The following is a 72,089-nucleotide window of genomic DNA, read 5'->3' as shown; positions in this document are numbered from 1 at the left end:
CATCCTACAAGACCTGTAATTTTGAAGTTGATCTGACCCAGTTATCTAACCATTACAACTTTACCTGTGCCAAAGCCACTCAAATCCTTATGCTTGCCCATATTTTTGCTTTCAATACATCAACTTCATGGACAAAATGTTTACTTGCTGCGTAATATATCCCAACCACTTTCATATTCCATTGAAACAGGATAAGCAATGCTATTCACTTTACCTGTCAGTAGCCACCATGTTATGGCTGATCGGTATGTATAGTAATTAGACATGTGGAAAATTGAAAAAAATAAATGCATCATTCGCATTTGTAAGAATTCCACTTGGAAAAATTCAGTTAATCCAATGCACTTGTCACTAATAATAACCTTCGTGCACGGTGGTTTGTGGCGCAACATGTCAGAAGATGGAGTCGGGTGACGTCGCTTCTGGTCACAGCCGAGACCAGAAGGTGGTACCTATCCTCAGCTTGGAACGCAGATAAGCGATTACTGATGTTTTTGTATGTGAGTGTAATATTCTTTACATAATAAATCTTTTACTTAATACTACAATATGGGCACACTCTCTTCACTATCTCTTTTCTAGAGCATCTGTTGATCTATGTGAAGGATTGTTTACCATCTGATTAAGAAGCTTGCAAGAGGGAAGAGTCTGGTTCCCCATTATGTGGGGCTATATTTATAAAGTGCATTTGACCTGTATGTTAATATGGGTCTCAATTTGAGGTGAGCAGCCAAACTGCACATATGGTGGAGCATAATTTTAACTGACACCATTTAAGATTAAAGGTGAAACAGTATGGATTATGATTATTTGTGTGGACTGGTCATAAATATATATAATTATCCACTTGTTGCATAGTTAGTCTGGCTGAAAAAAGACAAACGTCCATCCAGTTCAACCATAAAAAAAAAGTTATAATCCTACACCCACAGTTGATCCAGAAAAAGGCAAAAAACTGAGCAGACCATGATTCAATTTGCTCCTGCTCCTCCCAAGAGAGTATGCGCTGTGTCCGGTGGATCGCAGTAATTGGGACCCGGTGATCATGTGAAAGCTATGTGATCACATGGTCACAATGCTAGCAAAGCTGTTATGAATAAATCTGATTCATAACAGCTTTGCTTCTGTTCAAGGTGAGCTGTGATTGGCCCACAGCTCTCACATGGTACATGGGGCCAGTCACAGCACCCTGTACCATGTGACCAATTGGAGCCAATCACAGATCACTGTAATTTGAATGGTCATGAACTTAACCCATGCATGATTCGTAATCTTTATTGCTCCTACAATGCAAAGTAAAAAAAAAAAAATCTCTGATCACCCCCCCCCCCCCCCAGAGTAGTACAATATTACTATGATAACATTGTACAACTCTAATTAAAGCATTTAAAAAAAAATTGTAAAAAAAAGTAAAAAAAAAAATGTTGAGAACATTTTTTTTTTTACTACTTGTCAACTGCCTGCCTGCAATATGTGGGCAAGCGGTGGCCCTGAGCAAAGCGATGTACCCTTATGTCGCTTTCTATTTCTGGGTGTGCGCTCACATGCGTGTGCCCCCTATGCCAGTCCAGGGAGAGAACAAAGAACACTGAGTAAAAGCACTACACTATACACACCCATGCATTAGATTAGCACATTTAACCCTTTAATCGCTCCTATTAACCCTTTGGTCACCCAGTCAGTGCAGTGTCAGTATATAGAATGTATCATTGAGCACCGTATTACTGCCACTAGTGACATCAGATAGTGTCAGAGTCTGTATGTTCCCCTCCCAGCCAGGGTCAACTAGTGTTAGATTGCCCGCACACTATCACACTCACGCTATAGGTGGCTGATCACCGCCATTACTAGTATAGTATTTGTACGGATCAATATATTAATCACAAACAGAACTAAACTAGTGCCTCCTTATTATAGTGTCCCCAAAAATGCAGTGTTAGCAGGATCAGCCTTGTTCGCTGCCGACACTAGCGATTAGCCCCTTTGCTGTTTTCCATGGAAGATTTGTATCAACTGAAACATAGAAAAATTGAAACACAGCAAAGTAATGTCAGAAAAAGATTGAGTGGTTCATCGAGTCTGCCTGTTTTTTTTTTTTTTTTGTTTTTTTTTTGGGGGGGGTGTTTTTTTGGGGTTTTTATTTGTTTTTGTTTTATTAACTTTTTTGTGAGTATAGATCTTTGCTTGTCCCAAGCATGTTTGAAGCTATTTACTGTTGACTGGCTCACTACCTCTGCTGGAAGTTTATTCCAAGCATCTCTTTCAGTAAATAGTACTTTCTGAGATTAGTTTTGAACTTTCCTTCAGTTAGTTTAAGGTCATGTCCCCGTGTTCTTGATTTTGGTTTCATTGTGAAAATACTGCCCTCCTGTACCTTTATTCACCCCCTTGATATATTGATTGTTGGCCAAAGTAATTTATATGCACAACAATACATTGCTGCCCACCCAAATTCAGCTCTTGCCAGACAATTTGCATGGCAGCCTGTCACGGTTTCTGAATGTAAAACTTTTTTGGGCCTAACCCTCAACATGGGCTTTAAAATAAAGAATGAATTGCGGTCAGATTTCATGTTAAAGCAATCCTAGTGCTAATTAGCCACTGGATCGCTTTTACAAGCAGCAGGAAGGGACACCCCTCTTTGCCTTCCACTGCTTTCCCGGGCTCTCCCATCCCACCGGGGAACCCGAGAACCTAGCCTGCACTTCCGCCGGCTGACCATAGTGCTCATTGGAGACCAGAATGGCTCCAATCATCTCTATAGTCTAAGAAACTGGAAGCTACGAGCATTTCATAATTTCAGATTCGCCGGATATTAATAGCTCCATTTTAAAATTGGGAAAGCATCTGATCATACCGATCTTGGTTTGATCAGATGCTTTAGGGCAGAGGAGAGATCTAGAGTCTAATAGACCCCAGATTTCTCAGAAAAGAGTACCGGTAACTGCCTATTGCTATCATCGGGGATATTTACATTCTGTGGTAGCAATAAAAGTACACAAAATCTAAAAAAAAAAAAAAAAAAAATAGGGAAAATGTAAAAATAAAAAAAGCAAGATAAATAATAATAAAAAATTAAACCCACCCCCCTTGGTCGCGCGCAAAGGTGAACGCAAGCTCGGCCCAGTGTTGGTATGTAAACAGAGATCTTGCCATGCATTTGAGGTATCACCATGAATGTCAGATCAAGGGTAGTAATTCTAGTACTAGGCCTCTTGTGTAAATCTAAAGTGGTGATCTGTAAAGGCTTTTAAAGCATCGCCTACGGATATAAAATCCATTGCATGGGTGTGTGCAATTTTAAATCATGTCATGTTTGGTATCTATTTACTCCGCATAACATCCTCTTTTATATTTTATAAAACAAATGGATAATATAACATGTTTTTGTGCATTAAAATTCAAAAAAATTTATTAAAAAAAAAAATTAAGTTTGAAAAATCGCCGTGCAAATACTGTGTGACATAAAAAATGGTAACACCAACTATTTTATTCTCTAAGGCCTCTGCTTTAAAAAATATATAATGTTTGTGGGTTCAAAGTAATTTTCTAGCAAGGTATTTTTCTTTTCTTTTTTTTATTTCAAAACCCTGTGACAAAAAATATCAGAAAAATACCTACCATGCTTCTTATCGAATTCCTTGCGGTGTCTGCTTTCCAAAAAGGGGTCATTTGGGGTTGGGATGTTTGTACTATCCTGGCATTTCAGGGCCTCTGAAACTGTGGTCATGAGGAAATGACATGAGGAAATATGTCTTCGAAAAAAACTGAAAGTGGTCATTGGATTTTGGGGGCCTGTATGTGGCTAGGCTGCCTAAACATCTCTCACATGTGGTATCCCCATACTCGTGAGAAGTAGCAGAATGTGTTTTGGGGTGTTATTTCACATATACCCATGGCATGTGTGTTGACAGCTTTGTGCTAAAAAAAATTTTTTTGTCATTTTCCAAAGATTTTTTGCAAAAAATTAAATCTTCCACGGACTCAACATGCCTCAAAATTGGGATTTTTTTTTAACAAAGACATGTTGTAGAATACGTTTTTTTATAGCAAAAAGCAAAAAATATTGTTTTTTTTTCATCAAAATTGTTTGTCTTTTTTTATTTATAGTGCAAAAAATAAAAAAAAGCAGAGAGGATCAAATACCACCGAAAAAAAAGCTCTATTTGTGGGAAAAAAAATTACAGAAATTTAATTTATGTACAGTGTTGCATGATGCGCATTTGTCAGTTCAAGTAAGGCAGCGTCGTAGTGCAAAAAAATGGCCTGGTCAGGAAGAGGGGTAAATCCTCTGTAGGGCAAGTGGTTAAAGTATACCTAAAGCCAAAATGTTTCTTTTAATTTTGCATCTGTAATCATGGGGGTGATTTTCCTTCACTTCATATTCTGTAGACGCATTTGGAAGTGAGAGAATATATCTCCAAAGTGAGATATATGCCCTCCTAGACATTGGAATATGTGTCAGAATAAGTGCCTGCACCAGAAGATTTCCCCCCTATTCCTGTTCTAGCAGCAACTGAAAATGTTGGTATCTCGCTCAGCTTCAGTCCTAGTAATAGTGGTCAACTGGAAAAATGGAGAGAGACTATCCTAACAGGAAGAAAAAAGTATATATATAAGAGAGTGCTGGACCTTTTTGGAGTCTGGTATCCCTGGACATGTTGGTCTTCAAAGGGATCCCGTGGGTCTATGAGGGTGAAAGGGTACTACTGATGGGTACTCGACTGCTGCCTCAATGGTAGAGACGTGAATTCGCTCTGCAGGACATGTGCAGATGAGATATGAGGCATGCTCAATAGGCAAGGATGTCACTTTTCAGGCTTTTATAAATTGTGTTTATTGAAGTTCGCCAGGGCTGTGGTGATGAATTAATTAACACTTGGCCTGGAACTGGAGATGAATTGTTGCTGGAGCTCTTGTGATGCTGTGGACAATAGAAAAGAGCTTTGGCCGGGTAGGCCCCCCAAGAAACCAATCTTGGCATGCATGTGACGTCCCTGGCTAGGCCCTGTCGTCATAGAAGTAAAGTCTGCTAAACAATAATATTGGTGTAGCGCTACAATAAGTGAAAATAGTGTGTGTATATATATATATATATATATATATATATATATATATATTCAATACAACCATGAAAAAACATAAATAAGTGATGCATAAATGGGATAAATAAACAAAGTGACACAGTGAATCCCAAATGATGGGATAACCATAAATCTAAAGTGACTAGTGCTGAGACCCCAAATATATAAACATATATCTAATACACATAGCAAACTAATCTACATAGTGATCAATGTAAATAAAAACCACGTAAAAAATTGTAATATAAAAAGAGTCTAAATAGTGCAAAAGATTTGCAAAAAACACAAATAAATGTGCTTCAATCTTCAACAACAGGTGTTTGTAGTACTTGTGCCAAATGCAAGTGGATAAATAACCTTAAATTGCAGAAATACCTCCTCACCTCCTTACCGCGACCCTTAGGGCCAAAACGCTTTATGGATCACCCTGGATCCTACACAGCAGATAGCTCCACACCATACAGCTTCACATTAAACAGGCTCCAATGGCTCCACATACCCTCAATGGTAACTTACTTACAGCACAGGTTCCCCTTCCATAAGTAGATCACCGCAGTACAGCTCACTTGTTCATATATACCATGTTAAGGCCATGAAAAAACAAGAGAGACCTCCATAGTGAAACACCATTTAATAGCAATATTGTCAAGGTCCTACCTTTTCCCAGAGGTTATGTTACTCCATGTGCTGGCATCCATCTTGGATTTCTGCTGAGCATGGTGGGAATCCTTTATGCCTTCAGGTCTCTGAGGTCCATCCCCCAGAGGGGTGTGGCTGATGACATATAAGCCTGTGGTCCGCACATGCTCTTCGCACTTGTGTCTTTGTGTTGCTATTACTCTGGTCTGACTCTCGTGACTCTCCTGGAATCTGACTCGGCTTGTGACTCGACTATTCTTTGCGTTCTCCTTTGATCTGACCCTCTGTTGCTGAACCCGGCTCGTGACCTGTGATTCTCGTCTGCTGTCCTGTACCGTTTTGTCCTGTTGTTGTTGACCCGGCCTGCCTGACTACTCTATTGTCTTTCCCACCAGCTACATGCCATTGGCGGCGGCCATTACCGCAACTGAGGTGTCTCGGGGGCCGCAACCTGGTTCTTGGCTGCATCAAGTCCATCCCCACCATCAGGGGCCCTGGTGAAGGGTAGCCTGGGACTTAGACTCCGCGCCCTGAGGGACTTTGGTCTGTGGGTGGTGGTTGTCGTCAGCCAGTGCGTTACATTGTTTAGGCCTGCCTGTCCGTTCCTCAGCTCCTGCCCTGACAAATATATAGGGGTAAAAACACCAAGTGAACACTCACATTAAGGATGATACAATCGAGCAGTCTCACCAAATGTTATGGGTGTATACTGTAGAACACTGGGTGTAGTAAGATGGCGTCTGCCGGAAACACGTCACCGCGCTTCAACGCGTTATGTCACGCTCATCACATGACTTCCTCAGGATTGCGCCATTGGTGACATACACTCTTATTTATAGGACGGCTGGATGTCAATCAGCCAGCGAGGGCGGACACCCCGCGGCCATGATGTTGTAGTCCTATACATGTGTGATAACCGCGTCCATTTTCTCAAGGTCTAGCTTGTATATACACATATATATCCTGATTAAACCACCTCCTCTACCGATAATCCAACCCTTCTGCAATAACTAAGTGGGTATTCATGACAGGAACGCCCATTAGGCTGCATTAGGAATACAAATATGATAGCAAATATAATATATTAAATGAATATTCCTACCCCTTAAAAAATAATCTAAAGGAGTATAAAATGAAATAATCCTAAATAAATAAAAAAAAATATACAATTGTTAAAAACATTCTTTATTAATAATTCTAAAAATCTCAAAACTAAAAAAACCTGAGGGGAGTGTACATCAATGGAACCTTAAATATATATATATATATATATATATATATATATATATAGGAAAACAAATTATGTAAGATAATAAAAATGTGTGTATATGTATGTATGTATGTATATATGTGTGTGTGTGTGTATATATATGTATGTATATATATATATATATATATATATGTGTGTGCGTATATATGTATATATGTGTATATATATATATATATATAATATAAATGTGAAATGGTAAAAATATCTAAAATAAGTCTCCTACAGTGACACCCATACCACATGTTCACATATTATTACATAGTATACAATAAAGCAATTAATATCTATTAAAACCTATAGTTCTAAAACACACACAAAATATATCAGGTGAAAAAAAAAACGAAATATTGAAATACCTGGTGTAAATGTCTCTATATCTGTGCTAATAATCACTGATGAAGCAATTTAAATCAAATTCGACATTAAGTCGCCTAGGGGCCAATGTCTGCATCACAAATATCCATTTTGACTCGGCCTGACTCAGTGATCGTATTTTATGACTCCCTCTCCAATGTCTATTATAGCGCTCTATTCCCCAAAATTTTAAACCAGACAGATCTTTATTGTGATGAGTAGCAAAATGCTTGGATACACTGTGTTTAGGAAAATCTTTTTTAATATTTTGGATGTGTTCGCGTAAACGCACCCATAAATGTCTTTTTGTGCATCCTATATACTGTAGACCACATCCACATTGTAAGGCATACACGGCCCCTTCTGTTTTACAAGAAATAAAATCTCTAATTTTAAATTCTCTACCATTACTCTCCGAATTTAAAAGAATACCTTTTGGAATTATGTCCCTTTGTGGCTTTACACGTATAACACTTTTTACAGGGAAAAAAACCTTTTTGGTCAAGGAATGTGACCATTTTATTTCTGTGCGGTGGATCTAAAACATTTTTTACTATTTTATTTCTGAGAGTAGGGGCTTTCCTATAAATGAATTTAGGTTGCTCTGATAACATATTCTTTAGAATGGGATCAGTTTTGAGGATTGGCCAGTGTTTCTTAAAAATGCTTTTGATTTTTTTATGGTGTATATTAAAATTTAAGAATGATGGCTAATTGATCCATGAAATCATCATCTTTAATCCTATCCTTTAGAAGTAGCCCTCTATCCAAATTGCCCACTTTTTGTATTTTGTCTTTTGATATGTTCTTGTGGGTACCCTTTAGAAATAAACCATTCTTCCATAGTTTTCACTTGTATCAAATAATCTTCTTTAGAAGTGCAATTTCTTCTTAACCTAATAAATTGCCCTTTCGGAATATTATATAACTACAGTGGATAGTGGCAACTATCCATCGGGATATAGCCATTTCTGTTGACATCCTTAAAAAATGTCTTTGTGTATATATTCCTTTCTTTAATCAAAATCTCTAGGTCCAAAAATTGGAAGTGTTCTATGCTATAATCCCATGAGAGCTTAATATTTTTAGTGTTATTCAATTGGTTAATAAAGTCCCGCAGCTTAGCCTCATCTCCTTTTCCACACTATAAACACATCGTCTATGTATCTTTTATACAGTTTTAACTCTTCTGGTGGGTGTTGGTATATAACCTCATTCTCCCAGTAAGCCATGAAGAGGTTGGCAATGCTCGGAGCAAATCTGGCTCCCATTGCCACTCCTTTTAACTGCCTAAAAAATTTGTTGTTGTGCCATAAATAATTATGGGTTAGACAAAAGTCCAAACACTCTATAAGGAATTTTCTTTGAGTCCATGTAAGACTACTGAACTCTCTTAGGCCCGAGCTTGTTGATTCAATGGCATCCTCATGATTAATTGTGTAAAGTGCTGACACATCTGCACTTGCAAGAATGATGTTCTGACCATCCTTCACCTCCTCTAACAATTGGATTAAATGCTTTGTATCCCTTAGATACTATTTTGTATTTTTCACTAAAGGTTGCAAATATAAGTCTATGTGTTGCCCAATTCAGGCCAATACTGACTGTATCCCATTAACTACCGGTCTACCCGGTGGGTTTATAGGATCCTTGTGTATCTTAGAGAAGGAATTAAAGCCTGCCATACAAGTGTCAGTTTTTTCCTTTTAATCAGTGGGTTGAAAGAAAAAAAAATTACCTTTTATTTCCCCATTCACACAATCGATTTGGATGCAGGAAACTTCGGAATATTGTGTAAGAATACACAGACCAGCACTCTAGCCTATAGCCTGCAGCACTACTCAAGCAAAAAAATACCAACAGGATGGTTGAACAAAAGTCAATCGGTAGATCAACTTCTATTCAACCACAGGACCCAGACATAGATCAAAATTCAACCTGTCCCTGCTGAACTGGCCAGATTTTAATCCATTTTAATCCATGTATGGCCAATTTAGGACACCGTAACCATCCAGAATACTGCTCGTCATTCATAAAAGTTGTTTCTTATCAAGTAACCAAAACCATTTTCTCTATATGGGGAGGTGAGTTAGTACGGGAGGGGTAGTAGAATGAGAACAAGGTCTGAGGGAACAGATAAGGTTATTGGAGCACATAGAAGTTGCAGAGGAAGGAAAGGAGTAAAAGGGCAAATTCCTTTTGGACACATGGAAGTAAAGGGGCTGCGATCAAGAGGTTAGTTTGGTCAATCAGTTAACCTCCATCTTAAAAAAGAAACTCATTCTAATAGAACCACATTCTGTAATATGTTTTATGTCTATTTTGTGAAGACCACATCAAGTCCTCCATTTTCCTTATGTCCATAACTATCAGTATCCACTTAGTAACTGATGGTGGACTATGGAGTCTTTCCATCATAATGGAATACAGGCTTTAGCTGCATTGGGAAGAATGTTGCAGGACAGACTTTTTCGACAGGACCTCGGAGATGTGGAGAAGGTAGAAGGAAGGGTCATTTGGTAAAAGAAAGTCAGATCATTTCTGTGAGATCAACCTCACTCTGTTTCTAAAGTTGTGTTGTGGACAGGAACAAAACAAGTGTAGTAGGGGCCCACATTCCCTATGACAGTGCCAGCACCAATCAGAACTGTTTTATACCACCTGTGTATAGATAAGAAAGTGAGCGCACTCCAGTGAGCGGCAAATGCACAAAAAGGAACTACAAGTCCTTCCAACTAAAATAGAAAAAATATTTAAAAAAAAAGAAAAAATATAAGTGCAGCGCTACAAACAATGTCCAAATAGCAATTAGAATATATACGATTGTCCAATATAAAAATATTAAAGGTAATAGTTCAATGATGGGGGACTCTCAGAGAGTATAGGTGTAATCCAATCCAAGGGATAGATAAATTGCCCGCTTACCAGAAGCGCAATTACAATGCGCATGTACAGGTTTCATGTAGCCGAGGTCCCATGTAGGCGCTGCTTTATAGTACCCAGATGGTCCGTCGGTGATAAGACAATACTGGTCTGGTCGGATCACACTGCTCCTTGGGTCCACACAGAGAACCTAAAAATGCTGGGGCTGAGGTATGGGAACAGTGAGAAACATGGGTGGGCCGCCGAACCTCCTGACCCGGCGGTGTAACGTCAAGGCGTGCGAAGGCTCCTCCTAGACGCGTTTCGTGTCAATACACCTCTACTGTAGGGGTGATGCCATTATATTTTTTTCTGTTTTATACCACCTAGTCAAAATTTTTAAGTTATTCTCCTGAAGCTTGGTACAAACAGGATTTCAGGAAAAATTGTGTGATTCTCTTACATTTTTCGTGATTTAGAGTCTGAATAATGTCCTTCTCTAGACGTAAAGAGTGCCCCCTTGTCTTCTGTGATTACCTCAGGGTGAATAACTCTACACCGAGTTCACTATATGAACCACTGATGTATTTATACATATTGATCATATCCCCCCTTAATCTCCTCTTCTCAAGAGAGAATAAATTCAGTTCCTCTAATCTTTCCTCATAGCTGAGCTCCTCCATGCCTCTTATCAGTTTTATTGCCCTTCTCTGCACTTTCTCCAGTTCCCCATTGTTCTTTTTGTGAATTGGTGCCCAAAACTGAACTGCATATTCCAGATGAGGTTTAACTAATGATTTGTACTGGGGTAAAATGATATCTCTCTCTCTCTCTCTCTGGTGTCTAATACAAGAGAGGAGTTTGAGCGCGTTAGAACCGCAGCTTGGCATTGCATGCCATTATTAAGCTTGTGAGCTACCAGAACTCCCAGATCCTTCTCCACCATTGATTCCCCCAGTTGTACCCCTAGTATGTATGATGCATGCATATTGCTATCCCCCCAAGTGCATCACCTTACATTTATCAACATTAAGCTTCGTTTGCCACATAGTTCCCAATTAAACAGTGCATTGAGGTTGGCTTGTAAGTTGAAGACGTCCTGTAAGGACATTATTCCACTGCACAGCTTGGTGTCATCTGCAAAGACTGAAATGGATTTCTAATCTCAGACCCTATATCATTTATAAATATATTAAAAAGTAAGGGTCCCAACACTGAACCTTGGGGTACACCACTGACAACCCTAGACCATTCAGAGTATGAATCATTAACCACTACTTAATACGATCTTTTAGCCAGTTTTCTATACATTTATATACAAGCCTGTAAACTTTACCTTTCACATTGACTGTGTGTGGGGAACTGTGTCAAATGCTTTAGCAAAATCCAAGTATACCACATCCACAAATTTGTGTGGCCTTGAATTCCTTTTTACATATTCTGTTATATTCTTTGTAATGTTTAAATGATGTTAGCATTCCTTCATTTTTAGATTTAATAAAAGCTCTTTTCTTATTGTTTATAGCTTTTTAACTTTGGTCGTAAGCCACATGGGTTTGATTTTTAGCCTTTTAAACTTGTTGCTCATGGGAATATATTTTCATCACATACAGTCTTTTTGAAGAACTCCCATTTCTGTGTTGTGTTCATCAATGTCAGGGTCCTGTCCACGGCAGGAGTTCTGGAAGATCTGGCTGTTAGGGACCAGCCGGTGGTAGCCTCTAGCGTTCCACAGACCAGAATTCCCCAGGGCGCGGAATCTAAGTTCCGACCTGCTTGTTCACCAGAGCCCCTGATGGTGGGGATGGACTTGGAGCAAGCCGAGACCAGGTCGCGACCCCTGGGTGCAACCAGCTGTGGTAGAGGCACCTATCGGTGGTACGCAACAGGTGAGAGTCTGATGTGAGGAGGTAGAGTAAGCGAGGTCAGACAGGCCAGGTCAGTAACAGCGGAGCAGATCCGTACAAATGGCAGGCAGAGGAATAAACGGGTCACGGTCCAGGTTTGGCAACTGGAGATCAAAAGTGCAGGAGCAGGCAGGAGAATGGTCAGGCAAGCCAGGGGTTAGAGCAGGAGAAGTCAGCAGATCAGGATCAGGCAGGGTCAGCAGCAAAGTAAACTCACAGAACACAGGAAAGACCATACAGCACTTGAGCATTGCAAGAGCCGGGTTTAAATAGCCCGCCCGACTCCTGACAGGCGCTCCTGGGTCCTAGTGCTTGCCCGGCACCGTCATTGGTAACAGGCGCGCCTGGGTCCTAGTGCCCTCCTGCCTGTACGTTTTGTCAGGATTCTATGCATGTGCAGATTCGATCGCCATGGCGATCTTCCCATTCCCTGACACTGGCATTTCTGCCAATACTCTACATGGCCGCAGAAGGACACATCAGCTTCAGTCTGGTGCCAGACTGCCTTTATAAGGAGGCTCATTACTTCCTCTGTTTGCTGGATGATCTCTAGCTCCCCGTGCCCTGTTCCTGTTTCCTGTGACTTTACCCGTGATCTCCTGTTACCGACTCTGCTTGCTCCTGGACCTGTCTACTCTGCCTTACCCCTGATCTGACCTCGGTCTGGCTTACGGATGCTCTCTCTCTCTCCTCTGTGTATGACCTCGGCTATCCCATCTGACTACGTCTGCTCTGATTCCCACCTGGTACCTGACCATGGCTTGAACCGACTACCCAGTAAACACCTAAATCCCGGAAGGGCTTGCATACCACGCACAGGCGCCTCCTGTCTGCAGACCTATCTCCGTGCACCAACTGTGCTTCTGACTTGACCACCAACTAGCACTCGTACAGGCGACCTGTGCAACTTTGGGCCTGACTCCCGCTGTCTCACTCTCAGGGGAGTCCGGAACTTAGCCGCAAGGGAAGCCCTCTCTCCATTGGCCTCCATCACCAGGTACGTGATAATCAATGCCAATATTCCCTCCCTGTTTAAGTCTTGGAGAGCAGCTCTCAGCCTTGGAAAATAAACTCTCTTAAATTTTAGCATTTTTATTTTTCCTGTATGTGCTTGTTGTTTACAGCTAACAATAAATGAAATCATGTTATGTTCACTGCTACCCAGATGTTCTTTTATATGGACATTAGTAATAAGCTCTGCATGGTTTGAGATTACCAGGTCTAGCAGAACATTGTTTCTAGTTGGGGCCTCTATGAACTGTACCACAAAATTGTCCTGTAGTAGGTTTATAAATTTTTGCCCTTTAACTGTTCCTGCAGTGCCAATACTCCAGTCAGTTTCTGGGTACCTTGAGACCTTGACCTTGAGGCCAAAAGGTCCATGCCTACTTGTTAAGGCTTAATGAGGATAAAAGGGGAGTTTTGAAAGCGTTGAAAGGTTAATAATGTCTTAAACACAGCTTTTCCCATGCTAAAAACAAAATGTGTATTGCAGAGAAGAGGATAAAGGGGCAAACTGGCTAACGATAGGTCTAATTTCTGAAAAGAAGAGGCACAAAGTTGGAGCGTAGGACTAATTGCACAATGTGTTTTTAGGTTGAGACTGACTGTATGTCTGCCAAATACCATGGGGCTCTGTTCAGAAGGATAACAGAAGATGCTTGCTCAAGCTTCAGACAATTTTGGAAGGAAAAATGGTGGCACCAATTGATTATTCTGAGTAAATGAGGAGCTGCGTAATATTTGTATAAATATGGAAATGCCAGGCCACTATATGTTTTAGGTAAAGTCAAGCGCAAACAGCATAGTCAGGGTCGGTGATTGGCCCAAACAATGCTAGTAAGTAAGGCATTCATCTGTTTAAAGTAGGAAGTGAGGATGTGAAACAATGTCTGAAAATGTTTTTAATTTTAGTCGCAGATAACAAAAAGCATGACAGGTGTTCCATCTATCCCCTACTTTATCCAAAACAAACCAGTTAAATTCAGCGGCTCCTGCAGGGGTAGCACTACACATAAATATAACCAAAGCATACACATACAGTATCAGAAAGAGGAGCAATGTCCTAATAGCAGGTACCTACATTTTGTCTCATTGATAAATGCAGGTTACTGCAATGACACAACAATAGTGGTTTGTGAACAATAGTCAAATTTGAACAGGTCCTAAATGCAATCAACTTACAGTACTCTATGATACAATAACATATCACAGCAAACATAAATAGCAACTATTCCACATCCATCAAGATGGCCTATGTGGTGAGCAAATATTCTTACATTAATGCAGGTCATCCTGTATATTGCCAAACTCATCAGCTATGCACACATGTAATTTTCCTTTGTGCACATTTCCATGGAGCTGTAAATATTCCAAGTATAAAGAGCAATCAGAACATTTTATTTAAAACTTATCAATCAGTGACTAATTTGTAGTAACCAATTGGCTTAAAGAAATAGGACAAAGCATTCTGGACAATGACCCTCACCCTATTCCAACCAAGCCAAAATCCCTTTTTTCTTAGCTAAATCCATGGTCATGTGATGCAGTGAGTCCCATGTCTTCTATCTTCTTCACCGTAGAGGAGGAGGGTCTTTTTCCATATCACTGGATTCCCCAGAAGACTACACTATGCTACTTTATGTCTATGTTGCAAAGAGACAACTGGGGGAATGAAAGCAAGACCGAAACAAAATGGCTAGAATTACTGGGGCCAACTTTTCCCCACAGGAGGGAAACACAAATATTTAGTGATCCCAGCATGTTGTTTGACATGCATCACCCGTCCATGTGCTCCTTGTTGTGAAGGCCAGTTACAGACTAGGGCAGTGGCCGTTTTTTGTTCTGTTGAATTGTTGATCAAAGGGGCACGCTGGACACCTTGGCTACCATTGTGCTACATGCTGGGTGTCCAGTGTGCTCCTATACCTTTAAAGAGGGGTGGGCTCCCTTAGGTCCACCTGCTCTTGGTCTATCCATTAAATACATGTGCCTCTACTATGGGGGCTCTTAAAATTTGATGAGTTAGAAACTACAGAATACTGGGGTGCTGTGACGAGTCTGTGTAGCTTACGCATGTACAGTGGGGATCGAAAGTTTGGGCACCCCAGCTAAAAATTTGTATTAATGTGCATAAAGAAGCCAAGGAAAGATGGAAAAATCTCCAAAAGGCATCAAATTACAGATTAGACATTCTTATAATATGTCAACAAAAGTTAGATTTTATTTCCATCATTTACACTTTCAAAATAACAGAAAACAAAAAAATGGCGTCTGCAAAAGTTTGGGCACCCTGCAGAGTTAATATCTTGTACTGCCCCCTTTGGCAAGTATCACAGCTTGTAAACGCTTTTTGTAGCCAGCCAAGAGTCTTTCAGTTCTTGTTTGAGGTATCTTTGCCCATTCTTCCTTACAAAAGTCTTCCAGTTCTTTGAGATTTCTGGGCTGTCTGTCACGCACTGCTCTTTTAAGGTCTATCCATAGATTTTCAATTATGTTGAGGTCAGGAGATTGTGAAGGCCATGGCAAAACCTTCAGTTTACGCCTCTTGATGTAATCCCCCGTGGATTTCGAGGTGTGTTTAGGATCATTATCCATTTGTAGAAGCCATCCTCTCTTTAACTTCAGCTTTTTCACAGATGGCATCAAGTTACCATCCAAAATTTGCTAAAATTGTATTGAATCCATTTTTCCTTCTACTCGTGAGATGTTCCCTGTGCCACTGGCTGCAACACAACCCCAAAGCATGATTGATCCAACCCCATGCTTAACAGTTGGACAGAGGTTCTTTTCATTAAATTCTGTGCCCCTTCTTCTCCAAACGTACCTTTGCTCATTCCGGCCAAAAAGTTCCATTTTAACCTCATCGGTCCACAGAACTTGTTTCAAAAATGCATCAGGCTTGTCTAATATGTTCATTTGCAAAGTTCAAACGAATGATTTTTGTGGTGAGGTCGTGGAAGAGGTTTTCTTCTGATGACTCTTCCATGAAGACCATATTTGTACAAGTATCTCTTTATAGTGGAATAGTGTACCACAACTCCAGTGTCTGCCAGATCTTTCTGGACGGATCGTGCAGTCAAACGTGGGTTTTGAATTGTTTTTCTCACAAGCCTGCGAGCTGTTCTGTCTGATATTTTTCTTGGTCTTCCAGATCTTGCTTTAACTTCCACTGTTCCTGATGACTGCCATTTCTTAATTACATTCCGAACAGAGGATATTGACATCTGAAAACGCTTTGCTATCTTCTTATAGCCTTCTCCAGCTTTGTGAGCGTCAACTATTTTCAGTTTCAGTTTTCTAGACAACTGCTTAGAAGAACCCATGGTGCTGATTGTTGGGGCAAGGTCAGATGAGTCTGGGCATTTAAAACCTTGAGATTGACATCACCTGGTCTTCCCAGACGATGATTGAGAACAATCCATGACACTGGCAGGTCTCAGCTTGGCAAAGGGGGCAGTGCATGCTATAAATTCTGCAGGGTGCCCAAACTTTTGCAGACGCCATTTTTTTGTTTTCTGTTATTTTGAAAGTGTAAATGATGGAAATAAAATCTAACTTTTGTTGACATATTATAAGAATGTCTAATCTGTAATTTGATGCCTTTTGGAGATATTTCCATCTTTCCTTGGCTTCTTTATGCACATTAATACAAATTTTTAGCTGGGGTGCCCAAACTTTCGATCCCCACTGTATTTACAAATGTGATTATCAGTGATATATGATACAATAACATAAGAGATAAGGGCCTTAATTTTGACATGGGATTCCTCAATCATTATCCAACATTTTTATGACTCCCTCTGTGAGTGTTGTTCTCCCCCCCAGTCTTTGCTTTTGCTTTGCTGTGTCTTATCTCTAGTCTAACCCTAGGCTTGTGTTTCTTTCTGCTCTTCTTTTTTTTTTTTTTATTCTCATCCCCCACAACTCTCACATTCTGCTAAAACATTTTAATAGTACTGCTTGGACCTTGAAGAAGGGGACATACCCCGAAAGCTTGTCCTCAAAATTGTATGTTAGTGCAAATAAAAAAAGTATCACGTCAGTACTCAATTGTTTCTGTCGCAAGTGCACTAATATGGCTACAATCACCTCAAGCAAGAAGGATCAGGAAGGAGCTGGAGCAAATTCCATCATGCTTTTTGTGGGCTTTTTTGCCTTCCTGAATCAACAGTGGGTATACTATAGGAGTGTGTGTATATATACAATTGTATAACATTTTTTTTTCTCCCCTTCTATTGGTTAAACTGGATGGACTGATATCTTTGTTTAACCAGGCTAACTAACTATGTAACTATGCAAATATATGGAATCACCTAGGCAATCCTAGCTGAAGTTCTGCCCCTCCTGCATCACCCACAACCACCTAGGACATGTCACAGGTTGCAAAAGGCTATGGGACCATTCATAGAGCACAGCACAACTCGTGCATGCACAATGGGGAGCTGGCTGTGAAGCCGCCAGGACTCACAGCTGGCTTCCCACAGTGAACATGGTGGCACCTGGGACCTAAAGAACGACAACTGGAGATCCTTTTTTTTCCAGTAAAATTGAGATTCTCTTTGAGATTTGCTAAATGCTTTACAAATATTTCTGACGCAGTCAGACTAGTGTTGACAGGCTAAGATTAAATTATACCTATGTTTTAGGATTCCATGCAACAACGTTTGTTTTGGCTTTACCTCTATCCTTGCATTTGCTATTCATATAAATACAGGTATAGCTAAATTACATACTTTACTTGAAAATGCTATTCATCCTTCTTCATAACTAGTCAATTTGGATGTTAGGTCTTTTGAATATCATTTTATCTCTACTTTATTCATTTGCATCTTTCCATAGCCTGGTCTATTGCCATACCTTCTATAAAAGCTATTTGAATAATGTGAACAGCAGATGTTCCCGCAATCTAACACAGATCAATAACTATTTAAAGTACTGTATATCCAAAGGAAAAACTTTTTTTTTTGTTTTGGACAGAGTGGAGATGGATTAGAACATCTGTCTGGTCATTATTGCTGTATGTTCCCCGTTGTGGAGATTCACCCTATTTATCATTTTCATTGAATGTGAAATTAAAGGAAAATCCCAAGTTTTGTGTTGTCCCCAGAACAGTAATAGCAGATGGGGAAATCGTCCAATGGGGACCTGGGGCACCCCAAGGAATTGCCTTAATTTGCAGGAATTTTCTCTCACTTCCTGTTTTGGCTGAGGGACAGGGAGTAAAGGTAAATTTCACCTTTGGGACAGAGATGGCAAAAAAACTGACGGGTTATAACCCTCCCTTACTCTATCCAAAATGAAAAAAAAAATTGTCTATAGTTTTAATTTAACTTCAAACTTTGAAATAAAGATGATGTCCTTTTTAGATTTTGTAATATTGATTACAGTCTTTACAGAGATTTCTTTAATTCACATAAATGGACATACCCATATGTCCTCAGGTACAGTGATAGTAAAGGCAATTTAAAAAGAAAAAAAAAAAGAACAAGCATGTCATGCCTACCTGTGCAGTGGTGTTGCATAGAGCAGCTCCTCAGGTCTCTCTCCGGAGCTCCTGACCCCTCCCCACTGCCAAGTGCCCCCACGGCGAGCAGCTTGCTATGGGGGCACCCAAGCAGGCTCTCTCCCAAGCTGATGCTCTGTGTGTTCACATATGGAGCCCCACTTGACCCCGCCCCCTCTCTCCTCATTGGCTGACCGACTGTGATTTGCGGAAGCCAATGCCTCCTGCTGCTGTCTCAGCCAATGAGATGTAATGTGTAATTTTGGCACCCAAGTGGATAATTTACATTTCTCAGTATTAAACGTCTTTTGGCATGCAGCTACCCAACCCCCTATTTTGTCACAGTCTTCCTATAATGATGCTATATCCTGTGCCAACATTATTTCATTGTACAATTTGGTATTATCAGCAAACACTGAAACTGAGTTCTTAATTCCAATCCCTACATCATTAATAAACAAACTGAATGGAATTGGCCCCAAGACAGAACCCTGGGCACATCACACACAGCTTTAGACCAGTTAGAAAATTAGTCATTTATCACTACTCTCTGAACCTGTTTATGTAACCAGTTTCCTATCCATGCACATACATTTCCATCAACTCTAACAGACCTTATTTTATAGATTAAATGTTTAAGAGGAACAGTATGGAATTTCGTAGCAAAATTTAGATAAACTTCATCCACTTGACTTCCACCATCCAATTTTCACTTACTTCCTCACAGAACAATACCAGATTGCACTGATATGAATGGTGTTTTATAAATCTATGCAGGTTGTCATTTATGTTAGCTTTATAACAGACACATTTCTGTATAGATTCTCTTACCATTCCCTGAAATTTTTTTTTTTAATTCTTTTATTAGAAAAGGTACAAAACAATTTCACAAAACAGAGTTCCAACACTCTTTCAGCACAAGGTCCATCAAGATTTACATACAAAAAACCAAAATACTCAAAAAGGTCAAAGAAATACAAAAAAATGTTACAACCCATCATATTTAAAATTAATTTTCCCAAAAGAAAATACATCAAAATATACACATATGTATAAAAAATAAAGAGAAAATTTTACATGTTACAGCACAAGGTTCAAGTACCAATGGGTACAAAAGGTAAACAAAAACAAAATTTGGAGCACAAACATCATGCCAGTACAGAAGATACAGCAAAAGGAAAAATCCGGCAACTCCAACACGGCTGATTCGGCTCTAGCCATATCCTGGCTTTTCAAGATGGACCTCCAGTGTCAACTGTTGCTGATAAAGCCATTTCATTAGGCCTCTCCAGTGTTGGACCATCCTTATACATCCCTAAAACACTAGACAAGCAACACACCTATCACTCTCCCTACACTTCGATCCATCACACCAGTAGTGTTTACTGCCTGTAAGAAACAAAAAAAGGGGCATCAATACTCCAGACATCATAAGGCTTCAGCAGGGAAAAAATTCTGAGGTTATATAGACAATCCAAAAAAATATATATAGTTAAGCACACTCAGCCCATATATCAGGACTGACCAAAAGAAAAAGGGTTACAAAACCCCGAGACGCAGACCCACTCAACTTGACCACCTCTTCCAAGACTTGAAGTGCCAGCTCTTTTCCGCCTCCTCCACCCCCACTTTCAGACGGTCATAGTGCCCGTATCTGCACAACCGTCCCCGGACCATAGCCACACACTCCTCCACACTCATCCACTCCCGCTTATATACACCGACATTCCTAGCATCCCACAAACACTCTTTCACACAACACACCAACATCCATAGCACACGCCCTTCATCCTTGCCCAATTGCCATACCCCATACAACATCATTTCATACGACAATTCCCTCACTCCACTCAAACCTTCCACCATCTTTTCCAAACCCTTCCACACTTCCCTAGCAAAAACACACTCCCAAAACACATGCGCAACACTCTCAAGCCCCATGCACCCCACTCTCGGACATCTCTCGGTATCACTCATCCCTCTCCTCCTCTGAAACACTCGTACCGGCAAACACCCATGCACTCCCATCCATGCAATATCATTCTGTCTGTTCTCTACACCCTTCATACACATATTCTTCCAAGTCATCTTGCACTCAGTCACAGTCAACCCACCAATCCACTCCATTTCCTCCCTTCCATCCAACACGTTCATCACTTTTTTACAATCTGTCCACAACTCATCCTCAACATCACCCAACCCAAACTTTTCCATCCCTCTCTCCACACGCACATAGAACCACGGAGCCCTTAAACTCTCCGGTCTCCGCAGATCTCTTCCAACCCATCCATACCTTCGCAGCACACTCCCACCCACATACCTCATCATACACCCTGCCAAACTCTCACTCTTACACCACTTCACACACATACCTACATACCTCACAAACAAGAAACGCTCCACATCTACCATACCCTTCCCACCATTCGCCTTCATCTTCACCACCTTCACTCGTTTAAGCTTCTCTGCCTTTGACGCCCAGAAAAACTGGAAGACCAAGCGAACAATTTTCTTCAAGGTCCGATCCTGAGCCGGAAAGACCTGATATAAGAACAGAAGGATCGGCACAATTACCGATTTAACAATCAAAACTTTCCCTGTCAGGGAAAGAGTCCTTAAAGACCAAAAACCGATTTTTTTGTTCACCTTGCTCACCACATCCTCCCAACTCTCACGCCCAAACAAATCACTCTCAAATTTCACCCCAAGCACCCTCACACTTCCTTTACACTCCTTCCAGTCACAACGCCCACGCTCACCCCACTCACCAAAAAATTTACATTCACTTTTCTCCATGCTCACTCTCAACCCACTCGCCATACAGTAAATATCAATCAACAACCTTGCTCTCCTCAAACTCCCCTCATTCTTACACACCACTGTCACATCATCCATATACCCCAACACTTTCAGACTCCTCCCTCCACTCCCAGGTACCAGCAACCCATTCACACACTTATCCTTCACCAACATCCTTATCAGGGGCTCTATCACACAAACAAACAACACGGGGGACAAAGGACACCCCTGTCTCACACCCGCTCTCACATCCACACCGTCAGTCACCCACCCATTCACTTGAACCCTACTCACAATTCCATCATACATACACCTCACCCACTTCATCATTCTTGCTGGTACCCCCATTCTTTCCAACACACCAAACATAAAAACATGCGCCACCCTATCATATGCCTTCTCAAAATCCACAGCTAACACAGCCACTCTTTGCTTCCGCTCTTTCGTATCCCACAATAGATCCCGCAAACACACCAGACTCTCCGCAATCGCTCTCCCAGGCACAGCACACACTTGTTCCTCCCCAACCATTCTGCCAACCACACCACGTATTCTATTAGCAATAACCTTCGCAATCAATTTGTAGTCCAAATTTAATAAAGTTATTGGTCTCCAGTTCCTCAAATCGCGTTTATCACCTTTCTTAAACAGCAGAACTATCAACCCCACAGCCATACTTTCAGACGTTCTCCCATTCCCCAACACAGCCACACACACCTCATACACACTCCTCCCAATCACCCCCCAAAACCCTTGATAGAACTCTACTGGGAGCCCATCCAAACCAGGGGTTTTCCCTTTCCTCATCCCATTCAACACATCTTCCAATTCCTGCATACTCACATCATCACTCAACATCAACTTATCTTCCTCATCCAACTTCTCTTCAACCTCTCCAATCACCTCTCGCTCCACCCTTTCATCTCTCTTACACACAGAGAACAGACCACCATAATACTTCCGTACTACCTCACTCACTCGATCCTTCCCACTCACCTCACAATCATTTTCATCCAACACACTCAACACCTCATTCTTACCACCATACACTTTTTTGAAAAAAAACCGCGTACACCTTTCATCCTGCTCTCTTACAACCATTCTCGCCTGTGCCATCAATGCTTTCCCTTTCACTTCCAAAAACCTAGCAACCTTCAAACGCGCCTCAGCTATCTCATTCTCTACATTCTCACCCCATACACTCACCTCTTCCAAATAATCCAGACGCTTCTGCCACCACTCATACTCTTCCCTCTCTCTCTTCACTCTCTCACATCCTTGCCTTACAAAAAACCTTTTCACTCTCACTTTCACCCACTCCCACCATTCAATCACACTTTCAAACTCCAATTTCTTTCCCTCCCACTTCCCAAACAACAAACCAAACTCCGCCCTCACCCTCTCATCCTCTAGCAAATCCACATTCAATTTCCAAACGCCTCTTCCATGCACGCTATCATTCTCCATACTCACGACACAATCGATCTTGCCATGATCCGAGAACGGCACCTGCTGAACAGTAAAGGAACTTGACTTGAAGTCTCTAGAAGAAAAAACAAAATCAATCCTAGACCTCAGAGTCCCAGTCGCTGAAAAAAAGGTATAGCCTTCAGTCTTGCCCAAGTCCTCCAGGCCAAAATCACTACATATCTCTGATAATAATTTACCGGATCTATCTACACCACCACCCACACCACTCCCACTCCCTCCCACCCCCACCCCTCCCCCCACCCCCCCTCCCCTTCCACCCCCCCTCCCCACCCTATCCCCTCCCCCCAACACACAATTAAAATCACCAAGTATAACTAAAGGCGTTCTTCCACCCACAAAAAACTTTAATTTCTCAAAAAGAGCTATACGCTCCTGCTTTTGTGGGGACGCATAGACATTCAATACCCTGAAACACACCCCCTCCTCCTCCACCTTACACATTACAGCCCTTCCTTTCGATATATGTACAATATTAGAGATCTTATATCGCCAACTTTTAAACAAAATGCCAAGGCCGGCATTCCCCTCTACACCCGTAGACCACACAACAGGACCATATGGCCATTCCTCCGGATGAGGCTCCTCCTTTAAATTGCATTCTTGCAGACAGATGATATTGCATGGTAGAAAGGAGAGATATCTCAAAATAGCAGTCCTCCTGGGTGCAGCTTGGAGACTTCTCACATTTAAAGACGAGAAGTGTGTTGGCATTTCCTACTGTAAAGGATAGGGCTCCTCTGTAAAATCACATTCCTGCAGACCAATCACGTCAAAAGATAGCAAAGCGAGATAGTGTAGTAAAACCGCCCTTCTAGGTGCTGCTTGAATACATCAGATATTAACAGAGGATACTGGAATTGGCATTCCTACAGGTGGAAAAAGGAGAGATTAAGTAACCAAACATCATAATCAAGTATTTTTTTTTACTTTTACACTTCCTCTCTTTCCTGCTAAATCTAGCCCCTGTCGCCTTACTCCTCAACTCCCGCCCCCCTTCTGCAGCTGCCTTTTTTAACCCCCTACGGGTTAATAGGCCCTCAGTTTTCCCGCTGCTAGCAAAGGATTCAACCGAGATTTGGGATGAATCTGAGTCCTCTTCCTGACTTGGGAACTCAGTAATTATTTGAGAAGGATCTTCTGTGCCACCCTTTCTCCTCTTCAACGTGTGCCGAGAGAGATCCATGACCTCCACCCCACTAGCCCCGCCCCTTTCCACAGTGCCACTTACAGACGGCTCCGCAACCCCAACTGCCAGGGCCTGAGGCGCTGTCGCTGTTTCCTTAGGCATGGGCCGAAGTGTCATGTCTTCCGCCTTGCTTACCAACGGGACCTCCACCATCCTGGCCGGAGTCATCCCCTCAGTTCTACAAGACGGCGCATGTTCTCCCTGGAATGTTGCTTCATCCACTCTGCTTCCTAACAGAACCTCCACCTCCCTGACCAGCGCTGTTCCCCTAGTCACTTCTGCACCGGATGACACTTCCACTGGTGGGACCTCCACCTCCCTGGCCGGTACAGTCCCCCCAGCCACTTCAGCACAGGATAACCCTTGTCCTCCCTGCAGTACCACCTCCTCCACCCTGCTTTCCGGCGGGACCTCCACCCTCCTGGCTGGAGCAGTCCCCCAGCCACTTCTGCATAAGACGGTGCCTGTTCTTCTGTGCTCTTCACGACCTGATGGCCCGAATCCACTGGGGCCACATGAGTCAAAATAGGGCACTGTCTTGCAAGATGGTTGGACCCTCCACATAAATGGCACTTCCTGCCCTCCGAACAATCCACCGTCCTGTGACCCGGCTGGAAGCAATTCCGACACACCAGCCCGGCTTCGCAATTCTCTCTAGTATGCCCGAAGGAGTAACAGTTCCGGCAATATTGGGGTTGACCCGGGTACCACAAAACCCCCCTATTCGGACCAATGGAAAAGGCTTGGGGAGGGTGCATCCGACCACCAATCCCTCCATCATCTCTTCTCAGCTGAACATAATACCTCCTGTGCCCATTAAGTGTACCAAGCACTTTGGTCTGTTTCACCCCTGCAGAGATGAAGGAACAATATCGGCTTAGGAAAGCCTGAATTTCTTCTTCCCTAACAAAGGGATTGTAGGTCTGAAGTGTCAACGGAATCCGCTGCTTGGACTCATTCCCAACAAAAGTAAGGCCCTCCATCAAAGGATCATCCAACTTTTCACGACTCCTCTGTAGACACGTCTGCATTTCTGAAACCCGGAAAAAGGTCAGATCGAAGAACCCACTTGTGGGAAAGGCTTGCACACAGTATAACGATTCCAACGGCATCATCAGCAAGTCCATCACGACTTTTTTTTGGATATGGAATAAACCACGGTCTCCACGTCTATCCTCCTGAACGTACACCCGGATGGTGTTCAGAGCATCCGACGGAGTATGCGCCATAGGACCCAGCAACCGAGGCGTCCTCTCCCCCAAAGGGAAGGCTCAGCCCGGTGATCACCACTCAGGTATGCTCGGAGAGCGCAACCCCCAATAGCAGCATCTCAGGCTTGGTATACCTGGGAAGGCCGAGGGCGCAGGTCTCCTACTAATACCTCCTTCCAGCAAGCAATCCCTAGAGATCGCAAGCCAAAAGACCATTTCCTGAAATACCTTACATACTATTGATGTTAGGCTTTTTTGTAAGTTGATACGACATTTGCTCTACGTGAGGCAGTTGGTACCATTCTGGTCAGTAAGGTGCCTTATTGTGAAACAGTGACTTGGCTGTAATTGAGTTCACTAAAGACTTGTCGGTGTTAGCCAGCTGGACCTGTTGGTTTGTTCATATTAGGTTTCTCTAGTGTCTTTTGTACCTGGCTTTTAGTTCTAAATCAGAGGTACTTTTGGTGAAGCACCATTGCTGTTATGACCATCAAACTTCTCTTTTTAATCTGTAAAAACTGAAGAGAAAAAAAATGATTTAAAACATCTGTGTTTTCCCTCTTATTTGTGCCAGCTTCCCATGTTCCTCGTGTTATGGGGACTATTTTTTTTCTTTCATAATCTTTTTACTATTGATATGTTTGAAGTTTTTGGGAGGATTTATTTTACTTGCTGTAGCAATGTGTTTTTCATACTCCTATTTTAGCTTCCTTTATTTGCTCCCTTGCATTTCTTGTTGCATTCCTTGTAAATCTCCCTTCTCCTTTTCCTCTTTTTCCCTCAATTCTTTTAACCTAGAATTTAGCCACTTAGGTTTCACTTTTGTTATTTTATGCTTATTACCCAATGGAATACAATGACTAATATACTTATTTTTTTTTTAATTTAAATATTTATAAATTTTTCAGATAAACAAGTTATACAAACATACTCATTAAAACCTTAGCATATTGTCAAAACTTTTATCGTTTCATCCTGTCCCCTCCCTCCCCCAGCCTATATACCACCCAACAACAACAAAGTGCAGACAAGGCAAGTGGAGTGTTTTAAAGGCTAATTAAATAAGTACATTAGTTTCCATATTCTGTGTTAATATGGAAACTAATGTACTTATTTAATTAGTCTTTAAAACACTCCACTTGCCTTGTCTGCACTTTGTTGTAAATATTTGGTCCCATTGAGTGTCACGCAGTATAGATCACAATCTTTTTTTAGCTTCATTTTAGGACATAACATAATGCAAGACCATTTTGTACCTAATTCCAGTGCTACGACATTACTATTATTTGTAGTTAATATCTATGTACATCTGTCTGTACATGTCTATGTACATCTGTGTTTTATAATATTTGTCTTCTTTAGTCATCACAATCTCACTCTCTGTACATACAGTACATGAATAAGGATCCAGATGGTCCAGTAAGAAGTCCATCTGCAAGCAAAAACCATGGTGTTCTGGTTTCCAGAAAATCCAGGATTATTCACAAGCATTCATCAAGAGGACCAAAATTTGCCCACCCTTTTTGCACCACTGCTCCATTCATAGAAGCTGTACTACAGCTTCTATGATTGGAACAAGATCTAAGAAAGGAGGACAGGTGGATGATTGATAGTCTCCTTGGGACAGGAAGTGATCACAGGATCACCTTCTTTAAAGGGCAAAAAAGCCCAAACAAAAGATATTAAATCAGCCACCCCTTCTATAAGCTGGAAAGCTGCAACATACTCAATTGTTGTCTCTGGGTTTAGATACACTCTAAATATGCAGAAGCATTTTTTGCTTTTATGATCTACTTATCAAAAATAGGTTTAAAGCTCCACCTATACACTCTCACACTACATATCTCACTGGGAACAATTCCAGAAACTATTCACCCGATGGTACTTTGACACCATACCAAATAGCAAACTTTTCACAGTCCCATTCTCCCCTATGTTGGAGAAACTGTGGACAAATTGGCAACCTAATTCACATCTTTTGGGCCTGTAAAAACCTCACTAGCTTTTGGAGAAAAAGTTTCTTGCTTATCTTGGAAACAACAGGAATTCTGACTAAACCAAACCCAGCCCCAGCTATCTTACACCTAGGTATTGATTTGTTTTCTCTAGATATGAGATCAGTCACACTACACATTCTAGTAGCAGCTAAAATGGTCATTGCCAGGCATTGGATGTGTAATTTGGCTCCCAACCCCTCCAAAGGTATAGATTTGGTTAACATCCAATATTCCTATGAAAGAATGTTTTCTCATAAAACAGCTTCTCGCAAAAGGTTTGATATATTGGAAAACGTGGGTGGATAGTAAGTTTTATTTGCATGTGTCTTCCTAAATTATGTAGTAAACACCTTCCTGACTCAACATGTTTTGTTACTAATGATCCCTTACTTGCTTTATTACCTTATTGTTTCTTTTCCTAAAATGTCTTTTGACTTAAAATTCAATAAAAAATATTGAAGGAAAAAATAGGTTTAAAGTAAAAACTTTCTGCAGCATTTTTCCTCTCTAAGCATATATTTTTTTGTATGTACAAACTTGCACATGAAAATTTCAGTACAGTTTTTTAATCCCTAATTTAAAATGGCAAGAAATGCAAAGTCAAATTTTAACAATGTATTCTTTATTACAGATTTTTTTTTTTTTTAATTCTTTTATTAAAGCATTCAAAAATAAATTTCACAAACTTTCTGTGTTACAGGTTCCAAGAAAAACAAGAATATGTCACATAAGCAAAAAAGGAAATATTTTCAACAAAACAGAACACCCATACAAAAATTAACCAAAAATGAAACAAAATAAAGCATAAACATTTCGTCATGTTTCATGTGTTTTCCTTTCGTTTTAACAACACAAAATACAAACATCATGATGCATAATTTCTTAAATCCAGGAAATCCTGTATTCATCCATAAACTGGATCTTTTCATGAAGCCAAGAAGACCAACTTTTGTCCTCCCAGAAGATCCATAGGTCCAAGGAACCAGGTAACACATGTGTCACAAAAAACCCACCGTCTTTCCCTAACTTCTAACATCAAACACTCCTCACGCTTGCCCTCACGTTAACCCATATTCCGCTGTACATCCTCTGGCCTGAGAAAAAAAGAAAACAATTTAGGATCCGGTCAGAAAAAAACAATGCACACATGCATTTATCAAAACAGGGATTTTATACCAACACCTCTACAGCACTATTAAGACTAGTACAGTTCAGTAGCCAAGGTCAAAAGGCCCAGACTCAAACTGTCCATGACTTCCATGAACTAAATTTCCAGATTTTTCCTGCCTCCACAGCCCCCAGCTTTAGGCGATCATAATGCCCATACCTGTAGAGCCGTCCACGGATCATAGCCGCACACTCGTCCACACTCATACACTCCCCCCCATACACTGCAATATTCCTCGCATCCCACAAACTCTCTTTTGCACAACATACCAACATCCATAACGCTCTTACTTCATTCTTCCCCGCCTTACACAAACCATACAACACCATCTCATATGTCAACAATCTTACCCCAGCCAATCCCTCAATCATTCTCTCCAGCTTCTTCCACACCCCTTTCGCAAATTCACACTCCCAAAACAAATGACACACACTTTCCATACCCATACACCCAACTCTCGGACAACATTCAGAATCGGCCATTCTTCGCCTACGCTGAAACACTCTCACCGGCAAACACCCATGCACACCCATCCACGCAATATCACTCTGTCGCCTTTCCAAATCTTTCATCCCCACATTCCGCCATGTCTTCTCACTCTCCACCACAATCAAACCACTAACCCATTCCATCTCCTCACTTGCTTCCAACACACCTCTCACTTTCTTCCAATCCTCCCAAACCTCTCTCCCAATCTCACTCAACCCAAACTTCTCCATTCCTCTATCAATCCTAACGTAGTACCAAGGAGCCCTAAAGCTCATCGGCCTACGCAAATCCACACTACACCATCCATACCTCCGCATCACATTCCCTCCCACATACTGCATCATACATCCAGCCAAACTCTCCCTCTGACATATCTTCACACACGCACCCACATACTTCACAAACAAAAATCTCTCTACCCATACCATACCTTTCCCACCATTCACCTTTCGTTTCATCACCCTCTCACGCTTCAACTTTTCAGCCTTCGACGACCAGAAGAACTGGAATATCAGCCGGATCAATTTTTTAAGCACCCTATCCTGTGCCGGAAACACCTGATAAATAAACAATAGGATAGGCATGATGACAGCTTTGATGATCAACACTTTCCCACTAAAGGATAAGGTCCTCAAAGACCAAAAGTTAATTTTACATTGCACCTTGCCCAACACATTCTCCCAATTCTCTCACCCAAACAGGTCACAATCAAATAACACACCCAACACTTTCACACTTCCCTTACATATCTTCCAACCGCACCCTTCGCAATCCCTCCACTCACCAAAAAACTTACACTCACTTTTGTCCATATTCAAACGAAAACCACTCGCAATACTAAAGATTTCAATCAACAATTTCACCCGCTTCAGACTCCCTACATTCTTACACACAACAGTCATATCATCCATGTACCCCATCACTTTCAAACTCCTCCCACCACTACCGGGTACCACCACACCACTCACACATTTATCCCTCACAATCATCCTCAGCAAAGGTTCAATCACACAAACAAACAAGACAGGGGACAGAGGACACGCCTGCCTCACTCCCGCCCGCACATCCACTCCCGCAGTCACCCACCCATTCACCTGAACCTTGCTCACCACACCAGAATACAAACACCTCATCCACGTCATCATCCTCACTGGTACCCCCATCCTTTCCAACACACGAAACATGAACCCATGCGCTACCCTATCATATGCCTTTTCAAAGTCGACCGTTAAAATGGCCACTCCTTGCTTCCGTTCTTTCGCATCCCATAACACATCTCTCAAACAAACCAAACTTTCCACAATCGTTCGCCCAGGCACCGCACACACTTGTTCCTCACCAACCATCTTCGCAATCACCCCACTCACTCTATTAGCCAAAATTTTTGCTATCAATTTGTAATCCAGATTTAGTAAAGTTATTGGCCTCCAGTTCCTCAGGTCCTTCCTATCACCCTTTTTAAACAGTAACACGACCAACCCCTCTGCCATACTCTCAGACATACGCCCTCTTTCTAACACCGCCACACACACATCAAACACACACCTTCCAATCCACTGCCAAAACACTCAGTAAAACTCCACGGGTAGGCCATCCAACCCGGGAGTCTTCCCCGCTTTCATACCACTCAATCCCATCTCAATTTCACCCAAACTTACATCCTCATTTAAAACCATCCTGTCACTCTCGTCCAAACACTCCTCAATCTCACCAATCACATCATTTTCAACATTCATATCTCTCTTACTCTCCGAAAACAATTCACTGTAAAACTTCCATACCTCATTCGCCACCCTCTCATTCCCAGTCACCTCACTACCATCTTCCCTCACCACACTCACCAACTCACTCTTACTACCATACACCTTTTTAAAAAAATACCTTGTGCACTGCTCATCCTTCTCTTTCACAACCATTCTCGCCTGCATCAACAACGCCTTTCCCTTAACATCCAAAAATCTTCCAATCTTCACTCTCGCCTCTGCCTTCTCATTCTCCACATTCTCTCCCCACGCACTCATCTCATTCAAATACTCAAAACGCTTCTGCCACCATTCATACTCCTCTCTTTCTCTCTTCACCTTCTCACATCCCTTCCACACAAAGAACTTTTTAGTCTGAACTTTCACCCAATCCCACCATTCCACAACACTCTCAAACTCCAACCTCATTCTTTCCCATTTTTCAAAATTCTTCACATACTCCGCCCTTACATTCACATCATCCAACAACTCAATGTTTAACTTCCATACACCCCTTCCATACACCCTGTCAGACTCCATACTCACGCAACACTCTATCCGCCCATGGTCCGTGAACGACTCTGGCTGCACCAAAAAAGACACAGAGGAAAACTCCCTGGAACAAAAAACGAAGTCAATACGTGAACTTAAGTTCCTGCCGCTAGAAAAAAAGGTGTGACCACTGTCCTTCCCGAGATCCTTCAGACCAAAATCCAGGCAGATATCCAGCAAAACTTTACCAGACTTATCCACCCTTCCACTCTCACCACCCCCCCAACCCCCCCCCCACACTCCCTCCCCCACCCCTCCCCCTTCCCCTCCCCACACTCCCCCTACCACCCCCACCCCTATCTTCACCCCTCAACACACAGTTGAAGTCACCAAACATAATTAGTGGAATTCTACCTCCCAAGAACATTTTTAACTTTTCAAAAAGCGTAAGACGCTCCACCTTCCTGGGAGGAGCATACACGTTAATTACTTTTAACACTAAACCGTCTATTTCCACCTTACAAACCACTGCCCTCCCCTTCACCACATGTATAGTTTCTAATATCCTGAAACGCCGATTCTTAAACAAGATGCCTATTCCGGCATTCCCCTCCGTTCCTCCAGACCACACAGCAGGACCATGAGGCCATTCGTCCGGATGGGGCTCCTCTTTGAAATTGCATTCCTGCAGACCAATCACATCAAACGATAACAAGGCGAGGTAGTGAAGTAAAGCCGCCCTTCTAGGTGCTGCCTGAATGCTTCGGACATTAACAGAGGAAATATGAATCGGCATTCCTAATGGTGAAAGAGGAAAAGGTTAAGTAAACCATACATCATAATATCAGGTGTCATTTTTTTTCTTTACACTTCCTCTCCCTTTTGCTGAATCGAGCCCCTGCCACTTTACTTCTCAACTCCCGGCCCCCCTCTGCAGCTGCCTTTTTCGACCCCCTATGGGTTACTAGGCTCTCTGTTTTCCCGCTGCTCGCAAAAGATTCCACCGAGATCTGAGACGAATCCGAGTCCTCCTCCTGACTCGGGAACTCCGATATCACCTGAGAGGAAACATCCGTACCACCCTTCCTCCTTTTCAAGGTATCTCGCGAGAGATCCATGACCTCTGTTCCACCAGCCCCGCCCCGTTCCACAGCACCACTTACAGACGGCCCAGCGTCCCTGACTGCCGGGGCCTGAGTCGCTGTCGCTGTGTCACTAGGCTCGGGCCGAAGTGTCACACCTCCTGCCTTGTCAACCGACAGGACCTCCACCATCCTGGCCGGAGTCATCCCCTCAGCTGTTACTGCACTAGACAAGGCACATTCTCCCTGGAATTGTGCTGCATCCACCCTACTGCCTAACAAAACCTCCACCTCCCTGACCAGAGCTGTCCCCCTAGTCACTTCAGTACCAGATGACACTTCTACTGGCGGGACCTCCACCTCCCTGGCCGGTACAGCCCCCCCAGCCACCTCAGCATAAGATGGTGCCCATTCTTCCGTACTCTTTATGACCTGGTGGCCAGAATCAACAGGAGCCACATGGGTCAAGACAGGGCACTGTCTTGCAAGATGATTAGACTCTCCGCAAAAATGGCACTTCCTGCCCTCCGAACAGTCTGCCGTCCTGTGACCCGGCTGAAAGCAGTTCCGACATACCAAACCGGCTTCACAGTTCTCTCTGGTATGCCCGAAAGAGTAGCAGTTCCGACAATATTGGGGTTGACCCGGGTACCATAATACCCCCCTATTCGGGCCAATAGAAAAGGCTTGGGGAGGGTGCATCCGACCGCCAATCCCACCATCATCCCTTCTCAACTGGACATAGTACCTCCGGTGTCCATTGAATGTGCCAAGCACGTTGGTCTGCTTCACCCCAGCAGAAATGAAGGAACAGTAACGGCTTAAAAAGGCCTGAATCTCCTCTTCCCTCACAAAAGGGTTATAGGTCTGGATAGTCAATGGAATCCGCTGCTTGGATTCATTCCCGACAAAAGAAAGGCCCACCATCAAAGGATCATCCACCTTCTCACGACTCCTCTGCAAACACGTCTGCATTTCAGCAATCCGGAAGAAGGTCAAATCAAAGAAGCCGCTTGAGGGAAAGGCTTGCACGCAGTACAACGAATCCAGAGGCATCCCCAACAGGTCCATCACCACCTTCTTCTGTACATGGAACAGACCGCAGTCCCCACGTCTATCCTCACGGACATACACCCGGGCGGTGTTCGGTGCATCAGAAGGAATATGCGCCATCGGATCAACAACCGAGGCGTCCCCCGCCCCGAAGGGTAGGCTCAGCCCGGCGATCACAACTCACAGCTTTCGAGGAGCGCCACCCCCAATAGCAGCAGGCAGGGCTTGGTATACCCCGCCAGGCCGAGGGCGCTGGTCCTCTACTAACTTAGCCTCTCAGCTACAACCACAGAGTGATCGCAGCCAAAAGGCCGAGAAGCGAGAAGGCCGAGAAGACCCTTTTTGCCCCACTGCTCCATTCATAGAAACTGTACTACAGCTTCTATGATTGGAACAAGATCTAAGAAAGGAGGACAGGTGGATGATTGATAGTCTCCTTGGGACAGGAAGTGATCACAGGATCACCTTCTTTAAAGGGCAAAAAAGCCCAAACAAAAGATATTAAATCAGCCACCCCTTCTATAAGCTGGAAAGCTGCAACATACTCAGTTGTTGTCTCTGGGTTTAGATACACTCTAAATATGCAGAAGCATTTTTTGCTTTTATGATCTACTTATCAAAAATAGGTTTAAAGCTCCACCTATACACTCTCACACTACATATCTCACTGGGAACAATTCCAGAAACTATTCACCCGATGGTACTTTGACACCATACCAAATAGCAAACTTTTCACAGTCCCGTTCTCCCCTATGTTGGAGAAACTGTGGACAAATTGGCAACCTAATTCACATCTTTTGGGCCTGTAAAAACCTCACTAGCTTTTGGAGAAAAAGTTTCTTGCTTATCTTGGAAACAACAGGAATTCTGACTAAACCAAACCCAGCCCTAGCTATCTTACACCTAGGTATTGATTTGTTTTCTCTAGATATGAGATCAGTCACACTACACATTCTAGTAGCAGCTAAAATGGTCATTGCCAGGCATTGGATGTGTAATTTGGCTCCCAACCCCTCCAAAGGTATAGATTTGGTTAACATCCAATATTCCTATGAAAGAATGTTTTCTCATAAAACAGCTTCTCGCAAAAGGTTTGATATATTGGAAAACGTGGGTGGATAGTAAGTTTTATTTGCATGTGTCTTCCTAAATTATGTAGTAAACACCTTCCTGACTCAACATGTTTTGTTACTAATGATCCCTTACTTGCTTTATTACCTTATTGTTTCTTTTCCTAAAATGTCTTTTGACTTAAAATTCAATAAAAAATATTGAAGGAAAAAATAGGTTTAAAGTAAAAACTTTCTGCAGCATTTTTCCTCTCTAAGCATATATTTTTTTGTATGTACAAACTTGCACATGAAAATTTCAGTACAGTTTTTTTAATCCCTAATTTAAAATGGCAAGAAATGCAAAGTCAAATTTTAACAATGTATTCTTTATTACAGATATCACAGATAAACATATTGCGCATAAATACATGGCAGATTTAGAAAATTCCATTGGTAATCAACTTTACAGGAATGGGAGATTATATATGAAAATGCAAAGAAAACCCTTATATTTATAGAACAATAGAAAGTGTGTAATAGAATACATGTATAAGTTAATCATTTTTGAACACGCGCTCTTAGTATTTACTTGTTACTAGAAGGATTTGTCAGATCTAATATAATATTACTTTTCTTTGAATTACATTGATCTACTCATACCAAGTGCCTAACGATAATAAACACACCCAAGCGTTTCTGGGGTTCTTGGTTATGAATGTCCTTAATCCACTTACATTCCTTATAAACCAAGAATGTGTAATGCACATCCAGACACATGACCATACTGTATGTAACCTCACTTTTAACATAAATGATGAGCATTCCTTTCGGAAGGGGCTCAGTGTATTACAGATATCCTGAGGGGCTCTGACGGCATTTGAAATAGAGCTCTCCTGTTAAAATGTGAGTGTTGTATTGGGGGAGGTCTCTACCCCAGGAACAATCCTCAGGCCTTAAAGAAGAATTTCAAGTATGGATAATTTAGACCTAGGTACATTGGTCAAGCTTGGACCACTGTAACTATGCATATACCATACCTGGCAAATCCCCCTGGAAGCTGGAAATCAGGATGTGTACTGCAAAAGTAAAAAGGAAAGGAAGAAAGTAAAGGGGTCAGAATTAATGAAAAATGTTCAATCCAAGATTGATTGGCATGACTCTTCTCCTGAAATTTCATCCTTGAAGCAAGTCTCTTCTGATTTTATTGGCTCACTCCACAAATTTCCGTCAAATGTTTTCCCTGTAGTGAAAAAAAAGTATACACAATGCAGGATAAATATTGGACAATCATGTGTGCTACTGTTTTCTTTTAGCTTACAAAAAATAAACTACAATTTTAGTCATTACATAATATACAATTTTGGAGGGAGACTGTAGTGTCTCAGCAATCAGAAGCCCTTTATCAGAACATGTACTAAATGCATTATTTTTCCCTAGCACTAGTCCTACTGGATTCTCAATCTGTGGAAGTTACAGACCCCCTTCCATTTAGGTGCAAACCATCTTTAGCATATAGGTTGTACCCCAATGAAAAGTCAGCCCAATACCCTAGAAACCTATATCCTTCCGTCTTACACCTTGCATTCAGTTGCAACCACTAACCAATGGCTCCTGCGCAGCTCACAGAGTGCGCACACAGGGGCGATCATTTAGTGTTTAACCCTGTGACTGCTGTGACCATCTTTAGCATATAGGTTGTACCCCAATAAAAAGTCAGCCAAATACCCTAGAAATCCATATCCTTCCTTCTTACACCTTGCATTCAGTTGCAACCACTAATCGAGGGCTCCTGCGCGGCTCACAGAATGCACACCCGGGCGATCATGTGGTGTTTAACCCTGTGACTGCTGTGACCAATCACAGCACTTACATAGTAAACACTAGAAAGTGAAGGTAAAGATCGGTTCTCTCTGCTCTCAGTGTGAGAAGAGAGAGAAGCGATCCTGCAGTGTGTGATCACTACCATACCCCATACCAGCATCCTGATCACCGCCATACCCCAAACCAATACTCTGATCACTGCCATATGCCTTATCAGCATCCTGTTCATCTCCATACACCATACCAGTGCCCTGATCACCGCCATACCGCATACCAGCATCCTGATCACTGCCATACTCCATACCAGCATTCTGATCACTGCCATACTCCATACCAGCATTCTGATCACCCTATATGCCATACCAGCGTCCTGATCATCGCCATACCCCATACCATTGTTTTGATCACTGCCATACTCTATGCCAGCATCCTGATCACAGACATACCCCATACCAGCATCCTGATCACCCCCATACCCCATAACAGTGTCCTGGCAACTGCCATACCAGCGTCCTGATCACCGCTCTACCAGTGTCCTAATCACCACCATACCTCATGCTAATGTCCTGATCACTGCCATACCTGCGTTCTCATCACTGCCATATGCTATAGAAGCGTCCAACATTTTAGGATCTCAACTGATCAATTTTCAAATATGTATCCCATAGTTTGTAGACTCTATAGCTTTCACACAAACTAAATAATATAAACTGTTTTGGGTTATTTTTACCCCCCCAAATGTAGCAGAATACATTTTGGCCTCAATTTATGAAGAAAAATTATCTATTTATAACAAAAACCAAGCAAAAATTATTTTTTTTCACAATTTCCGGTATTTTTTTAATTTATATAGCAAAAAAATAAAAAAAACTCAGTGGTGATCAAATACCACCAAAAGAAAGCTCTATCTGTCTAAAAAAAATATATACAACTTTCATATGGATACAGTGTTGCATGACTGAGTAATTGTCACTCAAAATGTGATGAAAACTGAAAATTGGCCTGCACTGGAAGGGAGTGAAAGTGGACTTGGGACTTGAAGTGGTTAAGGAGCCTCCACCTTCCATGTATTTTGTGATTGGTCCCAACCGAACTGGGTCCCTCCCAGTAATCTATCAACCCGGTCCACCACATGCTGAACCCTGGCACCAGAGAGACCGCAGACCATTCAATTGAAATGATCCTAGAGACAAATTATCCTATCTGTCTTTCTGATCATGGAATCCCTAATTACTACCAACTGTTTAGGCCTTCCTGCACTACCCTCACCACAACTACTAGATGGGCTGCTCTCATGGCTGTTAGGGCTGCCACCTCTAAGTTTACCATTTGCACAAATTTTTGTTCCAAGAGTTCAGCTTTAGGGTAACTGATAATGCTTCTATGCAATGCAAATGTTGATGCATGGTAGCCGTTTTAAACTATTTCAGTCTTTATACAGCTTTTTTTCTTAATAACCAGGTATTTTAGTTCAAGAGCAGGGATAAGCAACCTTAAAGAGGTGATCTACCTGAACAACATGGTACCAGTCAAAGATCTCCGGGCACAATGTCACCTCACACCTGATTTAAACCTTTAATTGCTGTACTACCGTGTCACAATCGTGAAAATTGCACAACAATCGTGGGTTTAAATCAGGTGATGAGGAGGCAACATATCGCCTCCTCGCTACCTGTCAAATGCACTGGGATCACTTTGCAGAGGAGAAGCAGTGCCTACTGCACCTGTGAATGAGCCCTTCATTGCATTCGGCAGTGGCACCTTAAGGGCTTGTTCACATGTAAAGTTGGGGGGGTAAAACCCTGCGGTTGGGTTGAATCACAGTTTTACTGCCCCCAATCTCTACCCCCTTTAGCTGCCAAGGCAGCAGACAAAGATGTACACATGCCGCAGCAGCAATTACACCCCCTGTTGCTTTTGATGGGTGCTACCACGTGTCAACCAAGACCCATTCAAGTAAATGGGCCACTCTACAAATGCCCCACGATTGAATGCTTCTGCAGTGTCCAAGGGTTTAAAGCAGGTGGTGAGAAAGCAATACACTGCTGCCTGTTTAACCCCTTGTTTGCTGTACTGCACAAGGTTGCAGGGCAATTGCAGAATGGCCTCATCCACTTGAATGGGTCATGCTTGGCAGCTGCTATACACACCAACCATGACAGGGCCAGGAGCAGCACTACATGGGAGACATCAACTTATGTGGCTCTTGCTTCCTACTACAGCTCCAACTATAAGTAGTTCCTCTGCATTGCACTTGTTTGATGCTCTGGGTTGGTGGGCCAGAAAGCCCAGACCAAGATCTACCAGTCACCTGGTCAAGATCTACTGGTTGCTGACCCCTGATCAAGAATGATAACACCTTACAATCTTTATTTACATATGAATGTCCAGTGTATGGAATTGTATCTGATTAAAAATATGCAACGTGGTTTTTTTTTTTTTTTAGTAATCCATATGTTATTTTGCTGGAAGGTTTTATTTACTTGTGTAGCTGTATCTTGAACGTTTCTGAAACAATACATATCTCTATTTGTGTCCAGTTGTTATACAGGGATGATTGGTGCACTGATAATTGTCAGTTTAATTGAAGCATATAAATCTTTGGATTCATTTATGTTACTTGATCAATACAAATTATTAACCACTTGTCCTCCAGAGGATTTACCCCCCTTCCTGACCAGGCCATTTTTTTGCGTTACTGCTCTGCGTTACTTTAACTGACAATTGCACGGTCATGCAACGCCACACCCAGATAAAATTTATGTCATTTTTTTCCCATAAATTGAGCTTTCTTTCGGTGGTAGTTGATTGGCTGTGAGTTTTAAATGTTTTGCGCTATAAACAAAAAAATACTGACAATTTTGAGAAAAAAAGCAATATTTTGGACTTTATGCTATTAAACATGTCCAGCTAAAAAATTTAAAAATCAAATCTCATCATAAATTTATGCCAAAATGTATTCTGCGACATGTCTTTGCTAAAAATAAATCCCAATACGTGTAAATTAATTGGTTTACATGAAAGTTATAACGCTTACAAATAGAGGTATAGATACTGGGATTTTTTTTTCCTACTAGTAATGGCTGCGAACAGCGACTTTTAGCGGGACTGCGACAGGCATTCTGAGACTGAGGGGGAACTAACTTGGTGCCACTAACATCCCCAGTGACACCAATACAGTGATCAGTGCTAAAAACCAGCACTGACACTGTACTAATGAAACTGGGCAGGAAGGGGTTAATGAGAGAGGTGATCAAAGGGTTAACTGTGTGTAGGTAGTGTTTTACTAGGGGGTGGGGTGTACTTCACTGTAAACACACTGATTGGGATGGCTGTGCTGTGCACAGCCATAACGAGCAGTGTGCCCGAGCTGACAGGGAGGAAGACTATTTGTAAACAAAACAGTCTTCCTCCCTGTCGGTGATTGTCAGTAATCACCGGGAGCAAACGGGTAATCACCAGGCAGGGCCCGGTGATTGACATCCGCGGCCATGAACGGAGGCACGGGTAGGCCCCTACCCAGAAATGCAAAATCATGCATATATACGTGATTTTGTGCACCCGTGCCGCAGTGGAGCAGTATATCTGCTATACGGCAGTGGGTAAGCGGTTAAAGACTGATTCCAGCCATTTGTGTTTTTGCTTTGAAAAGGGTGGTGAAGTGAATCTCTGTCAGGTTTCTATTACTTTTGAGGAAAGTGGAAAGATAGCACGGGACCCGTAGGACTATTTTACTGGTATTGTTTTCTTAAGGTATTGATGTTGGTGTAAACGAGCTGGTTCCTGGGAAGCGGCTTCTACACCCTAGAGCAGGGGTGGGCAAACTTTTTGACTTGAGGGCCGCAATGGGTTCATATATTGGACCCAGGGGCCGGACCAAGAGTAGATAGTAATTCATCCCCCATATAGTAATTCATCCCCCATATAGTAATTCATCCCCCATAGTAATTCATCCCCCATAGTAATTCATCCCCCATATAGTAATTAATCCCCCATAGTAATTCATCCCCCATAGTACTTCTACCCCCAATATAGTAATTCATCCCCCATAGTAATTCATCCCCCATATAGTAATTCATCCCCCATAGTAATTCATTCCCCATATTAATTCATCCCCCATATTAATTCATCCCCCATATTAATTCATCCCTCATATAGTATTTCATCCCCCACAGTACTATTCCCCCCAAGTAGTAAGCCAAGTCCCCCCTGTGTCAATTCACTTACCTTTGCTCCGCGCGTTCCTCTCGCCGTGTTCCCGCGCCGTTCCGGTCTTCAGGGCGGACTGTGAGAGGAGCCTAGCTCCCTTCACGTTCGTCACGCTGCCCCGCCTACACACATCCTGACAGCCAATGTTTGCCTGCCATGGCTGTGTTTGTTTTTTTTTAGCATGCTCCGCGGGCCGGATTAAAAGGTCGGCCCGCGGGCCGTAGTTTGCCCATTGGTGCCCTAGAGGATCTTTACAGTCTCCTTGGCTCATAGTGTAATGTATGAAGAGTTGAAATCGAAGTACCACATCACTGTTAGGAGGTTCAGATACAACTTTATTCCATTAAAGGTCAGGGGTATAACTCAAGAAGTATCCATCGTGTTTCGGGGGTCTAGCTGTCCCCTTCATCAAGGCTTGACTGGCAAAAAAGTGAACAAATCAAAAGTGAACTGGACCTACAATAGTGTTTTATTCCAGTGTGAATTGAAAGCACAGGCCTGATCAACAGCTTGTTTGGCAGCCCTGTTTTGCTAGGTTTCTATTATTGTCTGTAATTCAGTTGAAAGAAACAGACTCTCACTATTTAGTTCTGTGACATCAGAACAACAAACGATGGAAAGACACAGACTGCAATACAAACATCAAAGTTGTTTTTTCTCCACTCTTCTAAAAGACTTTCTGTCTCCTCCAATGATTTTACCAAGATAAGAAGTGAGACAACAATTAAAACCTTGCAAAGTTTCTAAATCTTCCCTACCCTAACTGCCACCTGAACCAATCTTGGTTGAAAAGCAATGCAAGGACCAGCCGGTCTGTGCCTCCCTTTGCTTAACTAGGCTTAAAATGCGCTATTGGCGTTCAGTAAAGGGTGTGAAGCTTAAAGTGTACTAGCATACTAGCACATTATGTAAAACTTACCTTCAAATGAAGCCCTCCAGCGGCGTGCTGTCCCCTCTGCAAAGGCTTCCATCTTCACCCGGTTTTCCTTCCAGGTTCATGAGCGCCGGCTGTCTGACAGGCCAGGCCACAATGACGTCACTCGGGCCATGGCACAGTACTCTGAAGGAACGGCACAGGTATGCCATTCCCTCCGAGCACATAAATGGTGCACGTTTAGGAGATTTCCATTTTACCTACAGGTAAGCTTTGTTATAAGCTTACCTGTAGGTAAAAGTTACAAAAAATGAGTTTACTACCACTTTAATATTTGTATGTACCATGAAGTCAAAACTTTTTGTGAGGGCTCAACCACAGTGAGGGCCACTTAAGTGATTACTGCCCCCCCCAAATACACATGTAAATGAGCCCTTACTGCCCTTAGCCCCCTATAAGGCTGCTTTTACATTGATGTGTTGTGTAGCTCAGGGGGCTACAGCTTCTGGACATCTACCCACCGCTGGTGGCCATCCTGAATTTGTGGTCAGTATTTGTCTTTTCTTATCTGATTTACATCAATAAAGTTCCTTAAACAGTATCACACTATGTGATGTCCCTTATTGGGCTCTCTCTGGGAGCGTCACCCTCTGCAGTGCCTGCCCGTAAAGGTGACTTGATGATGATGTGAATGAATAAGGAAAAGTTGAACCCCAGGATCCTGTCCTATGACCAGATAGGTGGTAGTGAATGCAGCTTGTTCGAAATATAGAAGGACCTTCACGTGCCAGATAAGACGGATGGTTTTCCTAAGGCGTATTTAATACGCACTTCTGGTGAGTGCGCATTCTATTTCATTATCTATCACCTCTGGATCACATATTCCCACTACAAACTGGGATTCTACAGGATCTTCTTATCACATGGTTTTATTTGGATGTTATACCATATACCTTGTATTACTTTAATCACCACGCTATTGCACGCTGATTATTGTCATTGGTTTATTATATGTCTATATTATTCATAGCGCTGCACCTACACACTGTCTATATTTTTCTGGAAGGTGTATTGGTTACCTTTTTTTGGTGTTCCAGCTGCTTTTCTGTCATATCATTAACAGTTTTTAAGGTAGCGCTCGCTAGATAATCTATTACACATGTGTTGTGGTTTACCCCCACCGCGGGCCCCTGAGGTTTTACTGTGGGTTAGGTTTGTTTTGCCCCTGCTCTAAAACATATTTATTGCCCTCCATGTCCCTATCAGGTAGTTTTACAGCGTATCCTTCTATTTGTACTGGTGACTGTAGTCACCAAGTAGGAAAGAGAGAAAATCCAACAATTTTTAGAGTTGTTACCAGAAAATGATGAGAGAGAAAATCTTCCATGGGGGGCATGTAGTCCTGTGACAACTGTCTAAGTAGAGAATTCCCCTCACTTTTGGATATATTCTCTAACTCTGGGACCAGATGTGAAGAAAAATTATCTCCATGATACGCATAAGGCATAATCGAACCTTGTAAGGATTTTGGTTATACTTAATTTTTAAAGTTATGTTTTGGGTTGGGTTTTTCTGCAAAGAAAACATATGGAAAATTTCCTTAAGATGTAAGTTCCTCAGAACTAGCTAGTTAAAAAGACTTTTTAGACATACAGGAACCACTGCAGCTTTCTCTACCAACTAGCTTTTACTTACCTTTCCTTTTCATATTAAAAAGGGAGGCCTGGAGTAAGAGGAAAGCAGAAGACATGTGCGGAGGGCCGGCATGACAGGGGTTAAAGGGGTGCAGAGAGGAGAGTCATCTAAATTGGCACGAAATAGGACAGGGAGTGCTGAGTGGTTAAGATAGGAGAGGGTGGAGCCACGGGGGTTGGTTTGGACAGGATGTGGGAAGGGATCTTCAGTTGGAAGGAAGATTAGCAAAGGAAAACTTCCCTCCCTCCCACCCGTTGCGTCTTGCCATTTTTTGGATTGTGGTCATGTTTGTTAGTGCTGACGGGAGCCGATGGGGTGCAAAGTCCTTGTAGGTCACTGTGGGCACAAAAAGGTACTTTGTAGGGACCCATCTGAGGTACGGCTCTCAGTTTTTTCTGATGGTGGTATCTGTGGTGGTTGTCTCCGAGTCGGTGTGTTTTCGGCTGGAGGCCTATTTTAAGTAGGACACAGGTAGTTTCATTTATTGATGCCTACTGGGACCTGTTTACATTATTTACAAATGTTATTTGTTGTTGTAATAAAAGGCTGTTTTAGCCATTAACTCCAGCTTGTTGTCCGAGTGGTTAATTAATGTGAAGGGGAGGAGGTAATGGTCAAAGGGAAAGGGGGATAAGCCATCTTTAGTCCCCTGGTCATGAATTTAACAATGTTATCATTTAACCTCCCTGGCAGTATTCCCGAGTGTAGCTCGGGGTAAAGCTTTAGTACCACAAGTGGTAACCCCGAGCTACACTCGGGAATACCATGTGGCGCTGCTCCGCGATCCCTCGGTCACTTACCTTGTCCTGCGCTCCCGCGATGTCCCTCCTGCAGTGTCCCCGGCAATGTAATCCGGCGGATGCCGGCATCTGTCATCTGAGTTCCGTCCTCTGTGAGCGTCGGGACGTACGGGGGACTGAACGGTGGGAAATTTGAAAATGACAAAAAGTGACATTCACAAAAATCACTAAAATCACATAGTAAAACATTACTGTACCAAACCATTTCACATACATTTTGTCCCTAGTGCTTTGTCCTGTGCCCTGCCTTCATTTTTACTGTTCTTTCTACCTGGAAACTGAGAAATGTCCATGGCGTCCAAAAAGCATCCCTTTAGGTCAAAAGTGGTTTTAGACCGGCTAGAGAACAGCGATAGTAAATTAGAACTACTTGCAGAATTGAGTGATAATGATTCGTGGGGAAATTCGTCATCAGACACTGAAAACGATTTTGTGACTTTGCTCAGTGATGTGCGAACTTGGCGCTATATTTCAAATTTCAGTGTTTTTGGTTTGATTATATTATTGAATTAAATGTATTATTATATTATTTTATTATTATTTATTAAATTATAATTTATGATTTCGTGTTTCAGGTTTTATCATACCCAGGATGTTTACTAGACTCTTGTTTGGACAGATTTCAGTGAGTTATTCCTAAGAATTACAGGCCTACAATATAAAACGCCAAATTTCCATGCAAAATAATGCTACCGCTTTCAGCACCAAACATCTGAAATAATCATACCGCCAGGGAGGCTAAAAAATGCAAACATATATTACCTAGTTGTCTGACAAATTTAGGAAGGAGAGAGTTCATAAACCGACAACGTTTAGGATACAGATTCTTTTTAACTTCCCAGGAACCGGTCTTTAGGACTACATATTTTTCATCTTCATTGGTGTAAAGAGGCCAGGTAAAGTTGTCTTCAGGATTTTGGGGTGTTCTGCAAATGAAAAATAAAAGTGATGATTTTACAGACAGGTGACCTATAGGTGCAATATGCTTTGTGTTTAAGATATAATAGGAGAAAGAGTGTACATTTTCAGCAAAGAGTTAAAGAATATGCAAACCCAACATTTCATATTCCTGATATGTGCCTGATGTACCATGTACTTGTATGAGAACATATCCTATTCTCTTTGTATTGCTTTCTTTGTGTGAAATCCCAGGTGTTCCTGCCAGTCCTCCTGCTTTCCTATCAAAAACTGACCACACTAAGCATGACAGCAGAGCGTGGTCAGTTCTCTAGCTAAACTGAGAACTCAGCCTGCTCTCCTCCAGTGACCAAACCTGTGCTGTCACCCCCCCCCCCCCACAACCATTCACTGGAAAGATCAGCATGCTGCTGTTTCTCCACCCTCACCTCTATATGCAGCTGAGAACAGAGGACATATGATCACTTATATAAAAAAACTGGAAAAGGGTATTTGTAATATTTGTATATCTTACACAAATGTTTTGCCTTTCATTTTTGTTTTGTTCTTTCTTTATAGCTCCCAACAAGGACAAGGAGGAGAGGAGCTACTCAACAAGGCCAATGACATATTACAGCATAAAGGTTGACATATTCGGTGCATCTCAATGAACACATCCAGTTACCGATACTCAAACAGTAATACCTTATGTTATATTCAGTGAAGCCAAAAGAGTATGTATGGCCATGCTACCTGAGGTATCTCAAGAGGAAAAACCCTCAGGCATATTGCAACTTAGTTGTGCACCTGGATCAAGTAAAGGGCCTTCTCATATATAACAAGAAAAAAGACAAGCTAACAAAACGGCCAGACAAGAAAAAAAAAAAGGGGAGGGGGTGGATGGCTGTTATGAAAGGAGATGGGACATGGGGGAAGAGGTGGTGGAGAATGTGCAATATCTGGGTGCTCGTACCATCTTGAACCATCCAGAGGTACCACAAGCTATGACAGCATTCTTCCCCATGGCTTATCATTTCTATTTTAAACTGAATGGGTTCTTTGAGGGTGTCATACTTTAAACACTCCCCATTCCATGAGTACATGACCTGTAACACCTCCGCACTACCTCTATAGCATGGGGCAAACTGATCTGCTACAGAATCTCCAGGTTAGAATAAAGGAAAAAATTCTGAAAAAAGAAACCCAAAGCAGCCACAAAAAGAAGTGGCTAGATGCAATATATTATAGTTTTGCTGTTTGGGTTTGGATAGGTTTGGATTATTGCTAATCTCTAAAACCATCATAATTTCATGGGTGCACCCTATATTCATAGTTATTTGTAAAATAAAGATTGAATAATACAAAATATTAAATTTCAATTTTACCTTTTTTTAATGTAAAGCATATGTTTAGAAAATTATTTTTCCTAGAGTAGGAACTGTTAAAAACCCTTCCAAATTATTTTTTTGCTTTCTATGTACTATTGGAGAAAATTTACCTTTTGATTCCTGTCCCACAGATGCAACAGGAAGTGAGAGGAAATATTCCCATCTTAAACAGCTGCTCCTGAAGAAGAGCCCTTATTGGAAGATTTTTACTTGTGTCTAAAATTTGGACCTATTGCACTTTATTTCTCAGGGACAGTGGTTAACCAGTACAAATAGAGGTGTAAGTGCCCCTCCCCTATAAACTATTAAAAAAATGTTTTTGCCCAAAGCAACACCTGACCAAGTATATGAATAAATGAATAAAACTGAAATACAATTATATTGGCTTTCCTTGTAAAGTATAACGAAAAACAATACTGCATTTCCAGATAAGGGACACGCACGTCCTACCCATGCCGCCATTCGTGGCCACGGCTGGCAATCACCGGGTCCCCGGCCGGTGATTGCTGAGCATCTCTGACAGGGAGGAGAACTGTATGTAAACAATACATTCTCCCCCCTGTCAGCTCGTTTACACTGCTTTGGATGGCTGTGCACAGCACAGCCATCCAAACCAATGTGATTACAGTGAAGTACACACATACAGCTTACTGAAACAGCACACAGTTACCCGTTGATTGCCCCTCATGTTAACCCCTTCCTGCTCAGTGCAATTTGTACAGTGTCAGTGCTTTTTTTTTTAGCACTGATCACTATATTGGTGTCACTGGGGATGTCAGTGACACCAAGTCAGTTCCCCCCATTGTCAGAATGCCCGCCGCAGTCCCTCTAAAAGTCGCTGATCGCCGCCATTACTAGTATAAAAAAAATTCCATTATCTATACTGCCATTTGTAAATGTTAAAACTTTCACGTAAACCATTTCATTTACACGTATTTGGATTTTTTTTAGCAAAGACATGTAGCAGAATACATTTTGGCCTAAATTTATGACGACATTTGATTTTTTACATTTTTTTACTGGACATGTTTAATAGCAAAAAGTCAAAAAAAAATTTATTTTTCTCAAAATTGTCTGTCTTTTTTTTTAAAAGTGAAAAATAATAGTGATCAAATACCATCAAAAGAAAGCTCTTTTTGTGGGGAAAAAAAGGACATACATTTCATTTGGGTGCAGTGTTGCATGACTGCGCAATTGTCAGTTAAAGTAACACAGCACCATAATGCAAAAAATGGCCTGGTCAGGAAGGGGGGTAAATCCTCAGGAGGGCAAGTTAAAATCCTACCTAAAATATACTGACTCTGACCCTTCAACCCTGACCTTGACCTTTAACACATAACCCAGCCCTGACACTGACCTAAATCAAACCTTGATCTAGCTATTTTTTTGTTATTTTTATATTTAATTTTTTTTCTTTTACCACAACTTTGTTTACATTTTTCTCCATTCAAAGGAGGAAAAAATCCAGGGGCGGGCTGCACAGTGATTGATCACTGTGATAGCCAATCAGAGGCTATCACAGCAATTGGGTGATCATGAAGCAGGACTGCCAGTTTCTGATCATTAGTAGAAGACCCGGGGCTCTTGGTGAAAGCCTAGTCTCTGTGCTGGGAGTGCGTGATTGAGCGCGCTCCCAGCACAAACACAGTAACTCATTCTGTATATTTGGCTCCAAAGTTTAAACTTTGCCTCCTGGACACCACCTCTATGTGTACTGTGTTGTGAGGGGGTTAAGCTTTTTTTTTAATATTGTTTAGTTAAAAAAAACAAATAGCATACCCGTGTCTTGCAAAGTTGGCCCACACTTTCATAACTCGCTTGCTAAGATTTTCTTCAGCTTCTGTGAAATTTCTTTCTTTGATGAGTGCTTTCCCAAACATAAATGGCAGTATGGCCCCATGGAGAACTCCCATCCATTCTGGCCAGACCTCTTGAGAAGACCGATGATCAAATTCATAGAAGTATATGTTGAGTTTGTGTTTTGATATTTCCTGTGAAAAGTGCTTCATTGGGCAAATCATGTAATAATCTCGTAAAATAAGCTCCATGGCCTCTCTGTTCTGCTCTTTACTGTCTTTATTTTCCCAGTCTTTATATTCAAATAAAATTAATTCTATTCCAAGTTCTCCAGCTGTTGGAAAAAATCGTGTAATTCCTTTGACCAAATCTTCTGTAGTTATAAGGCTGTCATGTTCCCATCTAAAGCCAGGAGCACCCCATATTCCAAAAGGATTTCCATCATCTTTAGTCCCACCTATTAAAACCTCTGTTTTCTTAAAACCCTGTTTTATAGCATTAGATGGTGTATCACTAATAAAGTCATAGTCCACAATGGGTGCTATTCTAGTAAGAGCAAAGGGATGTATGGTTTCAACATATAACTGTTTTTCAACTATTTTTATAGCATCCATCTTTTGTAAACAATCTACCATTGCACTTTCATCATTACCAGGACATCCTAGGAGTTCTGCCAGTTTCAAAGTTAATCTCTTAGCCCTTTTATTAGTATTTATTGCCCATGGTGCACTAACAGAGCCACTTTGTAAAATTACCCTTTTGATGTAGTTTTGGCTTCCAGGAGAAAGCAAATGAAAACCAACACATGCAGCTCCAGAACTGTGTCCAAAAAGAGTAATACTGTTGGGATCTCCACCGAAAGCAACAATGTTCTCATGGACCCATTTAAGAGCTAACTGTTGGTCAAACATGCCAGCATTTCCTGGAATATCCTGGTTTCCTGGTAATGCCAAGAATCCAAAGGCCCCAACTCTGTAGTTCATTGACACTACAATTATGTCCTCAGAAAAAGCCAGGATGCTTGGGTCATATATTTCCAAGGAAGATGTGCCAGCAAGAAAAGCCCCACCATAGATGAAGACCATGACATGAGCTGACTTTGGCTTGGACAGTGGAACCCAAACATTTAGATGGAGGCAGTCTTCACTCATTTCATTGTTTACTTGCCACATATTTGTACCTGGAAATCTAGCAAAGGCCTCATCCCTCCTTTGATAACAGGATTTGCCATATTTAGTAGCATTATAAATGCCTTGCCAAGGGTTTCGTGGTTTGGGCTTTTTAAACCTTTGTGTTTCAGTTGGAGCTTCACCATAAGGTATGCCCAGATAAGCTATAACGGATCCAGAGAGTGTAGGTAGGTGGAATCCTCTGACTTTCCCTTGTTTTATTTCCACTACTGTGTCTTCTTCATTGTTTGCACTCAAAAGTGAGGGAAATATTACAAGCATGCAAATAGGCAAATAGACAAGAGATTTGCTCTTTCCGATTGGCAGCATATTTGTTCCTGTAATTAAAATAATATTTGAGTAATAAGGGTAGGAAAGTCATAATTGCATATTATCAATAAATGCTAGTAATATCCAAATGTATGCGTTTCAAAATATATTAAAGGTAACTCCACTTTCGTGGGGAAAAAAAGCAAATAAAAAAAATATGTACAGTATAGTGTATACAGTTAAAACACAAGTCATATTATAATTGAATGTTAATTAAAATGACCTTTCCCTCTCAATCTGCATAGCTGTAATGTTCTGTAAAATGCAATGCAATATGGCTACTTGGGGGTGTTTTGTACACAGATGGTGTACAAAACTTCCCCTAGAAATGCCATTACCTGCTTGTGTGATTGGCTCACTGATGTTCCCAGAATTCTGCACTAAGATACACATCAGATTTTTGGCATCCCCTGCAACAAAAAGTCATTTTTGGTGAGGTACTCCCAAAAGGAAAACACGTCTAAAGGGATGCAGGCCTTGCCAGTTTCCTCCATTAGAGCCCTGCAGGTGCAGCAGCTGATTGATAAAATCACTCCCATAAAGATTCACTTTACACATGAACTATGAAAAGTAGGAATCTGCAACAAAGTTTGTTAAAATCCTTGCAATGTACATTGATCAGCCAGAGTGGAAAGTTATTTTTGCAACAAAAGTGGAGTTAATCTTTAGAAGCACACTTGGACCCCAAAGTGCATGGACTCTTAATGTGGAGCAGATTCTCCTGGATGCCAAGCTGCAGCAAACAAGGTCAGCAAATTATTAGCATGCATCAAAAAGAAGATTCACCCAGAAGATAAAACTATAATTCTACCACTTTACAAAACTCTGGTTCAGCCACAACTTGAGTATGCTGTCCAGTCCTGGTCACCAGTCCTCAGGAATATGACACCAGCACCGTTCTCTGAAACAATTGGGGCCTTCAGGTAAAGGCCAGAGAGGAAAAAGACCCATTTAGTGAACAGCCAGAAGACTTTAAAAAAGGGTTAAGTATAAAAAAAGCATAAAAAACACTTCTGGGGACTACAAAAGTAATAAACTTCCTAGTGCCGCATTCAATATGTAGTACAGAAAAAAACACCGGACAAAAATTGTACGGCCAAAATGGATTTTATAGGCAAATTGACAGACCAAACTACCATATTTAAAATGTACAATTTTATTTACACAAAGACCATAACAAACAAGATAAAAGACAACATCCAGGACACCTTGTCAAAGATGGAGATGATTCCTGGCATTAACCCTTTACATACTATATAGTACACATCACCATAGTGCATAAATACTATTATCAAAAAATATTATTATACAATTAGGAACGGTCAACGCATTTCGCCTGTGTCTATGGCTTCTTCAGGACTGTGGCTTCTTTGTAAAGGGAGACGGTACTACTATATATAAAAACGAGAAATATGTACACAATCAATTACATATAGCAAAATGCTATAACATGTAATATTCAAAAATTATTATTGGGCTTACACTAAGAAGGCGGCAACCAGTGAAAACCAATCTGGGGGTGGACATAGGGAACTTAAATGTAGTCCTTCTGGGAGTGTTCTTTTTGGATTGGCTGCAATGTTCCTGGGTTTCTCCTGGTCATTCTCTGATGGCATCAGCCCTGAAAGTGTGCCTGCGCTTTTCTACGCGCATGCACATCCTTCCCGTGAACGCTATGTTCATATGACATCACTTGCACAGCTGCCCTCATGGCGGACACACACCATGTTATCACGCCACTGGCTGCGGTGTACACACACGGCCGGCTGTGATTGGCGTAGTCAGGGGATTTATATGGGGTGCTCGGCGGGGATGCATGTAGGAGCTGCAGCTATATGGAAGGACACATAGCCTTTTAATGCCAAAAGCTCCTAAACTCGGGTTTAGGAGCTGCTCGTGTACATGAAGCCTTAGTCTAGGTTTACACCTAAGCGATTTCCGCAGCATTTTGCAGAAATGCACTACAGTCCATTTAACATGAGTTCCTATAGAACATGTTCACAACTCCACATTTAAACCGGTTTTAGAAAGGGTCAGGGACTTTTTTACACACAAAAAAAACAAATCAAAAGCGTGGCAAAAACGCAGCAAAACACACTGCAAAAAGCACTGCAGAAACGGATCAAACGCAAATTGCATAAGTATGAGCCTAGCCTTACTAAAACTGGAGCACTCAGAAAATGGTGCCGCTGTGCATGGTAGCCAATCAGCTTCTAACTTCATCTTGTTCAATTGAGCTTTGGCAATAAAACCTGGAAACTGATTGGTTTCTATGCAGAGCTGTACCAGCACTCTACATCTTAAGTAAATAACCCCCCTGTGTGTCCTGATAACTACTGTCGCCATGATTGGAAGGGAGGGCAAATCCAAAATTCTAGAGTTGTCCCCAGAACAAAATGTAAGCAAAAATCTTTAACTGGGGACACCTGTTCCAGGTACAACTGTCTAAGAAGAGAATTCTACTCTCTTTGGGAGATTTTCTGTACTGTCCTGATTTGCTGTGTCGGTTAGTCGGTTAGTGTGAACGTGGCATTACATTTTCAGATGGAGTACTGCTTGGACCTTGGAAGAAGGGGGTAGAAGGGAATAGCTTGTCCTGAAAATGTAGCAAATAAAAATGTATCACGGACGGTACTCAACTGTGTTGTTTCAAGTGTTCTAATATGGCTACTATCACCTTAAACATGCTGGAAAAAAAAATCAGAGTATTATCCTACATATAAACTTTGTACTTTGCTTTTTATACACACTGAAATATGTCACAAACCACTGCAGTTTTTGCTGCCTTTTATAGACAGTTCAATAACCAGACAGACAACAGCTTTATGCATGCAGTAAAAATACCTTATGAACACAAGATGATTGTGTCCTATAGGTATAATAATAATAAAACAACTAAAGTATGTTTTGCTACAGATAAGAAAGTGTCATGGAAAAATAATTTCTATAGCACTCTTTTTGTCAGATAACACAAAATCACATGCATAGTACTGACAGAATTTCCAATTCTGTAAAATCCATAATTATGTAATTAGAGCCTAGGTTCACAAAAAAATACTAAGCACAAGGGTCATTATAATACCTCCGGTGAGATGTGTCCCCTGTGCTGCTGAGTTCTCCTTTACGTTTAGTTTACATCTGTGCGGGTGGTGCTGCTGCAGGAACAGAACAAATACCTGCAGCCGCACCACCCACACAGAGGAATGAAGAAACCACAGGCGGGTGCCATTTATTCTAATGGGACGCCGCCCGCACTGGAAATTGCAACCATACTGGGAATCTAGGTTCTCGTGTGGGCTGTGATTTCCCAGGTAGTGCAGGGACCTCTTCCCTGCATATCCTGGGGCACGGGAGTCCATTCAAATGAACGGGCTCTCGTGCCTGCGCAAATCACGTCCCACACGGCTGCACAGATGTAAACCAGGTTCTCCTCTGACGTTTTCCTCCACACCAGACCAGTGCAGTGAGCAGCAGTGCTCCTGATCAACCCCACACCAGTGCCAGTGTCACCAGAGCCAGGGTAAACCAGCAATATTTTTCAGGATCACTAGACACACCAGTGCCAGTGTCACCAGACTAGGACATCAAGTAGCAGTGCTCCTGATCACCACCAGCCCAGTGCCAGTGTCACCAGACCAGGACATCAAGGATCAGTGCTCCTGACCACCACCACACCAGTGTCACCAGACCAAAACATCAAGTAGCAGTGCTCCTGATCACCACCACACCAGTGTCGGTGTCACCAGACTAGGACATCAAGTAGCAATGCTCCTGATCACCAAAACACCAGTGTCAGTGTCACCAGACCAGGACATCATGTAGCAGTGCTTCTGATCACCACCAGACCAGGACATCAAGTAGCAGTGCTCCTGATCACCACACCAGTGTCACCAGACCAGAACGTCAAGTAGCTGTGCTCCACATCACCACCACACCAGTGTCAGTGTCACCAGACCAGGACATCAAGTAGCAGTGCTCCTGATCACCACACCAGTGTCAGTGTCACCAGACCAGAACGTCAAGTAGCAGTGCTCCACATCACCACCACACCAGTTTCAGTGTCACCAGACCAGGACATCAAGTAGCAGTGCTCTTGACCACCACCACACCAGTGTCACCAGTCCAGGACATCAAGTAGCAGTGCTCCTGACCACCACCACACCAGTGTCACCAGACCAGGACATCAAGTAGCAGTGCTCCTGATCACCACCACACCAGTGTCAGTGTCACCAGACCAGGACATCAAGTAGCAGTGCTCCAGATCACCACCACACCAGTGTCAGTGTGACCATTAAAGTAGAATTCCAATCAAATCCTAACTATACCTCAACCTGTTTACAACCCTATTAATTCTAATGGCTTGCCTCCTGCAGTGGAAATTGCAATTATACGGGGAACCTTGGTTCCCATGTGGGCTGTGATTTCCCAGGTAGTGCAGGGACTTCTTCCCTGCATATCCTGGGGCACGGGAGTCCATTCAAATGAATGGGCTCTCTAACAAAACTGTAAAGGAAAGATGTCCATGCTTACCTATTCTAAAGGCGATTTCAATCCGGTCACATGATCTCTCCAGTGGCTGGCTTTAGTGAATAGGAGAGATTGCCGACAGCTGCTGCCGAGCCTGCATGATGACGTCACCCATAGGCTTAATATGGGGTATCCCTTGTTGGCTGTCCATCCTCCACACTGAATCCAGCACTGGGACCCGATCATGTGACCGGAATGGAGCGCCTACAGAATAGGTAAATATAGACATCTTTCCTTTACAAGGTAGATAGAATAGGCTTAGAATGAGGTAGGAGCAGGTTTAGTTATAGTTAGGATTTGACTGGGATGCTACTTTAAGACTGCTAATTGTTTTCCCATCTGTGTTGCCTGGTACCATGTTACAGGCATACCTCAGTTTACAAACGCCTCGGTTAACGTAATTTTCGGTTTATGAATGAAAATCCATTGAAAATAATGCCTCGGTTTACAAACATTTTTCGCAATACGAACGGATTAATTGGTTTTCAATGCATTTATGAATTTTTTTTTAATCATGTCCCTGTACAGTACTATGACTTTAAAGTGCACTTTATAAAGAGTTTTGAACAGATAAGACTTTTTTTTTACTTTTTTCTGACCTCCGGAACGGATTAATTGGATTTCAATGCATTCCTATGGGAAACCGCGTTTCGGTTTACAAATTTTTCGCAATACGAAAAGTTCCGCAGAACGCATTAAATTCGTAAACTGAGGTACACCTATATTTTTTAATGACAATACTTACAATAAATAAATCTATTTAAAAGCTCAATTTATATGGATGAAAACTAGAGGATTATGTTGTCCAGATATGATCTAGAGTTGTATAGGTTAACATAAAATATAGAGATTACATAGTCTAAGTGTTACTTTCTTTTTTAAATGTCATTTTAATATTGTTCTTTTTTAATTTGATGTTTCAACGGGTGCAGTTATATCCTTTGCAATACAAAATAATATAGTTGAAAAACCATTATTGATAGAGGTTATACAGTGTATTTAACATTATAATATACAGTAAGTATAGTGCCAACCTGCTGGTAAGGTTAGGGTAGGTGAGCATGTTGGAGATGTAGGTCTTGTTTTTGATATGCTAGTTAAAGTGGTAGTAAAGTCACTTTTTTTTTTTAAATTTTTACCTACAGTTAAGCCTCTAATAAAGCTTGCCTATAGTTAAAATGAATATCTCCTAAACGTTAACCATTTAGGAGATATTCTACGGTGCAGGAGCTGGTGACATCACCAGGGCATGCGCTCTGAAGGAACGGCATATCTGTGCCATTCCTTCAGAGCTGTGTGCCATGGCTGAGACTCCCGCATGCATGGGAGTAATGTCATCGGCAGCTCGGCTATTCAAGCAGCCATAGCCCGTGAACCCGGAAGGAAGACCAGGTGAAGATGGAAGCCTCTGCAGCGGTGACAGCGTGCCGCTGGAAGGTTTCGTTCTAGGGTAAGGCCTTCATATTGTGCTGGTATGAGATGCCAACTAGTGCATTATGATATTATCTTGCAGAAGGAAACTTTTCTTAAAAAAAGAGTTTACCACTTTAAGGAGGGGTGGACAGTGATGTATTTATTGTGCTGCGTGCACCCGCCTCCCACCCAGGGACCACCGCCCACCACAACCTCCATCCCCCCTCGGGAACTGCTATTCGCCATCGCCGCCTACCACAACATCAACCTCCGCCGCCCGCCACAACAGCCACCCCACCGCCAACACCCTCTGCAACCACCCGATTCAAGCATTGACCTTCAAGGAGTGAAAGAAGAAGCAGCCAGCTATTCCCGCAGCCTCCCATGGCAAAGCTCTGGCAGCGCCTCACCAGGTCCCCATCCCTGCCACTTGTGTTACTTCTTCAGAGAGCAGTGCCACCCCCACTGAAAATTGCTGCCCAAAGCAAACGCCTTGTTTGCCTCGTGGTAAATATGCCACTGGGGGGGGGACCCATACTGGGGTTGATTTACCAAGAACAAATAGACTGTTCATTTTTCAAAAGAATTTGTCCTAGGGCTTAGTGAATGAGATGAAGCTCTGCTGACTTCCATCATCCAATGATGTGCAAGCAAAAATACATTTTTCTTGCGCGCGATTGGGTATTCTTTGCAAAGTGAAACTTCACCTTGTCCACTGAGCTCTGGGGAGAAAGTGAGAAGCCTCTTTCTGATTTTAGCAGATCCACCCCACTGCTGTTTTTTTGTGTGTAATTGTAGAGCTGTAATAGGCTAATCATAGGGGGGTGATTTACTAAAATTTGTGCACACAGAATCTGGTGCAGCGCTACATAGTAATCAATCAGCTTCTGACTTTAGCTTGTTCAATTAAGCTTTGACAATAAAACCTAGGAGCTGATTGGCTACTATGCAGAGCTGCATCAGATTCTGTGTGCACCAGTTTTAGTAAATCTCCCCCATAATGTTCTATATAGATTGTTCTCCATATGTTCTCCTAGATTGTAAGCTCGAAAGAGCAGGGCCCTCGAACCCCTTGTGTATTGTTTTGTTACTGTACTGTCTCATGTACTGTCCCCCACTATAATGTACAGCGCTGAGTAAACCTTTTGGTGCTATATAAATACTGTATAATAATAATATAGGGACCAGTGATCTTTAAATTGTATATAAGATAGAAACTGAAAATACATCACGCTGTTTAAAGGTATAATAAGTTAGTTTCTCTAGTCCAGTCTTACAGACTTTTTTAAAACTTCTAATTTATGCTGTTTTCTTCAGTTAATTTGACAAACCAAAACTACTTATTTTGTACTGCTGATCATCCAGTAAAGGCAGCATAAATTAAGAAGTGAAATCAATGTTTACATTGAATCAATCTGCACTAGACTGCAATGATCAATTTTTCCCATCAACCTATACAATAGCTTTACCAAGCCATTAATGAAAACTCACTGTGAGCACTCACCGATATGTTGCTTCTCGAAGGTTTCAGCTGTCCTTGCTCTTCTTACTTTATTTCTCCTAAGCAGCTGATAAGCAATGACCCATTGGTACAAGTCAGTGAACTGTTATATGTACATTGTAAAATGTTAATCAATGACAAGGCTTACAGCTCAGATCTAGGTAAGAATGCTGCATGTCTGTTACATAACCTGTGCACCAAGAAAAGAAAAAAGCTGCCACCCTCAGACTCATTCAACATGTACCAGCCTAGTATTCCCGTCCACATTCACTACAATTCCTTGTGGTTAATGCAGAAAGAGAAGCGAGGATATAATGTAATCCCTGCTGTTATCTTTTGAATTACAGAGATGAGGTCATGAAAATTCAATTAGCATTTCCCCCTAAACGGTACAAGGTGATTGTAGCCATATTAGTGCACTTGCAAATTGGATTTTCAAAACTTTATTAACTGTTTAGTGTTTTGTGTGTGGTTGGGGGGGGGTGTACTAATGGGTGATTGTTTTGCCTATCCATGAGTTATTCTTTAAGCTTTGGCAATAAAATATGGTTTCTATGCAGAGCTGCACCTGATTTTGCCCTCTCCAGCTTTAGTAAATAAACCCCTATATATCTTGCATGTATACAGACAACATTTAATTTAGTAATGAACAGTACCCTACTGGTGAATAAAGAAAAATTTCTTGTTGTGACACCAAATCACAAAAGCAGAAAAAAAGGTAAAGAGAAAAAGTACTTAAAAAATCTTTTGGAGAGATTAATGTCCAAAAAAAACCAAAGCCTCTCACAACGCCAATATGAGGCCTTCTCTTCACTCTTCCAACCAAAAACGTGAATGTGGATAGTGGAACTCTATGCACTCACCAGATAATGTGTGACTTCCTTCTACAAAGATAGGTCATCAAGCGCTTGCCATAAACTCCATTTAATGCCTTTAATTATATCAGAGCCAGCCAAGCTAGCTCTGATATAATTAAGTGCTCTTGCATGGCAAGACCACTTACTGTTATCTCACATATATATTCTTATTATAGCCAAATTAACCACCCTAACTCTTCCCACAGTTTTTACACTACATAGACAGTAATATACCAAAACGTGCGGATTGTTCCCGATTGGTGTGCTATTACTTTGTGGAACGTTTCGCCGAATGGCTCATGAAATATTGGCGTTTTTGTGGTGAAATTGGTTCCATAGGAATGAATGGTGGAATGTTCAAAACTAGAGTGTGAGCTGACAAAAGCTAGATTGTGAGCTGAAAAATCAGGACATGATTTGTAAACTGCCATCACTCCCTCATTTTCAAGCTCACCTACACAAATCTTATATCAAAACGTTCAGCTATCCCTGCTGCCACTAAAAATGTCCATGGCTAAGCCATAGCCTGGATAATTTTCACAATATGACCATTTGTTTGCAACGCAGGATTTATAATTTTTAAACTGCAACTGTTTGAAGATGGCAGCCACCAGTGAAGTGAGCAAGTTGGAGCAGTTTGTTTTTAACCGCTCTTCTCTGCCCTTGCTGTAGAGTGAGTTGCCATAGGAACCCAGGTGTGTGAGCAGGCAGCAGAGTGACAAGCCACTCCACCCAGTTACTCCGCCCACTCCAGTTGTAGACTACAGGTGGAGGCAAGAACACTTCACACAATTTCCCCAGAAATTGTGGATTTTCTAGTTAATATTATAATTAAATAATATTAATAATATCACAATAATATCCTCTCCTCATGGATGTACAGACCAGAAGAATAGAAAGTGCTAATAGTCTTTTTTGTATTATAATAACCAATAAGAAGTAAAATCAACAAACATTTAAAAGTGCCATGAATCAGCACCAATACAACCAACAGTAAATGTGTGACCATGTATTGCCACTATGGACGGACCTCTCCATAAAGATATGATCTGTCTCAGCTTTTCTCAATCTTTTTTTTGCAGAGGAACCCTTGAAATAACCTTCTCATGTAAGGGAACCCCTGTAAAAATTACTATATCTACAACTCATGATACATTAGTGTGTGGTCAGTGGGAAGAATGCTCCTTACACTTTTAGTTATTTGGAAGAACTGCCCCCTTACAGATGGGTAAAAAGATCATTGGAGTCATTGGGAACTTATCTGAGAGGCAGAAATTGCTCAAGGAACCCCTAGCAACCTCCTGAAGGAACTCTGGTTGAGAAACCCTGACCTAAGTTATGCATCAGCTAAGGACAGACCTCACTAAAGTGGGAGACAGTGCCAACCATATTGAAAATAAATTGGCTGAATTTGCTAAGGTTCACAACAAGCTTGGAGAAGTGCCTAATGATATGGATGATGATATTCAAGAAACGAAATGGTAATTAAGATAGATCGTGTAGAAACGTTAAATTCAGAGGAATTGTTGAAAAGGTTCCCCCTGTTAATCTGGGACAATACAAAACAACAAATGATGACAAGACTACTTCATTCTACTTCACCATAGGAAACTGTGGTAGATGGAACCTACAGGCTGCCTAAGCCATCACTCCTTCTCGAAGTCTCTCCAGAGATATAATTTCAAAATTGTATTTTTTTTTCATGTCAAGCACCAGAAAATGCAAATTGCTCAGGATGTCTTGCACTTACATGATCCAGATGTCATCACACTATTTGCTGACTGCTCTCTATTACCAAAACCCTAAAAAACAATAAACAACAGCTAGGGATACCATTTCAAACTTCTCATTAGAAAGAAGAGTACTGCATATACAGTTTTATCTATTGAGGAAGGCGCTTCATTTTGATTTAGCAATTGAGGCCTGGATGGCTGGGTTAGGTATGTGAACTTTGCCCCAACCTTCACACAGCAGCATAATGCTGTTCTTTGTGGACATTTCATTGTTCATGAGCTTTATGCAAGTTGTTTTAGGTTTTTTTTTTTTTTTTTCTATTCACTTTTCATAGGCTGGGACTCTGCTGTGCATTTTCTAAGGACCAGGTCCAGTGCACACCTCCTTCTTGCTGCTGTATAGTGATGGGCCAAATACCCCTATGTTTGGTTTGCGGTCGAACATTCAAACCTAATGAATGGGACTCGAACTTGTAAATTCAGAAGTGTATATTTTGAACGCTTATATGCAAGTTATTGGCCATAAAATGGGTATGTACTGCCCTGAGGGACATGAATCAGTGAAACATTTTTTTTTTTTCAAAAAGTACTGTTCTTAACCACTTCAGTACTAGGCTCTTTTACCCCCTTCATGCCCAGGCCAATTTTCAGCTTTCAGTGATGTTGCACTTTGAATGACAATTGTGCAGTGAACCAACACTGTACCCATAAAAAAAAAAATTTAATTTTTTTTCACACAAGTAGAGCTTTTTTTTGGTGGTATTTAATCACCACTGAGTTTTTCATTTTTTGGTAAATAAACAAAAAATAAAACACAAAAATTAAAAAAAAAACGTGTTTTTCTTTGCTTCTGTTATAAAATTTTGCAAATAGATAACCTTTCTTCCTAAATTTAGGTCAAAATGTATTCTGCTACATTTTCTTGATGAATATACCCCAAATTAGTGTATACAGTGAAGGAAATAAGTATTTGATCCCCTGCTGATTTTGAATGTTTGCCCACTCACAAAGAAATGATCAGTCTAAAAATCAAAAGGTAGGTGTATTGTAACACTGAGAGACAGAATAACAACAAAAAATTCAAAAGAAATGCATGTCTAACAAATTATGCACTGATTTGCATGTTCATGAGGGAAATAAGTATTTGATCCCCTATCACTCAGCAGGATTTCTGGCTACCAGGTGTCTTTCATACAGGTAACAAGCTGAGATTAGAAGAAGTCTCATAAAGAGAGTGCTGCTAATCTCATTTTGTTACCTGTATAAAAGACACCTGTCCACAGGAGCAATCAAACAATCAGATTCCAAACTCTCCACCACGGCAAAGACCAAAGAGCTATCCAAGGATGTCAGGGACAAGATTGTAGACCTACACAAGGCTGGATTGGGCTACCAAACTATGGCCAAACTATCCTTTATTGAACAAAAAACAAAACAACAAAAAAAGGTTCTATTGTTGTAATCCATCTTCAATCACAGCATCCAGCATTGTCACAAGGATGCTGACAAGCTGAAATAAAAAAAACACGATGCTCACTGACCCATCCGTACCTGCTGAGCACTCACCACAATCTGATATTTGCTGGTCGGATGTAAACAATTGGGCAGAACTAGCGGTGACGTCACTGCTAGCTCTGCCCAATTGTGCTATGATTGGCCAAAGCATTGCACTTGACCTATGGAACGGATTAATTGGTTTTCAATGCATTTACCAATTAATTTTTAATCATGTCCCTGTACAGTATTTATGCCTTTAAAGTGCACTTTATAAAGAGTTTTGAACAGATATAATACTTTTTTTCTGACCTCCGGAATGGATTAATTGGTTTTCAATGCATTCCAATAGGAAACCGCGTTTCGGTTTACAAATTTTTCGCAATACGAAAAGTCCCGCAGAACGCATTAAATTTGTAAACCGAGGTACGCCTGTATATATCATTAAACTCTGGATGCTTGGATTTTGTGTGGGATCTTCTTTATATACTGTACTCTGCAGTTAGGTCTATGGAACCCTCTCCTGGCTCTAGTGGTTTCCTTCATGATATAGGATAATGTAGGCCGAGCAAGTATATGTTTTGCATGATCACAAAAGCTATTTTGCTTTTTACAAAAGCGTTGCTTTTTAGTTGAAATATTCCTATTGTTTGGCCAATCAAAATATTCTTGTCACCTAATTAAACACAAAGTAAAACAACCAATATGTATTTGCTTATTAAAGCATGTAAATTGGAACTGGAAATAAACAAAAATATTCTTTACTTGAAAACTCAGAACAGTAAGAATACATACTGTATGACTTACATATAAATATTGAAACACAGAGTAATACAAATTTAATATTTTAGTAGACATATTTGTGGAAAAATGTCCTCATCCCCACCTACTGAACATAATTAATATTATTATTATACAGGATTTATATAGCGCCAACAGTTTGCTCAGCGCTTTACAATATAACAGGAGACAATACAGCAACAATACAGTTTAATACAAGAGGGATAGGAGGGCCCTGCTCCTCGGAGCTTACAATCTAGGAAATATACACATTTAAAAACATTTTTCCTGTCCTGACCATAATAAATAATGTAAAAATGGTATATTTACGGCATTATAAACTGCAATTTAAAAAAATAATTGAATTGAATCAGTAAAAATTTCCGGAGATAATATACACTAGATTGCCAAAAGTATTGGGACGCCACCTTTACACGCACATGAACTTTAATGGCATCCCAGTCTTAGTAGGGTTCAATATTGAGTTGGCCCACCCTTTGTAGCTATAACAGCTTCAACTCTTCTGGGAAGGCCGTCCACAAGGTTTAGGAGGGTGTCTATGGGAAGGTTTGACCATTCTTCCAGAAGCACATTTGTGAGGTCAGGCACTGATATTGGACGAGAAGGCCTGGCTCACAATCTCCGCTCTAATTCATCCCAAAGGTGTTCTATCGGGTTGAGGTCAGGACTATGTGCAGGCCAGTCAAGTTCCTCTATCTCAAACTTGCTCATCCATGTCTTTATGGACCTTGCTTTGTGCACTGGTGCACAGTCATGTTGGAACAGATAGGGGCCTTCCTCAAACTGTTCCCACAAAGTTGGGAGCATGAAAGTGTACATCATGTCTTGGTATGCTGACGCCTTAGGAGTTCCCTTCACTGGAACTAAGGGGCAAACCCCCGTATAAGTCACCATTGAGCCCTTTTGTTTTTAAAAGCCCCAGACATTACTTAAAGCAGATTTAAATATGGTTTTGGTTAAAATGTATGTTTTTTTATCAGGACAAATAGATTGTCATGAGGGACAAGTAGACTGGGACACCAATTTAGTCCCTGGACAAGTAGTTTTTTCAAAAATGTCCACACCCCTGATACTGTATATATAAAATGTATCAACCCTGATATACTAACTGCCTATCTCATTTCTTGTGGCCCTGAAATGGCAGGACAGCACAAAAAAAACCCAAAATGACCCATTTTTGGAAAGTGAGAGTCCAAGGTATTTAACCACTTCAAGTTCGGACACTTTTACCCCCTTCCTGTCCAGGCCAATTTTCAGCTTTCAGTGCTATCACACTTTGAATGACAATTGCGCGGTCATGCAACACTGTACCTATATGAATTTTTTAGCATTTGTTTAAGACCGATAAAGCTTTATTTTGGTGGTAATTATTCACCACTGGGATTTTTATTTTTTTTGCTATGTAAATGAAAATGTCCAAAGATGTTGAAAAAAAGTGTTTTTCTTATAAAATTTTGCAAATAAATAATATTTCATCATAAATCTTGGCCAAAATGTATTCTGTTATCTTTTTAGTAAAAAAAAATAACCCAAATTTAGTTTATAACCAAAAATTATTATTTTTAAACTTTGTTTTACATTTTTTTTTTTTTTAATATTAATATTTGTTTTTTTTTTACATATTGTCACCCTAGCAGTACAGTGTCACCATGGTGACACTGTACTACTTGTAGGGGGTGATAAAGATTTTTTTTTACACTGATTGCTTTTAGACCCATAAAGGCGATAAAAAGCAATCATTTCTCCTATCTGGCTGCATTCTTGCAGCCATTGAGAACTACTGTGTGAGCTGTGATTGGTCACAGCTTGTCACATGGTACAAGGCTGTTGTGAATAGCCTTGTACCATGTGACCTCTGTGATCATTCACAGATTTCACATGTAGTAAGCAATGATGTCAGAAGTGATATCTTGCTTACTACTCTGCATTTGATCACTGATTGGCCAATCAGTGATCACATTACCGTACGACGATCGGTATTCCACTGTGTCCGGAGGACACAGCAGGCACCGGATCGCGGTTTATAAACGGCCACCCGACCCTGCACTGCCACTGTCCGGCCGTTTATATAAAACGGCCGGACAGGAGGTGGTTAATAAGAGGCATGACGAGTTTTTGAAGTTGTAATTTTTTGCCACACTTTTTTGGAAAATGAAGAAAGTAAATAAAATCTGATTTTATTTCACAAAATTGTCATTTTTAACAAGTTTCTAACGCACAGCATTTCTCAATACTTGCATTTACACACCAAACACATTCTGCTACTCCTCCCCAGTGGGGATACCACGTTTGAGACTTTTTCACTGCTGAGATGCATAGGGGGCCCAAAATCTAAGGAGTACCTTCAGGCTATTAAGGGGCATAAATAATGCAACTGATTTCCTGACTAAACAGTCAGGTCCATAAATATTGGGACAGCGACACAATTCTAACATTTTTGGCTCTATACACCACCACAATGGATTTGAAATGAAACAAACAAGATTTGCTTTAACTGCAGACTGTCAGTTTTAATTTGAGGGTATTTACATCCAAATCAGGTGAACTGTGTAGGAAATACAACCGTTTGCATATGTGCCTCCCACTTGTTAAAGGACCAAAAGTAATGGGACAGAATAATAATCATAAATCAAACTTTCACTTTTTAATACTTGGTTGCAAATCCTTTGCAGTCAATTACAGCCTGAAGTCTGGAACGCATAGACATCACCAGACGCTGGGTTTCATCCCTGGTGATGCTCTGCCAGGCCTCTACTGCAACTGTCTTCAGTTCCTGCTTGTTCTTGGGGCATTTTCCCTTCAGTTTTGTCTTCAGCAAGTGAAATGCATGCTCAATCGGATTCAGGTCAGGTGATTGACTTGGCCATTGCATAACATTCCACTTCTTTCCCTTAAAAAACTCTTTGGTTGCTTTTGCAGTATGCTTTGGGTCATTGTCCATCTGCACTGTGAAGCGTCCAATGAGTTGTGAAGCATTTGGCTGAATATGATCAGATAATATTACCCGAAACACTTCAGAATTCATCCGGCTGCTTTTGTCAGCAGTCACATCATCAATAAATACAAGAGAACCAGTTCCATTGGCAGCCATACATGCCCACGCCATGACACTACCACCACCATGCTTCACTGATGAGGTGGTATGCTTAGGATCATGAGCAGTTCCTTTCCTTCTCCATACTCTTCTCTTCCCATCACTCTGGTTGATCTTGGTCTCATCTGTCCATAGGATGTTGTTCCAGAACTGTGAAGGCTTTTTTAGATGTCGTTTGGCAAACTCTAATCTGGCCTTCCTGTTTTTGAGGCTCACCAATGGTTTACATCTTGTGGTGAACCCTCTGTATTCACTCTGGTGAAGTCTTCTCTTGATTGTTGACTTTGACACACATATACCTACCTCCTGGAGAGTGTTCTTGATCTGGCCAACTGTTGTGAAGGTTGTTTTCTTCACCAGGGAAAGAATTCTTCGGTCATCCACCACAGTTGTTTTCCGTGGTCTTCCGGGTCTTTTGGTGTTGCTGAGCTCACCGGTGCGTTCCTTCTTTTTAAGAATGTTCCAAACAGTTGTTTTGTCCATGCCTAATGTTTTTGCTATCTCTCTGATGGGTTTGTTTTTCTTTTTTCAGCCTAATGATGGCTTGCTTCACTGATAGTGACAGCGTTTTGGATCTCATCTTGAGAGTTGACAGCAACAGATTCCAAATGCAAATAGCACACTTGAAATGAACTCTGGACCTTTTATCTGCTCATTGTAATTGGGATAATGAGGGAATAACACACACCTGGCCATGGAACAGCTGAGAAGCCAATTGTCCCATTACTTTTGGTCCCTTAACAAGTGGGAGGCACATATGCAAACTGTTGTAATTCCTACACCGTTCACCTGATTTGGATGTAAATACCCTCAAATTAAAGCTGACAGTCTGCAGTTAAAACACATCTTGTTCGTTTCATTTCAAAACCATTGTGGTGGTGTATAGAGCCAAAAATGTTAGAATTGTGTCGATGTCCCAATATTTATGGACCTGACTGTATATCACACTTCATGATGCCCTGAAGTGCTGGAACAGGGTAATCACACACAAAATGACCTATTTTGCAAAGTAGACCTTTCACTGTATTTATATGGAGGTATGGTGCCCCCTTGTCCTCTGTGATGACCTTAAAGTGAATAACTCTACCTCAAGTTAAATATATGGATCACTTATGTATTTATACATAATGATCATATCCCCCCTTAATTAGCTGTAAATTAATAAGATATTTCTCACACTTAGCATGGAGATACTTTGAATTACACTGCAAAATAAATTCTGCTATGCCTTCTGAGCATGGGGATACCACATATGTGAGACTTTTACATACACTTTGACATACACTGGCCTGGTGACACTGGGACTTGTGTGGCAGCATTCAGGAACACTGTTGATAGCTTAAACTGGTCTGGTGACACTGGGACTGGTGTGGCGGTGACCAGGACACTGTTGATGGTGTACACTGGTCTGGTGACACTGGGACTGGTGTGGCAGTGACCAGGAACACTGTTGCTGGCATACACTGATCTAGCAACACTGTGAGTGGTGTGGGAGTGATCAGGGACACTATGACTTCTTGCACTGGTTTGGTTTTGTTGTTCTGCTGTGGTTAGTGATTAAATACAATCACTGGCTGCACTGATATACAGTGATATCAGAGCAGCTAGTCATTGTACATGATCACTAGCCACAGCAGTACATTGTCACTACAGTTTAAAGGCTCATTTACAAGTGTGATCATAGTGATCATATGGTTCAGGGCAAATTTCATTGAACCTGTACCTCCACCTCTGATCCGCTGTGCCTTTTGTACACAGTGCAGTGTTGAGGTGCATGACCAGCAAAAGTGGGAAGCCGTATATACATGCCATCCTGCATCTAGGTTTAGCTAGGTAGGCTTTTTGGGTTTTTTTTGTTAGATAGAGGTTGGGTAGCAGCCTGGGATGAGTCAGCCTGGGAGTGAGGTAGTGATTTGACCTCAGGGCAAGCAGCTCTACAAGTCAAGGCTTCTGCAGCCCTCCCACCTTCCAGAAACTAAGCAATGTTTCTGGAAGAGGAGCAGAGGAGGACCAGATCTGCATGTTTGAGGGACCTTGGCCAATCCCCTGGAAGGAGGCTGCGCATGGTGACCAAGAACAACCCTTAAATGTGGCAGAGTCTGGGGAGTAGTGTGCAGTGTTGGGTGGACGATGGACTGAGAGGAAGGCTGTAGTGCGGAGCCTGGGAGGGGGCCCAGGGAGGGGAGCCCACCTACAGGCTGGTTGCTGGACAGAAGGATCTCCACTGTCTCACCATCTCCTAGGGAGGACAACCTGTCAGCCGGGTGAGGGCCAGTCCAGCAGAAGACCTGAAAGCAGCTTTAACTCACCAAGCTAAAAGGACAGCACAGTGTGGGTGCTTCTACATCCCCTGGGCCAGATAAAGGGAGTGGGCGGTCACATGCAAGACTCAACTAGTTCTCATCCGGGACTACTTAACTGTAAGCTCTTGGAATCCCTTGCCCAGGGATACCCTCAGTGCAGCTTGATTGGGTAATCCAAGTGAATGGGAATTTGCTTTTCGCATTACTGGATACTTGATGCAAATATTAATTTACTAGGTAAAAAAAGAGGAGGATCATCTGGGGTCTGATGAGGTACAACCAAGGGGACTTTAGTGCTCCTTAAAAAGACTGTGCTATATTTTTGCTGGTCCACTTTTTTTGTAGAGTGTACAGGTTGTTATGAAGTTTGTCCTCAAGTTTTGCAGTTCCATGGGCATATACCCTCAAACCCCATCCAAATTGTTAACCCCTAAAAAAATAACTAAAAGTCAGCTCAAGGACTGTATTACTGACTCTGTGTGTGAAGATGTGGAAAATGTGTGTTGCCTAGCCATGCAGAGCTTAGGGGGGACCCATTCAAATCCAGCAGCCCTTGACGGGGTAGTGCTACACAGGAAACTATCATCCAACAGGTAATGTGCAATGGCTGGTCGGGTAGCAGCTAAGTTTACACTTATTTTTTTATAGCTGAGGTCTCCAAACTGTGGCTCAGGAGCCGGATGGAGCTGATAGCTTTTATCTGCCCTTGGGACACTATTCCATCCACTGACACCAACAATGGGGCCTATTTCCTGTTACTGACTGCAACAATGGGGCACAATTCCTCCCACTGACAATACCAATGGGGCACAATTCCTTCCATTGACACCAACAATGGGGTACTACTACACCCACTGACACCAACAATGGGGCACTATTCCTCTCAATGACATTAAAGATAGGGCATTGTTTACTCCCACTGGACTCCAGGACATTTTCTACTGCCATTGGCCACAGTCTAGCCCCTCCTATATTCTCACAGACAGTAAAGACTGGCCCTTTATTTGGAAAGTTTGGAGACCCCGGGTTTACAGTAACACTAGTTGTTTTAGAACTAACACTTTTCAAAGTAGAAAAAACATACAAAATAAAATAATTACTGCAACTCAATATTTTCAGGAGAATGTCTTTGGCCTCATGCACATGGCTGTACAGCGTGCAGAGCCTACATAGTGACATTTCTGCGATCCATTGCCACCATTTGCAGCCATCTCATTGAGATGCGTTAGAAAAGGTGGCTGTACATTGTTGTGCTCCAGGGGTTGCATAAATCACCATTGATGTATCGTCCAAATGCAGATTTTTGTGTAAACTTTGTTTAACTGCTTACGGACTGCCCCATTTACATGCACGGTGGCAGGGCGGATGCTTTGAGCTGGATCAGGCACCTAATAGGTGATCCCCTCTTCTGGGTAGGGTGCATTCCCGCCTTCCCGGCTGTGCTGTGATTGGTAACAGCACAAGCCGATCAGCAAGTCCCAGAAAATGCTTGAAGGCTGGGATCTGCTAATCGGTTCAGTGATTCATGGAAGAAAGCTCTGTGTTGGTAAACAACACAGAACTCTCTATACTGACAGGCAATCTTGCTGTTTCTAGTGTCACTATTGATTTCAGTATCAGTTAGTGTACTCTCCAGCTAGCATCAGCTAGCGTCAGATTGCACACCACACTATTACAGCCCCAGTATAAGTCGCTAATTGCCACCATTACTAATATAAAAAAAATCCAGTATGTATATATCATAGTTTTTAGATGCTATGACTTTAATGCAAACCAAATCATATACACTTATGGGGATTTTTTTTTTTTACAAAAGACATGTAGCAGAATACATTTTGGCCTAAATTTATGAAGAAAAGTATTTTTTTTTATTTTTTTATTGGATACGTTTTATAGCAGAAAGTAAAAAATAATTCTGTCAAAATTTCATTTTTTTTTTCATTTATATAATAAAAACTAAAAACCCAGTGATGATCAAATACTACAAAAAGAAAGCTGTATTTGTGGAAAAAAATGATAGAAATTTCATTTGAGTACAGAGTTGCATGACCGCACAATTACCAGGTAAAATGATCAGTTAAAATAGCCCAGTGCCGAATAGCAAAAAATGCTCAGGTCATGAAGGGGGTAAAATCTTCCGGAAGTCCAATGGTTAAAATGTCACTCAGTGACACTTCATCCATGTCTTGTACAGCAGCATTGTCATGCAGTGCCATCTGCTGCGCTGCAGATATCCTGCATGTTTCCGCACTGTACATCACACCAGTGTTGTACTGTAAAGGGGACACGTATAAACAATGTGCCCTACTAGTGACCTGCCTTTTACCCAGTGTGCAAAAACACTGCATCCCAATCCCAGCACATAGAGTGAACGAACCCTAGCCTATGTTCACACAGCACCCAATAATTAAATGCTTGGTTTTAGCAAGCAAGCTGCTCTCAGTGGCAGTAGGCTCCAGTGTGATGAGTGTTACAGCACACCGCACTGTTTTTTTTTTCTAACTTTATTGGACATGTCACAAAGTGACACTTCGTTTATGTCTTCGTACAGCAGCAGACTATATACTGTATGCCGTGTACTGAAATGTGGTGCCTCCCAGTACACTGCCATAAAAAGCTGCACTATATTGCCAAAAGTATTGGCACACCCCTCCAAATCATTGGATTCAGGTGTTCCAATCACCTCCATGGCCACAGCTGTATAAAATCAAGCACCTAGGCATGCAGACTGCTTCTACAATCATTTGTGAAAGAATGGGTCGCTCTCAGGAACTCAGTGAATTCAAAAGTCCCATATGTAAGAAAAATATATTTTAAAAATATTCTTCCCAAATATATTGACATATATTTGAAATACTACAATTTTGGACATATTCTATATATATATATATATATATATATATATTACATGTTGAAATACGTTTTTTATAGATGAAAAATATTTTTTAAAATATATATTTTTTAAATATGTTCTTCAGATTTTTTTTTAACATATAAAAAGTCATTTTAACATATATTTTTACATATATGTGTAAATGCATTCCAAAAATGTAGATTTGTATTTTTACAGACATACAGTATATTTGAAAATGTATTTTTAAAAATAATTTTCATATATTTTGTAATAAAAATGCATTTCAACATACAGTGTATATACAGTTGTGTTCAAAATAATAGCAGTCAGACATCACGAACCTGATCAATCACTGTTTTTGGTAGAAATTATATTTCTACATGGCAAATAATTTACTAGCAGGTGTAGTAGAGTAATAGAAATCCAACAGACCCAACAGTCATGACATGCATGCTGCTGATTCTGTGTAATTGAATCGCTAATTGAAAGGGGCATGTTCAAAATAATAGCAGTGTGGAGTTCTATTAGTGAGGTCATTCATTCTTTGAAAAACAGGTGGCAATTATTGCCCTTATTTAAGGAAGGAAGGCAGCAAATGTTGTACATTCTGGTTACAGTGCATTTCTCTCTGAAATTCTGAGCAAAATGGGTCGTTCGAGACATTGTTCAGAAGAACAGCGTACCTTGATTAAAAAGTTGATTGGAGAGGGGAAAACATATAAAGAAGTGCAGAAAATGATAGGCTGCTCAGCTAAAATGATTGCAAATGCTTTAAAATGGCAACCAAAACCTGAAAGATGTGGAAGAAAGTGAAAAACTACCATTCAAATGGATAGAATAGCCAAAATGGCGCAGACTCAGCCAACAATCAGCTCCAGGAAGATCAAAGAAGGTGTAAAGTTCCCTGTGAGTACTGTTACAATTAGAAGACGCCTATGTGAAGCCAAACTATCTGCAAGAAGCCCCCGCAAAGTCCCACTGTTGAAAAAAAGACGTGCTGAAGAGGTTACAATTTGCCAAAGAGCACATTGACTGGCCTAAAGAGAAATGGCGCAACATTTTGTGGACTGATGAAAGTAAGATTGTTCTTTTTGGGTCTAGTGGCCGGAGGCAGCTTGTCAAACGACCCCCAAACACTGAATTCAAGCCACAGTACACTGTGAAGACAGTGAAGCATGGTGGTGCAAGCATCATGATATGGGGATGTTTCTCATACTACGGTGTTGGGCCTATTTATCACATACCAGGGATCATGGATCAGTTTGAATACATCAGAATACTTGAAGAGGTCATGCTGCTTTATGCTGAAGAGGAAATGCTTTTGAAATGGGTGTTCCAACAAGAGAACGACCCCAAACACACCAGTAAACGTGCAACATCTTGGTTCCAGACCAACAAGATTGACGTTATAGAGTGGCCAGCCCAATCCCCGGATCTTAATCCAATAGAAAACTTGTGGGGTGACATCAAAAATGCAGTTTCTGAGGCAAAACCAAGAAATAGAGAAGAACTGTGGAATGTAGTCCAATCATCCTGGGCTGGAATACCTGATCACAGGTGCCAGAAGTTGGTTGACTCCATGCAACACAGATGTACAGCAGTTCTCAGAAACAGTGCTTATACAACTAAATATTGATTCAAAGGAAAGCAAAATCTTCAAACATTTTTCAGTTTATATAGTGAATGTTTGAGTTTGTAAAGAAGAATACAAACACTGCTATTTTTTTGAACCGTCTAATATTCACTTTTCTTCAATTGTTTTAGAGGAACAACACAAATTTGATCTATTTTTCTTCATGTTTTGATTTGGAATAGAATGTGTAGTGTTCCCAGTGCATTTGTGTGTATGGAAATAAAAGCTATTAGAAGGATTTTGAGCTTTATTTGCTTTTTTCAACACACTGCTATTATATTGAACACAACTGTATATATATATTTTGAAATATACTGAATATGGCCAAAATTGTAGCATTTCAAATATATGCCAATATATTTGGGAAGAATATTTTTAAAATATACTTCAAATATACTTTTCTTCTATGTGGGGTGGTACCGTGATAGGTTGCCACCTGTGCAATAAGTCCATCCGTGACATTTGCTTGCTACTAAATATTCCACGGTCAACTGTAACAGCAATTCAGCCACGAAG

General features: G+C 41.4%; 1 protein-coding gene across 1 annotated transcript; it reads right to left on the bottom strand.

The window, feature by feature from the left end:
- Positions 1–34,748: 34,748 nt before the first annotated feature.
- Positions 34,749–56,900, bottom strand: LOC149459229 (cholinesterase-like). The gene is made up of 4 exons (XM_089681437.1): positions 56,808–56,900; positions 47,847–49,371; positions 44,545–44,708; positions 34,749–35,623 (listed from the first exon to the last, which is right to left on the bottom strand). Exons 2-4 carry the CDS (start codon positions 49,361–49,363, stop codon positions 35,517–35,519), a joined length of 1,788 nt encoding a protein of 595 aa, XP_089537563.1. The 5' UTR covers positions 49,364–49,371; positions 56,808–56,900; the 3' UTR covers positions 34,749–35,516.
- Positions 56,901–72,089: the final 15,189 nt, after the last annotated feature.

This window comes from Staurois parvus, unplaced genomic scaffold (genome assembly GCF_062004578.1).
Source record: "Staurois parvus isolate SC_StPar_1 unplaced genomic scaffold, SC_StPar_1.0 ptg000267l, whole genome shotgun sequence".
In the NCBI taxonomy this organism is placed as follows: Eukaryota; Metazoa; Chordata; class Amphibia; order Anura; family Ranidae; genus Staurois; species Staurois parvus.
Note: the sequence above shows the minus strand (reverse complement) of the source record. Positions and strands in the feature narration are given on the sequence as shown.

Bases quoted from the DNA above. Each gene is read 5' to 3' on its own strand.
- LOC149459229 (XM_089681437.1), bottom strand. From the start codon at position 49,363: ATGCTGCCAATCGGAAAGAGCAAATCTCTTGTCTATTTGCCTATTTGC. The intron at 44,709-47,846 runs GTATGCTATTTG...TTTCATTTGCAG, and splicing joins GCCAACTTTGCAAGACACGG to AACACCCCAAAATCCTGAAG. The intron at 35,624-44,544 runs GTAATATATGTT...TTTTCACTACAG, and splicing joins TAAATTTGTCAGACAACTAG to GGAAAACATTTGACGGAAAT.